The sequence below is a fragment of the Bidens hawaiensis genome, unplaced genomic scaffold (assembly GCF_021521415.1).
Source record: "Bidens hawaiensis isolate Kalapana, Puna unplaced genomic scaffold, B.hawaiensis_p1.1 tig00034168_1, whole genome shotgun sequence".
NCBI lineage: Eukaryota > Viridiplantae > Streptophyta > Magnoliopsida > Asterales > Asteraceae > Bidens > Bidens hawaiensis.
This window is the reverse complement of record NW_027495886.1, coordinates 93,893-157,536: the sequence shown is the minus strand read 5'-3', so window position 1 is coordinate 157,536 and position 63,644 is coordinate 93,893. Positions and strand designations below refer to the sequence as shown.

The 63,644-nt window shown below is 36.1% G+C and overlaps 1 protein-coding gene and 2 pseudogenes across 2 annotated transcripts; all 3 read left to right on the top strand.

Moving 5' to 3' along the window:
• The first annotated feature begins 22,930 nt into the window (after positions 1-22,930).
• LOC143585772 (gibberellin receptor GID1B-like) lies at positions 22,931-24,757 on the top strand. Its single transcript, XM_077067474.1, has 2 exons — positions 22,931-23,091; positions 23,156-24,757. The coding sequence occupies exons 1-2, from the start codon at positions 23,029-23,031 to the stop codon at positions 24,146-24,148; spliced, it is 1,056 nt and encodes a 351-aa protein (XP_076923589.1). The 5' UTR covers positions 22,931-23,028; the 3' UTR covers positions 24,149-24,757.
• Positions 24,758-40,679: 15,922 nt separating this feature from the next.
• On the top strand, positions 40,680-42,074 carry LOC143585781 (protein VAPYRIN-LIKE-like; annotated as a pseudogene).
• LOC143585780 (serine/threonine-protein phosphatase BSL1-like) lies at positions 42,074-51,687 on the top strand (annotated as a pseudogene). The gene is made up of 22 exons (XR_013144599.1): positions 42,074-42,213; positions 43,214-43,281; positions 43,384-43,444; positions 44,075-44,153; positions 44,233-44,312; positions 44,410-44,504; positions 44,608-44,707; positions 45,281-45,350; positions 45,513-45,614; positions 45,700-45,781; positions 45,854-46,024; positions 46,633-46,792; positions 46,903-47,098; positions 47,184-47,351; positions 49,830-50,068; positions 50,153-50,237; positions 50,329-50,427; positions 50,566-50,765; positions 50,833-50,908; positions 50,984-51,119; positions 51,195-51,334; positions 51,425-51,687. The product of XR_013144599.1 is annotated as a serine/threonine-protein phosphatase BSL1-like (transcript).
• The last annotated feature ends 11,957 nt before the right edge of the window (positions 51,688-63,644 follow it).

Here is a 63,644-nt window from a genome sequence, read left to right as displayed (position 1 = left end):
TTTTGAAATGTTAAAATTTATCATGAAAATACTTATCATGTGATTATATAGCATTATATTTGTATGAATAATAAGTTCATTTAGACTCGCAGTCTTGTCAAACTTGGTATATGAACCCTGTGTTGAAGATCCATTTAGGCTCAAGCATGGAACCAGACTCGTTTAAGCCCCCCTTTTTGATTCAAGATTTAACGAGTTGATTTCGAGTTGATCATATGATCTTCTTGACTTGGTTACACCCTCACTTTTATTACCTCTTTAATTGGTTTCGTAATGAAAATATGTTTTGAAATGTTAAAAGTTATAGGTATATTTGTTACCAATCATTTTATTACATCTATCTACTCACTATGCATAGTACGAAGGCGTATCTTGTTTTTCCTCCTAATTGTACGTCACTTTAACATGCCTATCAGGGATGGCAAAGAAAAGAATGCTCGACATTTTAAAAGACATTTGATGTAGTAGACGTAATTATTAGAGTTTGTATTATATGTCAGATCAGAACATTCAAAGTATGTATTGGTTTTTCTTTGTGTTTGTGTTAACTGTTAAGTGTTATTTCATCACATGGTATTGTACTCCTATTGTATATCGAGATGACCGAGAATCTCTACCATATTCTCCCCATCATTGTGCATAGAAGACATAATCTAGTTATTTTTTTTTAATTTTTATTTTCTAACAAATAAGGATAAAAGAAAGTTAATAGTACTTCATTTAACCCATATAAATTTTGAAAATGTTTTTGCAGGGGTAACACCCCGAAATAACAAAGCGATTCAGAGAACAAACAATATCAATAACGACAACTTGTGGCCCGAAGATGAAGTTATTAGTCCCTATGACACTATCATTGGCGGGCCTCAGAAGCCACAAAGAAATCTCTTGGATAGCACATCTTATGGTCCGCTAAGGGGACCACTATTTGACGTCATTATAGATGTGATTGTATATGTGATAAATAAAACGATGCATTCATATTTATCTTCTAAATTTGCAATAGATCATTTCGCTTTATTCATTAATAAAAAGACATAAATTGCGTGTTTTACTATCTCAATCACTCACTCTCGTCACCATCATCACAATCATATTCGATTTAGATTATCTGATAAAGTATATATCACCGGTATACTAGTAGCCGAAGGTATTTTGCTTTAGCATTGGCGCAATCCAGTTTCATGAAAATACGAAGGAAGCCTAACTTAGTTGATTAGAGAGTCCAAGTTCTAGGTTCAATAGGGACAACTAGCTTATATAACCTAATGGTTGTCACTACGGACTGTACCGGAGCATAACTAATGTATCCCTTAATTTAGTAAGTTCAATTTCATCAAATTTAACTGACGTCTATTTAGTTACTTCACATGAGAGGGTTCCAAGGTTGAACATTATAACGTTTTGTGATCTTCAAAGATAAATATTAAGCTTTATCACTTTATGGTTCTGTGATAGTCAAATAAATATTTCTTTCTTAATTTAGTAACTTGTTTAGAACTTTTTGGTTTTTGTTTTAATCATTGGATTTTGATCCCCGTTTACAAAAATTAATTCTGACTATAGTCAAGTGAGACATATCTTTTGCTTTCATTCACTTTTGTATTTTTATCTTTTTATATTGGCAATTTTGAGATATTAAAAACCTTAGTGTTTAAAAGGGAATGAAAACCTGCCCAAAGTGATGGTGCAGAAACACACATGATTAAAAAAAAAGCCTTCTTCCCAAACTCCACTTATCTTTATAAAAAAAATCGAATCATATTTAACGCGGGTCTAAAGTGTAAGTTGATTTTATGATACCACAAATTAAGTGTCACTTTACCTTTACCAATTATCAAGCATATATACCAAACCATATGGACCTTTGTGTTCTGAAAAGCTTTAAATTGTTTATAGCAATGATTTTTGTTATGGTATATTCTTTACTTATATTTATACTTTTTCAGGTATTGATACTCTCTTAAACAATACTTCCATAATCACTCCTCAACCGTTCAGTTTATCAAATGTATGACGTTTGTAACGGGTTTTAAATGAGGGTCCTAGTTTTCAACACCCTTAGAGGAAAAGATAAAAAAAATGGATAATAAACTATTGTCTACTTTTTTATAAACTGCAATTTACAGTACAAAGAGGACATGTGATTACTAAAAAGAGTGTATAAAAAAGGGCCTCTTTCAAATATCGGATAACGTCGTAAATAATTTAGTAACTAAAGACCATAATAACTAATTTAAAGCCAAAAAATGAAACTACTACTCGATTTGAGTATTTTCTTGTGTGATTTAAGATATTAACAAATGTGGAGTATGTAATAAACAAAATAAAAGGCAAGGGAATAACAAGTAAAAAAAATAAGAAGCATGAGAATAACAGATAAATCACTGGATATGATTTTACTGAAGCAACATTTTAAAATTCTGATCCAATCACTCGACACGTTAATCGGCTTGATTCAAGATTACTCAATTGGCATTTGTGTAGTCAATTCCCGGCCCTTCCCACCAATCTGGTCACGGTTTTAAGAGCACTGTTTTAGCCCTTTCAAAAACAAGTTCTATAATCTTTTAACTCGCATTTTTTTTCTCTATATCACGTGTATTACTCGGAAATTTGGATTTCAGAAATCTCATATTCCTCTTTATGTTTTTACTTTCACGGAGATTCTTAACCAGTAAAATTACTTTCGCATCATACACCTTGTTGTATGAATCGTAAACCATTGATTTTAATAGTGTATGAATCATCCAACGAACGTCATACTGCTGAAATATATGCATTAAGGTGGAAAATGACTTAAAACAAGTCGGAATCACATGTCTTAATATATTAGACTCGTATTAAAATATTTAATGAACTAGAACTTTTAATAATAAAAGCTAACACAATCAATCTAGACACCTAGTGATAGCAATTTGACAACTTTGGTCATACGAAGGTCGTATTAAAATCATGATTGTCCCCGCTCCTCACCTGATGCTAAGGGTAATGGGGCTTGGTTGAGTCCCAGGTAATCCAATCAAAACATGACACGTAGGCGATGACATGGCTTTGGATCAAGCCCCCCAACCAAGCCTCAGAGGGTGTAGTGGTCCAGGTGATCCGGGACTTGATTGAATTATTTATTTATTTTTTATTTTTTGTTATGCACACAATTATAAATTAAAATACTTCATAAAAACATAAATAAAAAGGAAAATAAAAACTTAAATTTAAAATACATAAAAATAGCGTTTTTATTTTGTTTCCGCCAATTTCTTCCGAATAAGATCTTTTTCTTCCTCCATTATCGCTTGGTCGGATAGCGGTAGGTGGCTAAAGTCTTTAGTGAGAAATGCCAAACTCTTTAACCGATTTTTTGTATGTCGAGCTTCACCAATCGAGAGGAGGGTACTTGACAATTCGTTAACTTTTATCTCGAGCTTCACCAATCCCGCTTCTCCGGTTTTCTTCTCCTTACCTTTTTGGGATTGTTCTGCGGGTTAGCCGGCTCCGGTTGTGTGTTGATATTACCGTAACCCGAGCCCGACATGGTTTTAAATTTGAGAAACTTAGAGAGGTTTTTAAATTATTAGAAAGAAATGTAGAGAGAATGGTGTGTTATTGTTATAAAATGAGGTAATTATTTATAGTGGGTTTGAATTTAAAAAAAAATCACATTTAAAGCCACCAACGGCTAGTTTTTAAAAATTGAACTAGCCAACGGCTAGTTTTGCCCTGCGGTCCTGGCCACGGGACTCGTCCGCGCCCCTAACCACTTGATGAATGTTATGGTGTTCGCGAGCCACCTCACCCGCCACGTGGACCACGCCCCTTCCTTCATCCCATTACCCACGGCCTTAAAAGATCAAACCATGAACTTTTAAGAGTTGTTACCAAATTGGCTCATGATGGGTTGTACTTGTACCCTAACTCTATATGCATTAAATGCTTGTACGTAATGGGGATTAGTTGTGGGACTTTAGTTTCCTATTAAGGCCACATGGTTATTAATTTTAGGGACCATAGGGAAGTTAAATCCTTTTATAGAGCAAACTATGATCATGGCCTACAACAATGTCACATTGATGACTTGTACATTGTGCATTGCAAAATGTGCATAAATATGGACCCCTACTTCGCCTCGTTGGAAAGAGTAAAAAAGCACTACCTTGAATTATAATGCACGGTAATGAAGTTTTAATAATCTATCCCTTTGAACCATGAACGTGCAACAAAAGCGTAATGATAACATACTATCAAATACTGTGAGTTTTAGTTCTTCACGAAGGGGCACACATATGCATACACATAAGGAATTCCGGGTTGGTAATTGTTTATCTGTCTTTCTTATTTTTATTTTTATTTTTATTTTTTTAGAGATGACAATGAACAAGTTACACGGGTTAGATAATTATCGGTAATGACCATTCGCAATGTAGGTAATTTTAAATATGGATTTGGGCGGATTAACGTCAAACATTTTTTTTTCATTTTAGATTTGTAAATATTTAAATCCCATGAAAGTTATATTTTTAGAACATTAATCTACATGATACATGCTTAATTAATGTAGAAAATGATCACTAGAAAGAGGGTCATTGGTGTGGTAGTGACAAAGTCATGGTTGTCAAAATATCAGTCAAATAGATAACTCTTAATCAACCATTCATTCTTCACATGCGACACTTTATGAACTAATGTAACCATCTGAAGAGACGCCTTTGTCCATCGCAACCCTAACCATTGCGACCATTTGTGTCTAACTATTGTGTAAGTCATATATAGCGAGACAAACGAAACATGTGTGATCCTGATGAACCCTCCCTCCGAAGATTACTTGTTCATTAATCAAACCACATGAAAGAGACTTGCCAGTGTACAGTGTTAAACCAGTTATGAGATTGAAAACATCTTGTGCTTATCGTCCAAGTCACGAATACATGATCTCCGCTATGAGAACCACACCTCTTCCGTTGAATAATAATTGGTGATTAATAATCAATTTAATATTAACCATGTTCATATACGTAACAGAAACTTTATATAGAAATGTCTTATATTATCTGAAAAAGTAAAAAGACCCTACAATTTTATCAATTTGGAAATATTCTAAAAACGTATGCCAATAAAAGGCATCCTTATAACATAAAGTACTCACTCACTATTTTTGCAACTAATAAATATACTTAAACTAGTATGAAACCCGCACGATGCTGCGGTAACAACAATTTTCAATGCGATATTTGTTTATGTTTGTTTATCAATCATCTGGTGATATATTGTACAATACTTATACGTATGTTAGTTTTCTTAATTGTGTAATACTTTACAAAAGTTTATTACGTTAATTGTTTAATTGGTTCGGTTGATACATGTATATAAGGTTGTACAAAAATGTTTTATTATTGACTAATACATTATAATCCACACATCGGGTTTGAAATTTTTTTATATCCAAACGTCGACAACAATAAGCACTTCGTAATTGTAGGTTCGGTTTCTTAAAAACATAATGTATTTAAAGATATAAAGGGAAACAAAAAAAAATTTGTCATAATTTTGTAAATATGAGAGGTTAAATGAGTAACAATTATTTAATATTACAAAAGTTATCTAAAGTTTAAGGGTAATTATTGTAAATATAGAATGAGAATGAAAATGTATTTATATAGTTGCATAAATAAGTTGTACTTTAATGCTTTATTGACTTGTACATTATAATCTAAGCATTCGTTTTGAATATTTTTTATATCAAAACGTCGACAAAAATAAACACGTCGTAATGGTAGGTTCGGTTTTTAAAAAGACACATTATATTTAAAAATATAGACAAAAACAAACAAATAAATCAACTTGTCAATTTTTTATATAAAGATGAGGGGTTGAATGTGTAACTATTCTTAAATATTACAAAAATTATCTAAAGTTCAAGAAAAATTATTGTAACTATAAAAGAGTAATTAATGTAAGTATAGAATGAAAATGAAACAAAGGTTGGTGAATATTGTGTAAATACCAAAATGCCCTCAAAAATTAAAAATTATATGCATTTAAAGTTGTACAAGTTGCATAATAATTTAAACCTTTTAAAATTTAAGAGGTTATTCACTCCTCATTTAAATATAGTATAGATAAATAAAACATTTTGCCCATTCAATAAAGTGTAAGCTTAAGAAACAAGTATAACATTCACAAATTATTCTAGAACCTCAAACAATTCAACGAAGACAATTCTTTTTCAAAAACCAAGAAAACAAGCCATAAAGTCATAAAGTGGTGCTAAGATTTCCTGGACTTTTTCTTAAGAATTCGAACTCTCTATTCTTTATTCATTCTTTCATAAGACAACCACGTTATATAGTTATATTCAACCATGTTCTTATAAAGTACATAAAACTTACACATCAATAATATCTTTTAGCCAAAAGAATCAGATAATTTCAGTTTGTAATGTACATGTGACCTTCACAAAACTTATAAAACAAAATTAAACCCGGGTCTGCTATTAGAGGGAATCGGGTATTTAACACCGTATACCCTAAAGATTTATATCCGACAGTGTTCATGGAGACATTTTGAAACTTCTGAATTGAGCCAACATATATAAAAATGTATTTCACACACCTTTTAATTAATTAATTTATTTATTATTATGAACACATTTTGTGTATACGTGGTCCGCCACCGGTTTTAAATGTCGTTCTTCTCGTGGCCCAACCTCATGTTTCAGCCCATTCTTTATTTAAGTTCAGTCCATTACATGATATGGGCCTAATTTAATAAATATAACTTCTTTTATGCAATTAAATAAAAGTCCAATGCATCCACCTCAACATGAGTACATGACCCATGTATAATGTATTCACATGCTACCACGAACAATATTTTCTACATTTATATAAACTAGTAGGTAGACACCCCGCAGTGACAACTCCATTAAAAAGGAGCATGATCGATAAGTAGACAGATTAATCATAAAGATGTACCATGCATCTAACCGCCTCTACATCCACGGTGTACATACAAATACATAAACAAATAAATGAATAATATATAAGCTAATAGATAAATCTGGAAACTAATAAACAAATAAAGAGCAAATAAACAATCAAATACATTCAACATAATCCCCACACCCTAAACCTTTATGTTGGCTAACTTCAATCGGTCATGTCGTTGAAAGGTTTTATTTTTTTGTTCCAAGGACCTCCGACTCTAAGTATCGTTCACCTTCGCTAGACATCTGCTCAGGTACAAAGTTTCACATCAATAAGATGAACGTCAACTAAAATAATAAGAACGACATAATATGACTGATTATATTATGAAATTTACGGTAAGTTTGAGTTAATAATTTGGCTACATATCACTCAACTGCTCTGCAGATGTCCCAGCTCCCAACACGGTAAGTGAGATCATAGGAATTTCAATACCCTATTTACATATATAAATAAGGGGGTGTTTGGGATTGCTTGTATCAACAGCTAATTGTTTCTTATTAACAACAATAAGAAATTAAATAGATATGTCCAATAAGTTGTTTTAGGGGTGCTTGAGTTAGCTACTTAAAGGGGCCTATTAGTTTAAATTTTACAATTATAATATAATAAGCTTGTCCAAACCCTTCTTCCAAAGTTTTTTTCACACCTTATTATACAGATCTTAGACTATTTTTAATAATTCTCAAAATCACAGGGTATAAATAGTCTATTGTCTAATCTGCGTGGTTTTTACAGTTAGTCCTTACGCTCTTTAAGCAATAAAATCTTTTAGCTAAAGTTAACAATTATCAACATATCTAGAAGCATTTTAGCTTCAAAAACTACGATGTTACTCTTAAAACTGAATGATCTGCCTCCAAAAAACTAATTAGCATACAGTTTAATTACATATGTAAGGGCCATAACCACTAATAAACATCCATAAATAATTTCATTCTCTATAACTGCACCAAAATAATAAAATTAAGACTTTGAAAAAAAAAAACATATGAAACTAGCCTTCATAACTAACTCCAAAGGAGAAAGAGGCAAATCAAAACCACTAACCCACTCACCACCCCAAACACATCTTCTCCGTTCATGCTTGAATCAAAAGTTGCTAGAAAACATAATAATGCGGTGTTCGGTTGAACCGGACATTTAACTTAATTGCAATATGTAACCTTCGCAAGCCATAACAAATAACAAAAAAGAGGCTCAAACAACATCATCGCCTATAAATCATTTAGCTAAAGGGGTTTACTTTGACTGAACCCGACAGGTTTTACGGCCCTTACCCCAAAAAGAGGCTCACACATGAACATCCGCCTTTAAACCGCATTTAGCTAATAGGGTTGTGTACGGTTGAACCTGACATGCTCAGAGCCTCTGACAACATCGCCGAAACCATCATGGCTTTAAATAATATTAGTAAAATCAAAAGTATACAGTTAGAGGCCTGCAATCCCGTCACCTAGGGTAGGAACTCGGCAACGGTGAAATTCAAGATCCGTACAACAGCAAAGACAACCCCCCAACAGTCCACCACCATCCATACTTGCAACTCATAAATTCAAGAAAATGAGAATCCAAATTTGTTTGTGTAGACATACACAACATCAACTTTTATGCAGATAAAATTACTATATGATAGTTGAAAAACAGAATTCTACACTTTCTTATTGCGACAACGGGAACTGAAAGCCCAAAATTGGACAGAATATAGTACTAACAAAAAGGTTAGCGTGCTCAGATCGGAGGTGAGATCAGTTTCAAATGATTTGTGGCACAACAAAGTTTAAGTAAATCAAAGTTACATAATGAATCCAATTAGGGTCTTATAACATCGTTAAAGCTTCGGTACTCAGATTGGTCTCAAACCATCATCATAGCACAAAAAGATCAAAATAAATCAAAGGTGCAAAACAAACAGGATCGGGTCCGGGGGCAACATGCGTTGCCATGCCAGAATCCGGAGCATCATGACAGCGATAAACCATAGAGAATAAGAAATTAATCAACAAACATCGCCGTCCGATAGCCACCACAGACCCCATGACCAAAAGTCACGGACTAACGATTAGAATATCCACACTTTCTTCATATGACAAATGTCAAAATTCACAATGATGAACAAAGCCCGCGTTATCTTTCATTCCTAGATTCAATAAGTAAAGCAACCGAAATCCTACCCAAAAACACAAAAAGGTGTATGTATATATGCAGGCCAAACATGTAGCAATAATGATAGCATGTCACATCGAATACCTTGTATGCAGATTGGAATGTAACACTAAAAGCTCAATTACAACTTCCACCAGTTTATTATGATAAGCAAATAATAGTGTAAAATTAAGTTAAGCATCTTTATAAACAACTTCATCTACAGGATAAGTAGTTGAACCCAGAAAAGTAAAAGAAACCCATGAGTCTAACGACCGCCACCGCTACCTAGGGTTTCAAAATCGAACCCGGCAACAGTAAGCGATGAAACCAAGATGAATCATAGAGCATGAACATACCATACCACTGCCACACCGGCCGGCAACATTCGAGATCGAATCCGCTATAAACGTGTTTATGTCCGTCAACACCACACCACCGCCACCAAGAGTCCGGAAATCGAACTCGGCAACAGTGGCGAGAGAACTTTTAGCGGATTACGACCGGAGATGCGATGCCGATGAGGAGACAATGGAGCAAACGGTGGCGGTGGTGAGAATGTGAGATGGTGGTATGATGATTTTAAGAAACAAACGTGGACACAAGAGAGAGATATAGTGGTCCAGTTAAAAAGATGAACAAACAAAGATGCACATGGTTAAGAAAGGTGTACAACAATTCATGCATAAAATGCAAATAGACAATGCCTAAAGAGTTCTCTTTTAATATATATATATATATATATATATATAATTACATCTATGCTATAAACACATGTATATTTTCTTTATATAAATGTTAATAGAAAGTATTCAAACATATTGACTTATATAATAAGAACACATTCTTTGTCCAACCTGCGGAAAAAAAAAAAGAAAGTTTTAGGTTGGGTCAGGGGGTTTTCGACTCTTCTCACATGTGATAGGTTTTCTTCGGAGAGTGAAAAGGAGATGATCATGTGGGTTAGTGACCCGTCAATAATCAAGATTGCCGTTCAAAAGAAAAACTCACCCACGTACTAAGGATCGTTTAATTAAAATTGTTTAGGACTTAAGCTCTTGTCGAATAAAAATTACACCGGTATGTGATTTGAAATTTAATTGTGCACAAAAAGATATAAAATAAGGTTTCTTAGTAATTTCTATAATAAATTGGATATATTATAGTAACAAGCTTCCAAAACTTCATTGTCAATGTCGGCTACACGTCACCTTTTTTTGGAACCAGCATTAAAACTCAAAGCTTTGAAAATGACGGAATAACCAAAACTATAATGTAATTACTTATTTCTTAGACCAATTGGCGAAATCCACGCGTTGTGGTGGGTAGTGGTAAATCTTTGACATACACGTTGAGAGGACGGACTCAATATATATAAAAAGATTCATACACTAGAGGGGACGGGCTCAAAATTTTGGTTGAAAACGGGTGAATTAACACCATGTATAACAATCTCCGGCAGGAAAAGGATAAATTTACACCATTGAGAGAAAAAACGGAGAAGGTTGGGCTCAAAATTTCGGTCAGAAACCGGTAAATTTACACTATGTATAATAATTTTCGGGAGGGGGGTGGAGGGATAAATTTACACTACCGAGCAAAAAAACCAACAAGGCCGGACTCAAAATTCCGGTTGAAAACAGGTAAATTTACACCGTGTATAAAAAATTTCAACCGAAAATTGATAACTTTACACTGTTGAGCAAAAAACGAAGGGGGCCGGGCCACCCCTGGCCCCAACTAAACTACGCCCCTGGTGGTGGGATGTTAGTATTGATTTCGACGACTTGTATATTAGTATCATGATATCTAAAAAAAACACTTTCCATTGAAACGTTAATATAAAAATAAGCACATCGTAAGATGTGAACACACTGGAGTGAACAAAAAAAATTATTAACTGAAGTAAAGCTAAACTAACCTAAAAAAATCAAACAAAAATAACTGACCTAGACTAATAACCAATGGTTTGATTTTGCACCGAATCAAACTATACCAAAACCAAACCAAACATGAGCATAGAATCATACCAAACTTGTTTGAATATTTATTTATGGATTGAATACATCATTTTTTTCATGATCAAATTTATAAATAAGTGGTTAACCAAACTTAACATGGTTTAAAAAAGAAAAACATTAAGGCCCAAATTCATCTTGGGCCACATTCCTAAACATGTAAGCCATAAAACGAAAACCGAATCTAAATTCGTAAAACCGTTACAGCCCAAACCCAATAAGCTAAAAGGCTAAAATCAAAATAATCCCCAAATGCCTTCAACACCACCATGACGGATTCACCGCCATAGGCCCATAGGCACCGCCTCTTCGTGGTAATATAAAAAATGGGAGTCATGTGTGTAGGGTGATAAATTTTATACGACCATATTCATAACACATGGTAGTAAATATCTATAAAAGAAATCACATTAGCACAATTCTTTTAGTCATGATAATTACGAGTATTCGAGTAATAACTTTAAAAACAAAAGAAAAAGGCCATGGCATAATTAAGTTTTCTGAAAAAACTAGTTAATCAAAAATGGAAAATTACAACAGATTATTGGAAGAACCATAATTCTTATAACCTTACTTTTCTCAATCATAAAACAACATTTAATTTAAAAACAATCAATTCTTTACATCATTTTTTGTTTTCATTACAGAAAATATAGGGACATTTTATATTAAATTACATATATAACGTGACAGTTCACAAACTTATCGTATACACACGGTTTAGAAACATTTATCATCAAGCTATATAATATCTTGATATTGTTTAATCTAGATATATTTTCTAAATATGTAATAATCACCGGGAAAAACAGTTACACTGACGAAAAATTAACGATGGCAGTTTCTGTTAGTGGATCATCAAAGGATCACAGGAGAAAACGAAACCTAAGGAAAAAAAATATATATTCTAATTGTTTTCTTATGAAATTCATTGTTAATCTGTCTCTCATGACCGACGAGCATCATCGGAGCAGACAAATATTGAATACTCTATAGAAAATAATAAGATGATAGAAAGGAATTGTAGCTCTCGTAGCTAATTTCATTACCAATTGTCCACAACTGTTTAAGGATATTTATGAGAAAAGTAATTATGATAAAAATTCTCTAAACGTAGTCGTGTGAAAAGTCTAATTACAATCCAAGCACTTTTCATGTATGTCCAAATTTATTTCTGTGTGTTTTGGGCTTTTTTAAATACTTACAAAATAGTTGTTGCATATAGTATTGAAGGTAAAGACAAGAGTTATAGCTTTTTAAAAACCCCACAAGATGTATTAAATATATAAATTTGATTAAGAAAACAAGGCTGGATATTTTCTAAAATTAATAGATTCGATTGTGTCTAGATTTATAGTCTATTTTTTATTCAAAGCTACAAACAATTATGAAACAAGAGAAAGACGGACAAAGTTCAAGCTTGTTTGAGTATTTTGAATCAAGCTCAAGGTGACCCTCGCTCGACTTGACTCAGGTCATGAACAAACTAAAAATAGCAACCTGACACGCATCTTTAACGCTTTTGACCTGGTTCAATACTAGAAACCAATACTATGGGCTGCAATAAAACATGTTCATCCAATAAATGTGTCATTTCAACTATTTGCATAATTGCAGCACACTAACTACAATATTTTGAATTAAGATTGTAACCCTTATCTAATTCATCTTAAAAATTAAGTTTACCTTTGAAGAAACACTAATCGACCCCGGGCAGATTACGGATAATCTGGGGGTTAAATAGATGTTTCCCATGAGGGGTTAGATCCGGCAAAGATGGTTCTTCTGATAACCTGCAAAACAGACACCGTGAGCTCGTCACTGAGAAGGGGGGGGGGGTACCTCCTTGTGACCACCCTCCGGCGTGAGAATCAGACTAGATTGCTCTTGAATATAAGTGTATATTAAGAGATTGCTAGAGCAGATATCAGGTATAAGATATAAGATACCAGATAAAATGAGATGATCATACCATTTGGGGTATTTATAGCCGAAGGTAGGTTTCCAAGAAGGTATAGCCGGCTGAATAGTATTCCTGTTCTACCAACTGTAGCCTACGCACGTGCCATGCTGGTAGTTGGTGGGTAGGCAGCGGCTGACAGTGACCAGGCCTGCTGTGTACTATTCCTTTTCCACCAACTGCAGGCTATGCACGTGGTATGACAGAAGTTGGTGAGTAGGCAGCGACTAATAGTGATATACAGTACAAGAGCATGCTGTTCGCCATACTGTTGTCAATGAGCTGTCGTATCTCTGGTCAGATCTTTTGCCCATACCTCGTCAGGTACAGTACAAAAGATCCTCCAGTATCGTACGGACTGGCTCATTTGGGCGGGAGTATTCCCCCTCCCGCCTTTGTGCGGGATTGTTCCCGGCTTTGCTCATTCCTTCTTCAGGTGACATTACTGAATTATTTTGAGAGCTAAGTGCCTTGTGCGTGTAGCCTTGCTGCGCGGGTGGCCTTCCCTGATGGCTTGTATCCGCAGCTGCGGGAATAGGCGGAGTACTTCACCATTGGGAGGCATTTCCTGCGGGAACAGCTTGCGTACTGCGCGTAAGGACGTCACGTCTCTGAGCATGGTGGGTCCTGCGGATCCAGTTGGTTTCTGCGCAGACGTCTCTCTTCAAGGTGAGTCCTGCGGGTCCAACTGGGCTCTGCTGGGACCTACCTCTTCAAGTCCCCCAGTCCAATGTTCTTCTCATGAATGTTTAATAAGTGAGGTGAACTTTTGGACTTAAGCAAAGGGTTTTGAAAAGGGTTTAGTTTTAAGGTTTTCCATGGGGATTCTTCCCGCGGAAGTCCTAATGTCACTTGCAGAAATTCCCGACTTTCCTGCTTGATCTTTGGGTATGATGCGGGTAGGTCTGTAACCTCCTCGCAAGTCAGGAGCGTTGAGTCCCACTTGTGTAGATTCTCCATGAGGTTTTGGTAGTTTTGAACATAGTGATCAATTATGTTAAAACAACCAATTCCATCTTGGAGCTTCAAACAATATAGTTCTCGACGTTCCCGCTATGCGGGGATGTTATTCCCGTTTCCGCAAGCATGGCCCAGAAGATCCTTCTTGGTTTCAATTCCCTGCGGAGTGCTAGGTATGTGAAGGGTTTTGCCTTGACACTGTACCCGCACTCGTCTTATAGTTACTTTACTTCCAAGGTATTCCTGGCTTCAATTCCCTGCGGGTGCTAAGTATGTGAAGGGTTTTGCCTTGACACTGTACTCGCACCCGTTTTATGGTTACTTGGTTGCCTATGTATTCTTGGCTTCAATTCCCTGCAGGTGCTAAGTATGTGAAGGGTTTTGCCTTAACACTGTACTCGCACCTGTCTTATAGTTTCTTGGTTGCCAAGGTAAGGGGTATTTTCCCGCTTACTTTTGAATCTTTTTGAAATTTTGAAATTCGAAGTTGGTGAAAGGATAAGAACAGTCCAAACTGTTGAAACGTCGTCCGACGGTTTCTTCTGACTGTGTCAGGACGTGCAGGAAGTTATGGCGACGTGACAGTACATGGTCATTCCAGACGCTTTTTCAGGCGCGTGGGCGCGATTTTTCGGGCGCGTGGCCGCGAAATTAATGGCACGCGTCCTTTCAACAGCTGTTGCCAGCTTGCACTTTGCCACGTGTCATAGTTTCATTGCACCTGCGATTTCTCTCTCTTCCGCAATAAATTCATCGCATTAATTGCGATGAGTATATAAAGGGGGAGATGGTCCTTTGTAATTAACACTTTCACTCTTCCCTTCTTGTAAACGATTTCCGGCGAATACTTTCTGCCAAGCATTATCCTGAAATCACTCTTCTTTACCGCCAAACCATGTCTTCTACTCACGATTTTGAAGCTGCTGCCGAAGAATCTGACGTGCACGTCGAGATCCCGACGTCTACGTCTGATAAAGACGATAAGAGCACTGCTGGCGAATGCCAGTGTGCTCTTCCGGCCGACCTCTATCGGTACGTCGTCCGGAAGTTCATGCTCGAGCCGTTCGAGCCTGAGTTTCTGGAGCCACACCAGACGGTGTACGATGCCCCCAAGGGCAAGATAGGGGTGTACGCTGCATTCTTCGTTTATGGGAATCTCAGGTTCCCATTGACGAAGTTTGTATACCGTGTCTTGGAGAGGCACGGGGTGCATTTGACGGAGGTACACCCGATGGCGATCGCCAAGATCCGCCACTTTGAGTGGGTGTGCCTCATTCTGGGCGTAGAGCCCCATGTTGACCGGTTGATGACCTTCTATTCTTGGAGGTGCATCCAGAGGTGGTACACCTTGGTCAATCGTATCAAGGGGTTGAAGAGATGCGCTACCGAGCGCAGTCTTCGGTCGTGGAAGCGTGAGTTTTTTTATATCTCCGCTCGCGTCGTCCCCCTTGCGATGACGTTTAAGAATGGGAGAGCACTCCCAGCCCTTCACGCCCTCAACTACCAGGAGGCGGAATGGTTCGCCAAGATCTCCCGGATCCAGACTCCGGTGTACCGCTTTGCGGAGTCTGGGATGGTGATGCTTGGGATGAGCCGGGTGTGGAAGGAGGCGTCCCAGATTCCCATCGTCCTCGAATACGGTTTGAACTCTGTCCCTTACGGTATGCTCTGTCTTCTTTGTTAATATAGGTTTTTCTTCTAACTGTTTCTTTTTTATTTCAGAGGGGAACGACTTGCAGTCTCTCATGCAGCCGCGGGAGAGTGATGGTCCCGCTCGGATGGGTACTCGTGCTCTAGATGAGAACGAGTTGCCCATCCTTGAACAGACGGCGGATCGGTTCGTGGAGGTCTACCCGCCAGGCCACGAGATCCTGAGCGCCAGGCGGCCAGGTAAGGAGTTATTCAACCCTCGACCTCTCATTGCTGAAACCTCTGCTGGAATTCCTCTAATCTTGTGTTCTGATGAGGAATCCGCAGATGGTCCTCCGTTGGTGCGGAAAAAGAAGGCTGCCGGCGGGAAGGGGAAGGCGAAGGTTGCCTCCACTGCCGATCCGGTGCATCGGTCTGATTCAGAGACCGAAAGCGAGGAGGTGGCGGGGAACCCTGGTGGTGATAAGACCACTGCTCCGGAGGCTGAGACGACCGTCACCTCCGAGCAGCCCAGGACAACGACGGTGAGCGGCGTGAAGAGGCCGGCTCCATCGGGTTCGTCCCCGCCTGTTCGCACTTTTAGGCTCAAGAAAACCCGTAAGTACAAACTTTACTTTTTAACTTCATATCTTTCCGCCATTATACTTGTATCTTCTTTGTGCAGGCGTGGATGCTACCGCATTCCAGGGAGGAGCGGGGAGGAGCACCTCCGGACCCATGACGGTAGGCTTGGTCAACCTACCTGAGGCGATGACCCAGGCGGCTGCGCCTGCTTCAGTTGGTTCAGTTGCTCACCCAGTTGAGCCAACTGTTCCAACTGTGATGACATCTCCGCCGGCTGTCAGTGCCATATTTACTGAATCTTTCACTGAGCCGACGGTGACTATTTCTGCGGGTACTTCCGCAGCGGCGACCACGGTTGTGAGTTCACCTCCGGTGAGTTCACCTCCGTTGGTTTCTACCCCGGCGGCCTCCATGCCTCCTCCGACGTCGGCAGCTACGGCCGATCCTTCAGGTATGCTTGGGGCTTCTCGCCAACCTCTGCTTCCTTCCCATCTGCCTGACCTCTTGGATGGATTTCCATTGGGTTCAGGTGATGGGTTTGGCGGCTATCGGCCTGTTGTCGACCCTACAGGTGCGTAGGGTTCTTTTGGCCTTTTTTTTATCATCTTTTCCTAACTGCTTTTTGTTTTTTACAGTGTCGGATTCCAATGAAGTGTATGTTCCACGATGGAATATCCGCCGAGGAACAACCCTTCGCACGCCTGTGGAGTGCGTGGAGTGGGCTCGTCACGCAGCTCCCAGTGGTGCGTTGGGGGAAGCAATGGCTAGCTACCAGGAGGGTAGGCTAACCAACGAGCTTCGGATTCTCCTGGCCCGGATGCAGCCGCGCGTCGAGCTGCTCTGTCGTGAAAACGACAAGTTAAAAGCAGCTCGTATTCAAGAAGTAGCTCAGGCGCGGGCTGTCCGGGAGGAGAACAAGAGGCTTACCGCAGTCGCTGCGGAAAAGGAGAAGGCCTTCAAGGCCCTCGAGGTTGAAGTTCAGGCCCGGCTCGAGGCCCGTTCCAAGGCTGCCCAAGCTGTTAACGAACAGCTTCGGCTGGCTAAGGAAACTGCACGGAACGCAACTGAGAGGGCCACCAAGGCAGAAGCTGTTGCTGAGCCTCTACGCCTCGAGAATGAGGAACTTAAAGCCAAACTAGAGGCGCTCCAACAGGCTCATGATGCCTTGGCGATGGAAGACGCTAAGAAGCTCCAAGAGATCTTGGACTAGAGGGGGGTGCTTGACCACACTGAGCGGAAGCTAAAGGGCGTTGAAGAGGCTGCGGCTAAAGAAGTGTTGCTTGCCAACCTCAACAAAAGTGAAGCCGAACGCGCCCGTGACCAAGCTCAAGCTGCCCTTCAGGAAGCTCTGGTTACCAAGGAATGGCTTCTTCGAGAAGCGTTGTCGCAGGTAAGCTTAGCTTCATAATGTCTTCACGCTTTTCTTTGTAAATAGAAAATGTTTTGATACTTGTATTTTCTTCTTGTAGGTTGTGCATCGAGTCTTCACGGACACATCATACGACGATGCCATGAGCGCAGCCCTCAACGCTTCTCACGAGGATGGGGAAAAGGCTGGCTTCCTGCTTGGTCTAGGGTTCGTTGAGAAAGGCATCCCGCCTTCCAACTTCCCTTTATATGATGTTGATACTGAACCTGTATATGACCAAGCAGTGAATCAGTATGCCGCCTTCCCGCATCCGGTGGTGGAGAAGGTGAACGAAGTTGCTGCTGCTGATGATGGGCTAGCCATTCTAAAGACCTTCCTTGAACCGCCACGGCCAACTGATGGTGCGGGTACAAGTGGGTTTGGAGGGAGTGGTCCTGAAGCTTGAACCTTAAGATCCCTTCCCGCTGTTAGGATAGGTTTAGCTTGTATAGATTTATATTCTTGTAGGCGGGTAGTTACCCGGCCATTCTTGTAATGAATTATTATGAAATATAAATCTTTGTGCGGGTAAGACCGCTACTTTCACTGGATGACTTGCTTTATAAACGTTATATGACTTGCTCATGCACACTTTAGTTTAAATTAGCAATTTTCAAGTGTTTAGAATAAGTTAACCTTTGAACGTGGTAGATAATAGGTTGAAGTTTTGCTTCCTCCTTCGTGATTGCGCGGGTAGGACCGTCACTTGCACTTAGTAGGATGGCTAAACTTTACCTATATCTGACCTGCGTGGAGGTTTTCCTCATCTTTTTGTTAGAAATTTTCTAAGTGTTTAGAATAAGTTAACCTTTGAACGTGGTAGATAATAGGTTAAAGTTTTGCTTCCCCCTTCGTGATTGTGCGGGTAAAACCGTCACTTGCACTTGGTAGGATGGCTAAACTTCACCTATATCTGACCTGCGTGGAGGTTTTCCTCATCCTTCTGTTAGAAATTTTCTAAGTATTTTGAATAGGGTAACCGTTCGACGCGTGGTTGTCAATAGGTTAGTTCGGTTTCTTCTATCATGATTTGTGCGGTTAAGACCGGCACTTTCATTTAGTGGGATCACCAAACTTTACCTATGACTGACCTGCGTGAAGGTTTGTCGTTTTTTGTGTTTATGCGGGTTTTGCCGCCTTCCACAAGCAACGATTTCTTTACACTTATTTATGCGGTGAAAACGGGCATCAGTGTTTTGAATAAATTAACCGTTCGACGCGCGGTTGTCAATAGGTTAGTTCGGTTTCCTCCATCATGATTTGTGCGGTTAGGACCGGCACTTTCATTTAGTGGGATGACCCAACTTTACCTATGACTGACCTGCGTGAAGGTTTGCCGTTTTTTGTGTTTATGCGGGTTTTGCCGCCTTCCACAAGCAACGACTTCCCCACTTATGTATGCGGTGAAGACCGGCATATCAGTGTGGAAAGTTCATAAGTATAAACGTAAGATCATCAGCATCAATGTTCTAAGGAGAATCATTTCCATTAGAAGTGGCTCTGGGCCTTTTATTTACAAATTTGGAATTAATCTACATGCAAACTGTGTAATTGAGCTCCCTTCCATGTTGTTGGGATGGGAGTGCCATCGAGCCGATATGCACCTGGTTCGGGATCTCGTTGTTTACGCAGTATGTAGTCTCCAACATTGAAGCTGCAGTTTTATTCGTGTTTTCCCCAACTGGGGTTCTACACGCATCAGCCTGCTCAGCGTTCGTTACGCCACGAGGTGCGCGAGCGTCCCATCTCTAACGAATGCTTCGACAATGTCCTTCACGTCTGTGCATTCTTCAGTGTTGTGGCCTTTTGCCCTGTGAAAGTCACAGTATTTGCTCCGATCAGCATTGTGACGATGTCGGATTATTGGAGCCTTTGGCTATGGGAGCTCCTCAGTGGCGAATATCTCGGTTACGCTTTTGGTGAGTGGCGTCCATCTGGAGTTCTGGTTCGACTGTACGTTATCCCTTCCGCCTAACCGATGTTGCAAGCCGGATGAGGTGTCAAAGTTTACCCTTGACTGCCAAATGCCTAGCTTCCGCTTTTTGTTTAGTCGGGCTGTAAGGAAGTTGTCTTCTCTTGTTTTCTGGGTGTAGAGGTTTGTGCTCTGGGGGAGATCTCTACCCAGTTGCTTCTCCGTTTCCGCAAAGCGTTTAGCTGCTGTCATGATGGCATCACATGTGGATGGCATGCCATCTTTACCCGTTAAGGTGCGGATGAGCTCTGGGTCGTTCGCGCCCTGGATAAAAGCAGCGCGAACAAGATCTTCGCTAATATTACCCAGACTTAGCTTCTTTGAGTTGAAGCGAGTGATGAAGTCTGGCAAAGATTCATCTTCCTCTCGAATGCATTTGAGGATTGTCCATTGCTCTTCGGTATACTTTCTTTGTTGGCTGAAGTGTTGGCTAAACTTCTGTTGGAAGTCTGCCCAATCGTAGATGTGGTTGACCGGTAGACGATCGAACCACGCTCTAGCTGGCCCAATAAGCGTCATTTGGAACATGTAACACCACGTAGGTTCCGTCCAATTACTGACGGTTGCCCCCGCTATGAATCTGTTTAAATGATCGTCTGGATCAGATATACCATCGTAAGTGCCGATGTTGGACATCTGTTTGGCACTTTTCGGGGCGATTGCTTCCGCAATGTCCCTTGCAAATTTGGACGTTCACGCATTTGCCGCAGTTGGTCTAAATGCTTTGGAGAAGTCACGTGGGTTTCCACCCGCGTTTTTTGGTTTGAAGGTTTCTCCAAAATGCCTTCTCGGTTGGGAGTCTGTTTCCTTACGCTTTCCTTTCGCCCTATGATGAGGGTTTACGTCACTATCGGATTCCTCCGAATCATCGTCAAAGTACTCTACGAATTCATCAGCCTGTTGGAGTAAACGTAAGCGTTCATCCAACTCAGCTTGGAATTCTTTTTGACGTGCTTCCGCCCACGCTTTAACTTCATCGAGTGTTTGGCGGGGGAGCCTCGTTCGTTGTCTCTCTAACTGGGTATCGGTGAATCCCAGTGAGCGATTATTTACTGCACTTGCCCAGCTTGGGTAACTGGGGTAGTGTTCGTAAAATTTACTGCACTTGCCCCGGCTTGGGTAACCGGGGTAGTGTTCGTAAAAACTGTGTAGTCACCGGTATTCCCCCCAGTAGCTGGGGTTGTGGTTACCGGAGTTTCTTTAACCATCTTTTCAGAAGTTTTGAGAAAACTGAAAAAGATTAAGTTCTAGCTTTCTCCCACGGATGGCGCCAATGAAGAAACACTAATCGACCCCGGGCAGATTACGGATCATCTTGGGGTTAAATAGATGTTTCCCACGAGGGGTTAGATCCGGCAAAGATGGTTCTTCTGATAACCTGCAAAACAGACACCGTGAGCTCGTCACTGAGAAGATGGTTCTTCAACTATTTGCATAATTCCAGCACACTAACTACAATATTTTGAATTAAGATTGTAACCCTTATCTAATTCATCTTAAAAATTAAGTTTACCTTCTTTTTCTGTATTTTGTATACATTTTTTCTTATATTGTTAGTTCATATTATATTTTATGGATACTAGTTAGTTTTTTCCGCTTTGTTTTTTTGGAATAAAAGCTTATATGAATTATAAAATTGGTTTTAATATACAAATTCTATTTTTGAAAAAGAATAAAGAAAATGGGTCGATGAAGGAGCGTGTCGCACGCGGGATACCCATTGTCATCATGGGTGGTTTTTCTCAACTCATTTTCTTGCCGCCTTAAGAAATTTCATTTTTTATTATTTTTTTTAATTTCTCATATTTTAAATTTGGTCCAATCGTATTAAATTTATAAATTGATTGATAAATTCAAGTGAAGTTAAAAGAGTTTAAGCAGCTTCCACCATTTATATCTTATTTCTTATGAGTTCATGAATCTTATTTCAAATTTTTATCATAATTTCTTTTTTTAACTTAACTTAATTTTATCGTCTGAACTTGTCTAAAACTGTTGTGACTTTAGTACAGAAACCTCCATATTTTATGAGGGGTTCTCAAGTGGTACCGATATCAAAAATCACAAATTTTTTATACCCGTACCGATACCAGTATTGAAGACAAAATTTAAAAAACACCGATATCGAAACTCAAAATATGGTATCGTTTCGGTACCGATACTGAATCATTACAAGTACCAAATCTACTCATCCCTAGTCAAGGGGCAGTGACTTAGGAGCATATGTACGATTCAATCATTTAATTGAAAATATTTTTTTCATAAGTCACATTAACGTTGCTGAGCAATGATATAGATACCATATTAGAGCATTCACATATCATTTTTCACATCTACTACGTCCCCATAATATATAAAAAAAAGTTGGGTTTTCACCAAATCTATCATCCCATTCTCTAAGAAAGACTAAATTTATGGACTCTTCTTATTTCTCATATTGAGAAACTTATATTCATTATCTTTTCGTTTGTCATGGGTTGTGAATGTTAAAGGGGGTGGGCGTGGTTCAAAACCCATCACTTGCAACCCCCAATGGGGGTGTGCCACCTCACTCCATCATTTTTCATCACTAGTGATGGAAGTTTAGTGGGGGTGGTGGTATGATGGTCTGATTAGATATTTATATTTGTATTGTGAAAATGGAATTTCTCGGTATCAACCACGAGTGATGGGGGGGGGGGGGACCGGCGACGGTGTTCCAATGCCTACAATGCGTGATGGGGTGGCCATCATGGACCACCTGTCCCCCGAAAAGAGATGAGAAATGAGGTGGAATGAAATGCATAAGTCTTTTAATTGATAAGCATAAGTATTGGGTTAAATGTAAATATATTTTTTGAACAACAATCCACACACTCTGTAATTGTACTACTAAATTACATAAAGATTGGACTTAAACTCACTACACATTAGATTAGCAAAGTCTTATCCAATTTTTGGATACCACTCACAAAAAGAACCTTGCGGTATTTTTACATAAATTCCAGAGGCAGGTAGAATATTAATGCTGTGCCAAGAAAAGGAATAAAAACAAATGTAAAAGATTTACAAAATTAATGTCGAAATTATCTACTCTTGACCACACTACAAAACAAGACAGGAAATTAAATATGAAATGCAATGAATTAAGCAATACAAGACAAAAGAATAGAGACTTAGGTGGAGTTGCTATAATTACATTTGTTTTTATAAAAGCAGATGTCCAAAAATCACTTAAACTCAAATTAATAAAATAAAAAACCATATTTAATATTTATAAAGCTCATATCCTGATATCTACATCCTCCTTTGTCGTCTTCCTCTCTCTTATTCTTTCACTCTTGCGTCAAATACTCACAAAATTCATCAATTCATTTCTCTAATAATTCATGGATTGCAATAATAATAATAATAATAATAATATTAATGAAATCAAACCCAATGAAGCCAAGGTATTATTATTATAACTAATTTCTGATTTAATTTTATGTTAATATTGTTTCATGTTTTGTGTAGAAAGTTGTTCCTATACACACATGGATGCTAATATCCCACTTGAAGTTATCCTACAACATGCTCCGGCGACCGGACGGCACCTTACGCCGGGAACTCGCCGAGTATCTCGACCGGAAAGTCACCGCCAACGCCACTCCGGTCGACGGTGTTTACTCCTTTGACGTCGTTGACCGTGACACCGGTCTCTTCAACCGGGTTTACAAATTCACCTCGCCGGAAAACGAATCACTCGCCGGAATTTTGGATTTTGAAAACCCGTTAAGCACGACGGAAATTGTCCCGGTTGTTATATTTTTCCATGGCGGGAGTTTTACGCATTCGTCTGCGAATAGTGCGATTTACGACACGTTTTGTCGGCGACTCACGGGGTTTGTTCGAGGCGTGGTGGTGTCGGTCGACTACCGACGCTCGCCCGAGCATCGGTATCCGTGCGCTTATGAAGACGGCTGGCGAGCCCTGAATTGGGCTCGGTCCAGACCGTGGCTTGTAAGCGGTACGGATGGTAAAGTTTATGTTTATTTAGCTGGTGACAGCTCTGGTGGGAATATAGCACACCACGTGGCACATCGTGCTGCTATGTGCCACGTGAATGTGATGGGTAATATATTGTTACACCCGTTGTTTGGGGGTGAAGAAAGGAGAGAGAGTGAGAAAATATTGGATGAGAAATATTTTGTGAGGTTAAAAGATAGGGATTGGTATTGGCGGGCGTTATTGCCCGAAGGTGAAAATAGGGATCATCCGGCGTGTAATGTGTTTGGTCCACGTGGTGCTGACTTGACGGGTGTTAAGTTTCCGAAAAGTTTGGTTGTTGTGGCCGGGCTTGATCTTGTTAAGGATTGGCAATTGGAGTATGTGAAAGGGTTGGAGAAAGCCGGGCATGATGTGAGGCTTTTGTTTTTGGAGAAGGCGTCGATCGGGTTTTATTTCTTTCCGAATAATGAGCCTTTTTGCACATTGATGGCGGAAATGAAGAGGTTTTTGGAAAATTGAGTTTGAGAATGAAGAAGATGATAAACACATGACATATACACAGCAAAGTATTTTGATGTTTGTAAGGCCTTAAACGATGCTAACTTTGAAGAACAGTGACGGTGGTTGTTTGTAACATAAAGTAATGTTGTAGGAAGTTTAATTTTTGTTTGATGATCTATTACAAGTATGTATAAAGTTATAAGTTAGATTGTTGATTTTTACATCTTTATGAATGATCTAATCTGTTTTAAAATTTATAGTTGTTAACATTATTGATACCTAAACCCTAAATTATCGGAAAAGTTGTGATACTCGTCAATATCCTAAGTACCAAAATCCTGTTAATCATAGCATGCGCGACACATGTGGTGGCTTTCAAGTGATTCCATATTAAAAATTAGTGGAAACAAAATTCGAATGGATGCAATGGGGTTGGTGGAGCATGGCGAATCAAGAAGAAAGGAGATGGAGAAATGATTGAGGAAATGAGGACAAGTTCAAGGTTGTAAATGGATGTCTATGTCATTCTCTTGACTTTGATTTGATATAACATTGTCATGTTTTACAAGGGTTTAAGTTGGCATTATTGCTAAACTTAAGGGGAGTCATACACCTTGTTTGCAAATTAAAAAGCATAACTTTTTTAAACTTTGGCTCAAGACAGGGATTACTCAATGGAATATTAATCAACTTTAAAAGTTGTTTCAATCAAGTCACTGATAAATACTTTTGTTCTAATTAGGTCATTGAACTTTCATTTTTGTTCAAATCCTAGATATTTTACCTGGATAGCAGGTAATGCAGGTTATTTTTAATTTTTCAATGTTTTTACTTTACATAATAATTTTTAAAGGTTGCGAAAATTAATAAAAATACGAAATATAATTTTAAAATTCCGAATTTGCAAAAAAAGTTCGGAAAATTGAGGTTCGGGTTAGAACGGGTCAAGTTTGGAACGGGTCAAAACGGGTTTCGGGTCATTTTTTTTGAACCAACGAATCAGCGCGTTTTCAACACGTTACAGCTCGTTTTAACAGCAAAAGCTCGTTTAAGTGATTTTTTCAGCACTTAACAGCTCGTTTAAGCGATTTTTCAGTTCGTACAAGCACCTAACGGCTCGTTTAAACGATATTTCAGTTGGTTTCAGCACTTAACAGCTAGTTTAAGCAATATTTCAGTTTGTTTCAGCACCTAACAACTCGTTTAAGTGATATTTCAGTTTGTTTAAGCACCTAACAGCTCGTTTAAGCGATATTTCAGTTCGTTTCAGCACCTAACAGCTCGTTTAAGCGATTTTTCAGTTCGTTTCAGCACCTAACAGCTCGTTTAAGCGATATTTCAGTTCGTTTCAGCACCGAACAGCTCGTTTAAGCGATATTTCAGTTCGTTTCAGCACCTAACACCTCGTTTAGGCGATTAGGTGTTGAAACGAGCTGTTAGGTGTTGAAACGAACTAAAAAACCGCTTAAACGAGCTATTAGATGCTGAAACTGTTGGGTTTCTATGGAATTTACAAGCTTAGTTAACCATTTAACTAATCACAATTAAGGCGGAAGCGTGATATTTACAAACTAAACATATCTATCCATATGTTTATATATGTATATCTTACAAGTTTATATAAGATATGTTCATGAACAACCTAGTTCATTCAAGTATTAAGATTACCAATAATCTATTTACTAGAAACCCGAAGCAAGGATCAAATGATACGGGAATAACTAAACTATCAAAGCATATAAACACTTACAATCTTAACCCTTTAAGAGTTTAGTGGAAGGTTGAAGAAGATGATGATGTGAATGCTAGACTTTCAAAGGAAAACCCTCAAACGGAATATACCCCGAGCCTCCAACACACACCGAGCTATGCTAGGAAGCTTGAACACGTAAAACCCGAGCCCTTTCCTTTTCTCTTTTTGGCCGTGAACTTGAAAGAAAAATAGGAAGAGTTGTTTTGTTTTTGGTTACTTGAAAGTATATTAATAATGTTATCTCTTTGATCATCATGTATTTTCATTATACATACACATACACCCATGATGTTTGGTATTTTTGATCATGTATCCATTACCAAATATATGACATGATGTGATCAAGACTATGGGGTGTGGGGCCCACCCAAAACCGGCCCCAATTATATCCTTTTTTTTTTTTTTTTTTTTTTTTTATTTTATATTTTATATTTTATAAAATATATAAACACCCCATCTTTTATAAACCATTTTATAAAAGAATACATAGTTAAATAATTATTCCAATAATAATTATTTGAATAAATAAATTAACCAATTAATTTATTTAACACTTTCAAGTAAATATTCAGAAACCCGATTTTCTGAATGTATCGTGTTCTGTATTTGTTTTATAGATCTTATCTTAACAAATATATAATTGGTGTGTGTCTAACTCGTTATTGGGTATGACCCGACTTGGATCAAACACGGCTAGCCGCATTAACCTAATTATGTGTCTCGGGCATATGGTATTCCAACAATCTCCCACTTGCACGTGACTCATAAGAAGTTAATGCTAATGGTGAATACCGCCTAACAACAGGTCACCACCCCTAGTGTGTTTGACTAAGTGCCATTCAATAACATCATCCCCTTCAAGTCCATACTTGATATGATATAGGTAAGTCTTATCATTACATCCCTTTGTTACTAGATGTCCTGTTAAATCGAAGAGACACAGAGTGATCATTCTCTCAATGATTTAACTTAACAGGCCTTAGACATCTAAACTCTCAACACATAAGAGGAACAAATCCCATCTTGACTGCATACATCCTTGTTGACATCTCGTATGATATCTGAGCTCTTTCTTTTACGTCATCGTGTTACCGAAAAACAAAGAAGAGAGTCAAGTTATCAGACTTGATGAAAAACCAGATCCAATATGCATCTCAGGTCAAAGGACACAATGATACTCGCCTTTACTCAAGGATTACTTATGATCAGTTGCACTAACTCCATGCAGTGATCCTTGAGAGCGGATCATGTCCAATATTTGTATCCCACAAATATCTATGAACCTTGGTGGCAAACCTATGCCTTATATTCATCACATGAATATCAACCAATCCGGGTTCATAATAGTCTTACCTTCATACTTGTTCCCACAAGCATGATCGACTACGGACGTTTAGAACAACATAAGTCATTCATGGATTAAACATGCAAATATAGAACATAACTCATTGAATAATTAAAACATAATTAATTTCATGAGATACCCATTACATTCGTTCTTATACAAACACTAAATACAGATTAAATCCACTCACTAGAATACCGAAGTCCTAATGCACAAACATGACCCTCATGTTTTGGCCTATCGAGGAGCTTCGTGAGTGGGTCCGCAATATTTTGATCGGTATGAACTTTATGAATACATATCTTTCTCTTTTCAACTTCATCCCTTATGTAGTTGAATCTGCGCTCAATGTGCCTCGTTTTCTGATGAGCACGAGGCTCCTTGATCTGTGCAATAGCACCCTCATTGTCACAGAATATCTCTAGGGGCTCCTGAATGGAAGAGATAATCCCTAGATCCATGATGAACTTTTTCATCCATGCAGCCTCTTGGGCTGCCATTGAAGCGGCGATGTACTCAGATTCTGTAGTGGATAACGCGACAACATCCTGCTTCGAACTCTTCCAAGAGACAGCGCCTCCATTCAAAATGAAGACATATCCCGACTGTGATCGAGAATCATCTCGGTCAGTTTGGAAACTCGCATCCACGTAACCCTTTACGACGAGTTCCTCCTCACCAGACCCATATATTAAAAACATATCCTTAGTCCTTCTAAGGTATTTTAATATATTCTTGACAGCCATCCAATGACTGTCACCTGGGTTGTGCTGGTATCTACTCGTTATGCTTAAAGCATACGAGACGTCCGGTCTAGTGCACATCATTGCATACATAATTGATCCTATTGCCGAAGCATAAGGAACATGCTTCATCCTATCTTGCTCTTCCTTAGAGCTAGGACTTTGGGATGAGCTCAACACGGTTCCTCTAGGAATAGGTACCAAACCTTTCTTAGAGTTTTCCATCCTGAACCTTTTCAGGATTTTATCAATGTACGCACTTTGATTGAGTCCGATCAATTTCCTTTGTCTATCCCTATAGACCTTTATTCCCAAGATATATGTCGCTTCTCCAAGATCCTTAATTGAGAAACGACTACTTAACCACGCTTTAACGTTTTCCATACTTGGTATATCATTTCCAAATAAAAGTATATCATCGACATACAAAATAAGGAAAATGATTATACTCCCACTAGCCCATTTATACACACACGCCTCATCACCGTTTTGGACGAAACCAAACGCTTTGATTTCTTCATTAAAACGATGATTCCACATCCGTGATGCTTGTTTCAACCCGTAGATTGATTTCTTTAACTTACAAACTTTATCAGGATTAGATGGATCGACAAAACCTTCAGGCTGAACCATATGGACATCTTCCTCAAGATATCCATTTAGAAAAGCGGTCTTGACATCCATTTGCCATATCTCATAATCAAAATGAGCTGCAATGGCAAATAATATCCTGATCGACTTAAGCATCGCGACCGGCGAGAAGGTTTCATCATAATCAATCCCTTGAGTTTGCGTGAAACCTTTTGCTACAAGTCGTGCTTTGTAAGTATCTAAATTTCCATGCATATCGGTTTTCCTTTTGAAGACCCACTTACATCCAACCAGTTTGGAGTTAAGTGGACGATTAACCAATTCCCAAACTTGGTTATCGTGCATGGATTGCATCTCGGCGCTCATGGCTTCAAGCCATTTTTCACAATCAGGTTGTGACATAGCATCTTTGTAGGAGATCGGTTCATCCGAATCGACCAAGTAGCAATCATCCACAAGAAATCCATATTTCTTGGGAGGTCGACTAATCCTATTAGATCTGCGAGCAACGTGTGTATGATCAACCATTTGATCATCTTCAACATCCTCGTGTTGAAAGCTAGTATCGACCAATTGTGTATCATCCAGTGATTCTTGAACCTCTTCAAGTTCCACTCTCCTTTCACTAGGTCCTTCCATAAGGAACCTAGTTTCTAAGAAGTATCCTTTGCGTGAAACAAACACCTTTTGTTCACTAGGATCATAGAATATATATCCTATATCATCCTTTGGGTATCCTATGAAGATACACCTGATGGATCGAGCCTCAAGCTTATTTGGGGTGTCACGTTTAACATAAACTATGCATCCCCATACCCTTAAATATGAAAAGGATGGAACCTTTCCATGCCACACTTCATAGGGTATTCGATCCACCTTTTTGGTCGGGGCCATATTCAAAATACGAGCCGCTGTGAGTAGCGCATATCCCCAAAATGATGGCGGTAGTGAGCTTCGTGCCATCATTGATCGAACCATGTCCAACAGTGTTCGATTCCTCCTCTCGGATACTCCGTTATGTTGAGGAGTTCCAGGAGGAGTGAGCTGTGAAATAATTCCACAATCTCTAAGATGACTTTGAAAAGCTTCACTTAGGTATTCGCCTCCTCTATCGGAGCGGAGTACCTTGATTGTTCGGTCGAGCTGATTTTGTACTTCATTTTGAAATTCTTTGAACATTTCAAAGGCTTCATGTTTGTGTTTCATTAGATAAACATACCCATATCGACTAAAATCGTCGGTAAAGGTAATGAAGTACCTTTCACTATTCCTACTAGTTGGCTTGAAAGGTCCGCATACATCCGTATGTATGATACCTAACAAATCCTTAGCCCTTTCATTTGTACCTTTGAAAGGCTCTTTGGTCATCTTGCCTTGAATACAAGATTCACACTCATCAAACGAACCTAACTCGTTTGTTTTCAAAAGACCTTTCTTTTGGAGAGTATTTATACGATTCTTGTTTATGTGTCCAAGGCGACAATGCCAAATGTAGGAATCACTCAAATCCTTTTTGAGTCTTTTAGTAGAAGTTTGATATAATGAGCTATTTAAGGTATTATCATGAACCAATTCATAAATACCGTTGTTTGGTACAGCTTTAAAATAAAAGATACCATTAGATGATACATGCATTTCTGATCTTACAAATTTAAAGTCAAAATTACATTGTCTAAGAAGGTGCACAGAAATAATGTTCCTAGTCAAACTAGGAGCATACAAAACATTTCTCAAAACAACTTCCAAACCACTTGGAAGCGATAAAGTGAAGTCTCCTCTAGCGACCACGTGCACCCTTGCACCGTTGCCCATGAAAAGATTCACTTCGCCCTTCTTTAAGTCTTCATTCTTTTTGAACCCCTGCAACCAATTGCAAATATGAGTTCCACATCCGGTATCCAATACCCATGTGTTAGAAGAAATAAGATTTAGCTCAACATTAATCATAAAGACATTATCCGAGGTATGCGCCGCATTCCTCTTGTCTTTTAGCTCTTTTAGGTAGACCGGGCAATTGCGTTTCCAGTGTCCGGTCTCCCCACAACCAAAACAAGGATCATCCTTATGACCCCTCGGTTCCATAACCTTTTGTTTCTTTGCCATAACCGGTGATTTGCCCTTACCCTTAAGATGCATAGGAGGACCCTTTCTTTTGGCTACCTTAGCCTTAAGATTGGGTTGAGATCGATTCTTGGATCTACCTTCATTGATCGCAAACATGGGTAAAACCCTTTTGCCCATGCTCGCCTCGGCTGTTTTAAGCATTGAGTGAAGTTCTCCAATGGTTTTGTCCCACCCGTTCATGTTATAATTTAATACGAAAGTGTCGAACCTTTTCGACAAAGAGTTAAGGATCAAATCCGTTGCTAACTCTTTTGAGATGGGACAATTGAGCTTGGCGAGGCGATCAATGTAACTTTTCATCTTAAGTACATAAGTTGAAACTGGTTGATTATCATCCATTCTACATGCATGCAAGGCTCGAACCGTTTCGAACCTTTCAACTCTTGATTGCTTAAGGAACATTTCCTTAAGTTGAGTAATCATGTCGTACGCATTATGGTTTTCGAAATCCTTTTGGATTTCGGGAACCATAGTCGCCAACATGAGGCATGACACTTGAATGGAATCTTCCGTAAGTTTGACCCAATTCATATATTCGACCTCACTACCCTCTTCCGGTTCTTCGGGGATAGGTGTTTCCAAAACATGATATAATTTTTCTTGTTTTAGAACAATCCTTAAATTTCGGAACCAATCCGAAAAGTTATTGTGGTTAAGACGGTCTTTAGCGAGAATAGATCGGAGAGAGACATTTTGGACGTTAGGGATTATGTTGTCGTCGACGTGTGCGGCCATCTGCAGAATTTTAATTAAGTTCATTTTAGTGTTTTACCTTTTTAATTATTAATACCCTTTTATATATATATACCAAATATAATTAATAATTAAAATCTAGAATCCAACGATAAACCCGACTCCGGTTAGGTGACCTTTTTCCCATTGTCGATTTATCAAGGTAGTTATTCATAACAATTGCAAACCCTTTTGCAACTTCTAGAGTTTATGGGACCGGTTCGAAATCATATTTCGTGTCGGCATGTTTATCCCATCAACACCTATTAGACCCCATGTTTGGGTGACCCTCTTCACATGGTTCTAATTTAAGTCGTCCTACTTGTATCAACTTGTAATATTAACATACAAACGGTTAGGTGACCTTTTTCCCATTTATATGCCAATATTACCTTAACATATTAATTTACTCTTACGCGGTTAGGTGACCTTTTTCCCACTAAGAGCTTACTAATATGTTAAGCGTTATACAAAAGGATGGTGTTTAACTTATTATCCTTAATTTTAAAAGGGATTTTTAGTTTTAATAATTCTAGTTGTAAAACTTTAAATCATGTTCTAACATGCATTTAGTAACATGATATTTTGAAACCATTTTCAAAATTCTAATTTATAATAAAGCCATTTTATTATGGGCGTGAGACGGCTAGTTAATAAATCCATTTTATTAAACTATGTGTCACGTAATTACCGATAATTATTAGAACCCGTTTTATGCTTTGTTAATTAATTCTATGTGACGAAGTTGATATCCTAATATCTAACAACCACACAATCAAACAATCAATTAATTAACAAGCATACACAATTATACTAGACACGAGCCACTAAAATAGACCACACTTGTTAGCCGAAACAAGTGTGTGTCTTAGGTCCAATCCTAAGGGACACATGACACATGGATGTTGTAGCTCCCACTCGATCCCGCATCCAAATGCTTCGAGCATCTTCTTCAACCCTGTTGTGATCCATTGGGCTTGAACTTGGGCCTTAGCTTCCATAAGCTTCCATTTGGGCTCAATTGGTGGGCTTAGGTCCTTTTGGGTTTGAATCCCTTTAATGGGCTTGTGAGACCCATTATCACCATACCCGGCCCAATTAGGCCCAAACTTCCAATTTTGCAATCTTCTTTATTTTACAAAATAAATGTCCTAATACATTTTTCTATAAAATAAAGATAATACAAATAACCTATTTATTACATACCCATATGAATAAATAATTACAAAATTACAAAATTGCCCCTAATTAATTATTACAAACCGAAACTTGAATAATTAATTACAATCACAACATCAACCACAAACAAACATCCACTTGGTCTACGGCTCGGTCTAGTATTTAACAAACATAACCCTTTATGTCTTAGGAACCCGTTCCAAAACCCCTTGACTTTATCGGACCTAGCCCAACCCATTTGGGCTTGACCCAATAACTAGATTATGGGCTTCGGCCCACATGTGCACAACACATGGGCTTCGGCCCAATTAAAAAAACTCATGGGCTCGGCCCATTTAACCAAAAATGGGCTTCGGCCCATATAGCCTTTTCCCTTTTATTTCCGGTTAGCCCAATAACCATATTCAAGTGGGCTTCGGCCCAAATCACCCGATTTGGGCTTCGGCCCATATACTCGGTTTTTTTTTTTTTTTTTTTTGAACAAGGCCAAAAACAATAACAAGATTAAATACAAAAAAAAATCATGCATGTTAATTTTTTGTATAAAATCTTTCTAGGGGAAAAATATAAAACCGAGAACCCGAAGCTTAGTTTCCCGTATCCCGGCTCTTGATGCCATTTGTTGGGTTTCTATGGAATTTACAAGCTTAGTTAACCATTTAACTAATCACAATTAAGGCGGAAGCGTGATATTTACAAACTAAACATATCTATCCATATGTTTATATATGTATATCTTACAAGTTTATATAAGATATGTTCATGAACAACCTAGTTCATTCAAGTATTAAGATTACCAATAATCTATTTACTAGAAACCCGAAGCAAGGATCAAATGATACGGGAATAACTAAACTATCAAAGCATATAAACACTTACAATCTTAACCCTTTAAGAGTTTAGTGGAAGGTTGAAGAAGATGATGATGTGAATGCTAGACTTTCAAAGGAAAACCCTCAAACGGAATATACCCCGAGCCTCCAACACACACCGAGCTATGCTAGGAAGCTTGAACACGTAAAACCCGAGCCCTTTCCTTTTCTCTTTTTGGCCGTGAACTTGAAAGAAAAATAGGAAGAGTTGTTTTGTTTTTGGTTACTTGAAAGTATATTAATAATGTTATCTCTTTGATCATCATGTATTTTCATTATACATACACATACACCCATGATGTTTGGTATTTTTGATCATGTATCCATTACCAAATATATGACATGATGTGATCAAGACTATGGGGTGTGGGGCCCACCCAAAACCGGCCCCAATTATATCCTTTTTTTTTTTTTTTTTTTTTTTTTTATTTTATATTTTATATTTTATAAAATATATAAACACCCCATCTTTTATAAACCATTTTATAAAAGAATACATAGTTAAATAATTATTCCAATAATAATTATTTGAATAAATAAATTAACCAATTAATTTATTTAACACTTTCAAGTAAATATTCAGAAACCCGATTTTCTGAATGTATCGTGTTCTGTATTTGTTTTATAGATCTTATCTTAACAAATATATAATTGGTGTGTGTCTAACTCGTTATTGGGTATGACCCGACTTGGATCAAACACGGCTAGCCGCATTAACCTAATTATGTGTCTCGGGCATATGGTATTCCAACAGAAACGAACTGAAAAACCGCTTAAACGAGCTGTTAGGTGCTGAAACGAACTGAAAAACCGCTTAAACGAGCTGTTAGGTGCTGAAACGAACTAAAAAAATCGCTTAAACAAGCTGTTAGGTGCTGAAACGAACTTAAAAATCGCTTAAACGAGCTGTTAGGTGCTAAACGAACTTAAAAATCGCTTAAACGAGCTGTTAGGTGCTGAAACGAACTGAAAAACCGCTTAAACGAGCTGTTAGGTGCTGAAATGAACTGAAAATCGCTTAAACGAGCTGCTACGTGCTGAAACGAACTTAAAAATCGCTTAAACGAGCTGTTAGGTGCAGAAACAAACTGAAAAATCGCTTAAACGAGCTGTTAAGTGTTGAAACGAACTGAAAAATCGCTTAAACGAGCAGTTAAGTGCTGAAACGAACTGAAATATCCTTTAAACGAGCTGTTAGGTGCTTGTACGAACTAAAAAATCGCTTAAACGAGCTGTTAAGTGCTGAAAAAATCACTTAAACGAACTTTTGCTGTTAAAACGAGCTGTAACGTGTTGAAAACGCGCTGATTCGTTGGTTAAAAAAAAAAAACTGACCCGAAACCCGTTCTGACCCGTTCTAACCTTGACCCGTTCTAACCCGAACCTCATTTCCGAACATTTTTTTGCAAATTTTCGGAATTTAAAATTATATCGTATTTTTATTAATTTTCACAACCTTTAAAGTTATTATGCAAAGGAAAAGCATTGAAAAATAAAAAAAAAACATGCATTACCTGCTATTTAGGTAAAATATTTAGGATTGGAACAAAAATGAAAGTTTAATGACCTGATTGGAACAAAAGTTTTTATCAGTGACCTAATTGGAACAACTTTCAAAGTTGGTTATTATTCTATGAAGTAATCTCCAAGAGGATATTGCTTTGTCCAAACCACAAAGTATATTTTTGTAATTACCTTCAGTAGTAATGACCTATTATTTTCCACCGTATCATTCAAGATTGGTAGATTAAGGATTCAAGTAAGTTGAAATGAGCTTATGCTCAACTCGAACAATTTAGGTTCATTTTGAGCTTGATTGTGTAACTTGATGAGCCTTTATGATGCAAGCCTGATCATGGCTCAAGGAGAATTTAAGATCGACTAAGTTTAAATTCAAAATTTTGAATATTCATATAGTTAGAATTCAAGATCGACTAAGTTTCATTCAAAAACCATGAATATTCATATATATAAAGCTATTTTTAGTTAGGGGTTAGCAAATAACTTAATTAAATGAACCAGAACAACTTAACCATGATCACCTTGCAGTTGAATTATTACCTTTTATGTGATCATGTTCTAAGTATTTCTTAATTGCTCACGGTCCATCAAATAGTTCATACTTCAAATTTAGTATTTCTTTATGTGATCATGTTTACACAATCAACTTAATTTATGTACATATAAAAATCATATTCAATGACTAGATTTGTTTCAAGTATATTTGTATATATGTATGTTTAGGGTGATAACTTAAGACTTGAAAACTAGAAAAGTTCGAGTCATGTCCTTACAAGCTTGGCTCTTTACGTATTACAACTTTGAAAAATAGATAAAGTTTCAACTCAATCAAACTTGAGTTTGAGTTGAACTTTACTAACTAAATGTGAAAATCGTGTTGAGTTTACTAGTTAGGTGCATTATAATTGATGAAATAACTCATATATTAACTGTCATGTCAATTATATCAATCTTAATCTAGATGTTTTCGAAGATCACAAAGCTCGGACACGACCCATGTAATCCATTTCTCTAACTGCGCCAAATAATTGCCAAGTTGAAGGTGTTCTTAGAAAACAAATAGTAAACTTCAAAAACACATTGTAATTGAATTGATTGTATGTAATAAAGTTGTAAATGGATCTTAAAGGGTTAAGTGTATAACCTTTTGTGTTGCATCCAACATCTCTTGCCTCTTATCTACCACACTCACCCATCAGTTACGGATTAATAGATTTTATTTTCAGTATTATCACTTGTATTCGTTGTTCGTATATTTATCACTCGATTATATAACTTTTTTAGTTAATTTCGGTTCACTATGCTCCCAAAGTATAAAAAAACCGATACTTGTGATTCAAGGAAGTTGAAATCGAAACCATAAATCCAATTTATCGCATGAGCATAGTTGTAATTAACTATATTTTTATTTAAGGTTCTTTTAGGAGATGCATTATATTATCAACCCATGTACTATTTTAGGAGATGCATTATATTAAACTTTTCAATTGACTTTTTGTTCATTACAACTTACAAGACACGTTTCATCGGGTATACTAAATAATTAGAAAATCATTTTTCTATGAACCATATTCTTCTTTTCTCACTTTATGGACTTTGAATTTGTGTCCGGTAGACGACAATAAAATCAAAGTAATTGTCAAATTAGTGGAAAATTATTCTCCATTCTATTTTGTTTAATTTCCTAAAATTTTATTGTTTTTTCTTAAGACAATTATTAACATAAAAATTGATTTTTTGTTAAGTTCATAAGGGTCATTCCTACTTTGGTGAACTGATAATATGGTTAAAATATAAAATATAAGGTTAAGGGTTTGATTCATATAAAGAGTAACATGTAAATGTTAGAGAAAACATAAAGAGTAAGTTCACAAGGTTTGAGTTCAAACGACTACACAAGCTTACACATAATCAAACCAAATCGTCTAGTTGAATAGAGGACCGCTCACACATACTTTTTATGACTTAATTACTTTTTTTTTGTTTTATTTTGTAGGTACACGTAAAAACACTAGTTAAAACTTAGAACAGAGAGATGTGTTTATATTTTGTGAGATGATAAGTATTCAATGATGTTAGATCCAATCCATGTAATTTGTTTTCTTTTCTAGCTAAATTGGTCGGTTGTTCACCTTTCACATCATATGATTATATACTTGTTAAACTTTGATTCTTTGTTTCTATTCTCCTTTTTATATAAAAAAAAATGCATGATTTCGTAGGCAGTAAAAAGTTATGAACCCATGAACTTCATCGATTATTAACAAGGGTCATCAACGTAAGCATCTTACTTTTATGTATTCATATCGAAATACAATAAACGGGTTTTAGGTTGTCTTAAAAATAATGTATGTCTTTAGTTTGACTAAACTGAGTATAACTATTAAAAGAATAGTTATACTGATGGTGATAGTTTTAAGTGGTTTATGCTGATTGTTTTACATATGTGATGGAAACTCACTTTGTTCGTAAGTTGTTGCAACTCAAGAACAACTTAATGTTGGAGCTTTTACTATTGATGAAGACTTAATCATTGAAGATCAAGTTACTTCGGACGGTGATTTAAAGTTGAAGGGTAACCTAGTACTAATGATAAGTTACCGGTGATGAAGACATAAAATTTGGTTGAATAAACGAATAAAGACTCAATGAGCATATGGTCTTTATTGTGCATTCTTTATCTTTGTAATATGGTTTGATATCTCATGTCTTTTTTGGTTATGTAGAGAACTTTTAGCTAGTTGTTAGCTAAGGAATAACAAACCCTAATTATGAGTCATTAGTTGAACCTTATTGTACGTGATAATAAATTTGTTCTTGAACTTTTTGATTAAACAAGTGTTCTTGATCGTTTAACTTAATCAGTTTAATTTGATTTATTGATCAAATGAATTCATGATCCAACACCTTGTTAGATGCTATATTCATGATATCGTTTTGTCCCCTCTAGCTAAAGCTTCCCAATATTAGTGAGAAAAAATATGATTCACTCTCTTAATTGTTCCGACTTCCGAGGACAAATTAAACAATTGTTAGTTTTTGTTACATGAAACGATTCTTCCATTTCAAGATTCTAGTCTAATCGTGATCCATCGACATTCCAAACAAGGATAACTTGTACAATTGAATGTTAATATTTTTAGACTATTACAAGTTTACTTGCACTATCTGAAGAAGGACTAATACAAAAGCTAAAAGAGAAGGGATACTTTGCTTAAGGCCCAATCTTTTTCTTGTTTGGGCAAAAAGTTTTTTAACGATTCATAGACGGCTCTGAAGAGTTATAACTTATAACATATGGCATCCAAATCTTCCACAAGAATAGGTGGACAAGGTTTGTGACTTTGTGGTACATGTGGACCAACAAGAAGGGATGGAGGTTGGTGGGTTTCTTCAATATTCTGTTTTTTAAAATGTAAGAGCATAATTTTGTTTTCACAAAAGAAAAGAAAAATAAGTTTATTAGTGTCAATATCACATGTAATACAACCGACAATTGTTCAATCTAACGTAGTGTAGTGGTAGGAAGCTTGAGTTTCTTAATAGAGACTCAAATTCAATCATTATTTACAACATTTTGGGGGATATGAGTAGCTCAATGAAATAAGACCGAGATATTTGCGATCTCTAGTTCGATTCTGAGAGCGTTCGGGTTGCCACCAGTGAGTCTTTGGGCGGATGGGTTTTCCCAAAACTTGAGATAAATTGGAGGCGTTTAAGGCTCCGTACGGCTAGGTTGGGCCAGCTGGTGGTGACCTTTGTCATTGATCTCCAATATGAAGTATCTAGGTATTTTATATTTGTTTACCGTTTAACACTAAAATACAACCGATAATTAGGGATCTTATGCATATTTTGTCAAAGTAATGACAGAAGGTGAAATATGACATCACAACTTATAATTTGCTCTCTAATAATATTAATAACAATACTATAAATTATTAAAATAACAAGAAAGAGAGAAAATTATCAGAATAGTTTAATATAATATTCATATTAGGGGTTTGAAATATCAAATAAAAGTGGTTAACAATTTACCCAATGAAAATGTTTGATGATGATTGACTTGGAATCATTGAGCTTTAATAAATAAAAAATGTTAATTGGTTTGGGTATTATAATACTAAAATCATTATTATATTCTTAATAATGATATATTATTATACAATGTTCATATAATACAAATTAACTTGTCTCAACTAGAGGTGCACAAATCGGGTTCAAATGGAAAACCCGAACCGGTTCCAAACCGGTTTTTTCACACCGGGTTGTAAAATGGCACCGGTTCCAATCAAGAACCGGTTCGGTTCCCGACCCGAACCGATGCCCAGATATGCGAACTTTTAAGAACCGGGTAGGGTATGAACCGGAACCGGTTTTTACGTAAAAACCGGTTCCACCGGTTTTTTTTGAAATTTAAATATTAGAGCCGTCAGGAACCAGTTCCAACGGCTATATAGCCGTTTTTGACCGTTGGAACCGGTTTTTTAACTATAAATAGGTTATTTTCTTACTATAAATAGCAAGGTTTGTTTGTTTACTTGTTAAACCACTTCCAAAACTATAAAACACACTCCAAACCACAATTAACCTTAAACCGACAACAAATGGCAACCAATGATGACGTTGTTATGGTGATCGAAACAACAAGATGCCCCGATGTTTGGGTTCATTACGATTTGTGTCTCATGACCGACTCACATGAGTTGGCACGTTGCAAATATTGCTCGAAGTTTCTTAAAGCAGGGTCCAACTCGACATTACGAAAACATACGAATAAGTATTGTCGAGAGAAAAGAAGATTGGAAGCTAAAAAAACGGAAGTGGGAGAGTCGTCCGGCTCTACAACCCAAAAATAAGTATTCCCGGATTAAAACGACGGACTTTGTTTTTTATGTTTTAGTTGTTATGTTTAGTATCGTTTATGTTTTAATAATGTTTGTAATAGTTAGTTTTTAAATAAATAAAATGTTCGTCGTTATTAAAAAAGTAACAAAAATTAATCATGAGTAACAAAAGTAATTATAATAAAACAAATCAAAACTAAATATATAGGTTTGGGCATCAAAAACCGGTTCCAACGGCTATATTACCGTTGGAACCGGTTCCAACGGATCTATTGTCTCAAAAACCGGTTCCAACGGCTATATTACCGTTGGAACCGGTTCCAACGGCTAGTTAGACTTTTGTTTGACCCTTCAAAAAAAACCCGTCGGAACCGGTTTTTCCGGGTACGAACCGAACCGGTTCCAATTAAGAACCGGGTTGGAACTGGTACTGACATACAAATAGGAGAACCGGGTACGATTTTCGGGTACAAAAATATCCAAACCGGGTATTGTTCCAACCGGGTTGGAACTGGAACCGGTTCCGGTTCGGTTCCACCAGTTAGGTTCCGGAACCGGTTTTTTTGTGCACGTCTAGTCTCAACTTCCAAAACTTTCCGTGGGCTCACTCTTTTCTAGTACCTTCCCGGAGCCCAAACCCCTTTTAAAATTGTCACATTATCATCCTTAATCCATTTTCCATACAAGTAATCTTGTGTTCAATCATAAATATTAGATATAACCAATTCCTAAGCAATATACTTAAATCATTGAACATATTTCAACATTTTCATTCATTCAAATAGCTTATTTTGGTCGGGTCAAACAAGTCATGTTACAATTGCTCACCACCTTCCAACCATCTTCATTCTTTATAATTCACATCACAATCTATAACTTTAATCAATTCAAATACCACATAAAATAATAACCATATACACAACAAACAATCTCCATCTTCACCTCCATTGTTCTTATTCAAAACCTTCACAAATGGACAGACTAGTAACCTCAGACGTCAAAGAACTCAACCTACTATTCACCGCCGCCAAAAAATGCTCCACAACTTTCAGGCTAACCAACCTCATGCACACCATGTCCATAGCCATCTCATTAACCACAACAAAACCATCAATATTATCATTCACTCAATCTTATTCAATCATCCCACCACTCGGGACCGGATCCTTCACCTTAATATTATCCAAACCATCCGATCACCCCCGATATCAACCCCGCAAGACACGGTTCTTGTCCGGTCAACCATGCTGCCTACAGGCTAAGCCAGCCAAGAAGAACTCCGAAAACTGTTTTCTAAACCCGGTCCACATATATTTAAAGATGTAACGATCCCGATCTCGCTTGTTGGGCCTCGGGTGGTTGAATTTTTGATATATTATACCGGTTCCAAGACGTTAGAGACCGCATTTTCGTTGTCAAAGGCAATCTCGTGGTGTGATGTGTCCGAATTGACTTCGTTGTTGGTCTCGGCTGCGAGTTTTGGGAATAGTTATGTTGTTTCGGCTTTGCTGGACGCGGGTGCGGATGTTGGGGTTCGTGGGCCGGATGGGGAGTCGGTGATATCGTTGGCGATTGGTTCGGGGAGTATTGATACGGTTCGGATCTTGGTTGAGTCGGATTGTGTGATTGATTATGAACATGATAGGTTTTTGCATGATGCAGCTTGTGTAAATAGGGTGGATATTATGGAGGTTTTATGCATGGGTTATTTGGATCTTGATGTGAATTTGGTCAACGGTCATGGTCAAACACCTCTTCATGTTGGGGCAACTTATGGTTTTGTTGAAGTGATTGAGTTCTTGATTATGTTGGGGTGTGACGCTGATGTGGCGGATTACAATGGGTGGACCCAGCTTCATTGTGCCGCGGTTAATGGGCATGTTGAAGCGGTCGATTTGTTGTTAAATACATGTAACTATGTGAAATACGCGGTTAATAATGAAGGGAAGACCGCATTTGATCTTGCGGTTGAAAATGGGCATACGGGTGTATACGATATGTTACATTTGGGGGATGTTTTGCATCGGGCTGCGAGGAAAGGGGACGTTGACGAGATGAAAAGGTGTATATCGGAAGGCGCGTTGGTGAATGGGAGGGATCAGAATGGGTGGACCCCGTTGCATAAATGCGCGTTTAAGGGTTATATTGAAGGTGTGAAGCTTTTACTAAACCATGGTGGTTCGGTTGATGTGGGTGGATGGTGTGAAGCTTTTACTAAACCATGGTGGTTCGGTTGATGTGGGTGGATGGTAGTGGGTACACGGCTCTTCATCGGGCGGTAGAAGGTGGACATGCTGAGGTGGCAATGATGTTGATCGGTCATGGTGCAAAGGCGAACATGAAATCTCTTGTGGGTTGTTTAGATTCTTTTAAAAAGTGTAACATCATCATAAGATAAAAAGTGCTTCATTCACGAGTCGAAATGTTTTGTATTCAAGAGGTTTCATTAGATTGTATCTATGTATAGTTTAGGGCCGTGTGTCACGTACTCGTGTATAACATACACGATTAATGAAATAGATTACCCAGATCGTACGAAATATGTATGATTTCTTCAACGTGTTTCGTTAAGGAACGTATAAGTTCATATAATACTAAGTTTTATTATAGTTATTGTGAAAAAAAAAAACTTTTAAAATTTTGGTTGGGGTTACAACTGGCTACAAATTGCGTGGTTTCAATGTACAAATATACTGATATACACCACATTCTTAGAATTGTTAGAAATGAATAGCCACACTAATCACGTTCAACAATAAGGGTCTGTAGCATATACGTCGCACCAGCAAGTTCTTTTAGATATGGCCGGCCATGAGACATTACAAAACGTACAAGATGTACCATAGCTAACTATACTAACAAGTATACACCACTAGCATACACCTTTTGAACATGTAAATCATTACACAATTAGGCTTAAAACCTTTTCTTTTTAACGAACAAAAAAATTTCTTAACCATCAAATATTATAGCAAGTTAATAGTCAAACCAGACACATTATATAACCGCCCGATGGTATTTAAATCAATTACAATAATAACAAAAATACAACACCACCAACCCCGAGCCGAACAAGCCTGATATCACTACATGTTAAAAGACTGTCACTTCTCCCATGTCATTGCCACCGTTTTTGATCTAATCTGAACCTATAAATGACCCAAAGCTTTGATTCTTTCCACCATATCAAGGACGTAAACAAGTAAAGGTGAACGGGCTCGGCCGAACCCGTACAAAACTTTTAGTGTTATATATTCGTGTATTTCAACATCGCACCCATATAAATTTTGACATCGAACCTATACCTTTACACCGAACCCTTAAGGACATTGACCCCACATTTTAATTAAAAAGTACTAACTTGTTAATTAAAAAGTACTAACTTCTTATTCGGTGGCGCCACCGCCATTGGCGGTGCTCCGTCCTCTACTGTCTCTGGAATACGTAATTATTTATTCTCTTATTGATTGATGATATATGGAAATAGTGTAATTGGATGCAAATTGACTGATTATTGAATTTGGTTTGGCATTTGTTTGTTTCTAGGGTTAGAAGGTGTGACGAACTCGGTTCATGTGTATGACCTGCTTACCAGGAAATGGACCAGGTTCATTTAACTTTAACCCAACACTAACGTATAATTCAGCAAACTTTTTTGAAGTTCATGTTCGTTTATTAAGAAAATGGGCGTATTCGTGTTCCTTCGTTCGTTCAAAACCTAAACGAATATTCACAAACATAAACGAACATAAGTTAGCATTAATGAATATAACCAAGTGTGTGTGTATAATATTTAAACGAGCCCCTTTTATGCTTATATTATATAGGGTTTGGATCAAATACAAATGTAATTACTCTATAATGTAATTACATAATTACTCTACTTGTATATATAGTTACTCTACTTGATTCTCACAATTAGCACATTAATTTCATTTGTACGTTAACTTTCCCCTATATAATATAAATATAACTACTTATGTATATGTTAAAATTTAAACAAACATAAATAAACGAACTAACAAAATGTCTGTACATGATCGTTCGTTTAATAAAATGAACAATATAGTTTGTACGTGTTCGTTCGTTTGTTAAATAAATGAACATACACGAACTTCCTGCCAAACAGTTCATAAACGTTCGATTTGTTTACAGTCCTATTTACATTACTCTTAATTTTGTTTTCAGTTCTTATGCTTTTATTTGAATTTGAGTGTTAATATGTGAGAATTTCCAGAATTCAACCGGCCTGAGAGCCGCCTTCACCCAGGGCTGCTCATGCAGCGGCTGCTGTGGGAACCATGGTTGTGTTTCAGGTGATTGTAAAGTAGATTTACAGTGAAATGTTTGCAGAAATAAAAATGTTCAGTCTTGATAAGTTTGTGGTGTGGTTAGGGGGGGATAGGTCCTGCTGGACATTCAGCGGATGATCTTTACGTGCTTGATTTGACTAATGACAAATACAAATGGCACAGGTAAATATGCACAGTTGAAATGTGAGCTTTGTATTTGTTTGTTTTTGATCTGTTAATTGTGTTGTTTAATGGTGCATTGATTTTTTGTGGATTGCAGGGTTGTTGTTAGAGGGGAGGGTCCTGACCCTCGTTATGGTCATGTGATGGATTTGGTAGCCCAACGATACCTTGTTTGTGTTACTGGCAATGATGGTGAGTATATGTCTTGCTGCAGCTTCTAATTCTAGAATAGGAAAACAAATTTAAAAAGATAGCTTTTGGAATAACAGTCTACATGTTTTTTTTTCGCTTACAGGAAAGAAAGTGCTTTCAGATGCTTGGGCTTTGGATACTGCTCAAAAACCTTATGCTTGGCAGAGACTGAATCCAGAAGGTGATAAACCTTCTGCTAGAATGTAAGTATTTAATTTACATGTGATTATAGGTAATGTAACTTTTGTAGTGGTTTGTTCAACTTTCAATGACCTTTCTTTGTCTTGCTATTTTGTTAAAACTTCTGAATTTGTGTTAGTCTTTTTTACTTCTACAAGTTCGTATTTCTTTGAGATTACAGTTAAAGAGGGCCGTGGACAATGGTCTTTAGGATGGATTTTTATATTTAGTTTAAAATTTCTTTTGCTGGTAGTTCAATATTGATTCTAGAATGAATGACCTTCCTATGTATATATGTGATGTTAAACGGATTGGTTGTATCAAATCAGATCAACAAGTTTGATATCTGAATTTATATCCATGGTAATTTGACAACCATATTTGTATCTAGCATGTAAACAAATTTAGATACACGCGTATTCATTTCTAGCCATTCAAGAGTCTAAAGTTGATAGTGCATTTGAAAGTTTGTATCAGTTCATCCAAAGTCCATCAGATACTGCAAATACGTATTGATCAAATATTACAATTAGGAACCAACTTAATAATTTTGTTCAAAAAAAGGGCTCACTCAGATGGTATGTTTCAATTTGCAGGTATGCAACTGCTAGTGCCCGCTCAGATGGCATGTTTTTACTTTGTGGTGGAAGAGACAGTTCAGGCACGGTATGTCTATTTTTAGTTGCTTAATCTTATCACTGTTTGTAACTCTACTTATAAATGTATGCAACATTATAGTTTTAGTTTTGAAGTCTATATTAGCATTAAACAATTGTTAAACTATATAGTTTCTTCAATCGATTGGGTCTGAATATATGACATTTGCAGCCACTAGCAGATGCTTATGGATTGCTCATGCATAAGAATGGTCAATGGGAATGGACACTTGCACCAGGAGTTGCACCATCACCAAGGTACCAACATGCATCGGTAAGTAATAAACATTTGATTAGCACATTAAAACCAGTTCATCTTTTACAGTACCTGCTTATAAAATCAATTTATTGGTCATCAGGTGTTTGTTGGTGCTAGATTGCATGTTACAGGAGGGGTTCTTAGGGGAGGACGCACAGTAGATGGTGAAGCAGCTGTTTCAGGTTGGTTTGTAATGAAGTAAATGGTAAATAGATTAAAATGTAGTTAATTTACAACATTATTACATTTTACAGTTTTGGACACTGCTGCTGGTGTTTGGTTAGATAGACATGGTATGGTGACTTCTTCAAGCAACAACAAAACCAGTCAAACTGAAGATCCTTGTCTGGAGCTCATGCAGCGTTGTAGGCATGCTGCTTCAGCTGTTGGCGGCCGCATATATGTCTATGGTGGTCTTAGGGGAGGTATGTTCAATTTCCAAAATTACCCTTTTCCCAGGAAACTAAAGATGTCAATCATGACCCATCCTTCAAAAATTGGATTAATTTGTGCAAAAATAAATTGTATATGGGTTAATTTGGGTCATATTAAATCAGTCAACGGGTCCATTTGGGTCTACTTAAATTAATCAACGGGTCCAAATGGGTTAGCACCACTCATGACCATTGTTTGTCTCCACCACCTCAAACAGCGGCTTGTATTTCACCATCACCGCGCCATCGCCGCCACTAGCTACCATAAGAAAATATAATGGATGAAGTGATGAACCCATTTTGGTACTTTTCTTTAGAATGACATATTTCAACCCGACTCCATTTTGGCCAGAACCCGTCTTGACCTGAACCAAATTGATGTTTTTTAGAATGACCCGTTTTGACCCGAACCAAGTTGATGCTTTTTAAAATGATCCGAACTCATTTTCCTCAAAATTCATATTAAGCCTGAACCTCTTACCTGAACCCGTTTTGACTAGTGACTCAAATCCGCCTGACCCTCCCAGTTTGCCAGGCCGAGAAACTAATCACATACTTGTACTGTTGCATAATATTAGTTTTTACTTGTTGTGTTGCAGATGTGTTGTTAGATGATTTTCTTATCGCCGAGAATTCACCTGATCCTGATACTGATTTTCCTATGTTAATAACATCTGAAACAACCTCGAACAATTTGAGCTCGTTTGGCCCTATGTCCCCTGACAGTAGACCAGCTAGTCCTTCATCTGGTGGCTTAAGGTTAGCCCTGCTTACTAATGAATGGGTTGATTTGTGGTTTCTTTTTTATGTCAAATGGATCAAACAGGTTGAAAGTGCCTGATTGTTATATAATAATATTTTTATTCCAGTATGAACAAAGAATCTATGGAGATGCTGGCCGAAGCATCTGCTGCAGAAGCACAGGCTGCTAATGCTGTTTGGAAAGCTGCACAAGCACAGGCTGCAAATCCAGAACAAATGCCAGTTTCTGATGACTCACAACCTGCAGAAACCAATACAGAGGGTGGTGATACAGAGGGTGATGTTAGACTTCACAGGAGAGCTGTATGTTTTCTTTGCCTTTATTCAATTTTAATTAAAATTCATTTACTTAAATAACCTTAACTCATACCAAATAATATACTTGCAGGTTGTGGTTGCCAAAGAGACTGTAGGAAACCTTGGTGGGTTGATAAGACAGTTATCCTTGGATCAATTTGAAAACGAGAGTAGACGAATAATTCCTTCACAAAATGACATGTCACATCCAATCAAAAAGATCATAAAGCAAAAGTCACGTGGAGGCGTGCATAAAAAGGTAATATATGTTAGACTAATCTTGTCATGACTCTAAAATAGTTCAGGGGAATTTTTGTCTTTCGGTATTATGGGTTAGTTAATTAGTTAAATTCATTGAGTTAGTTAAGAGTTTTATATGGGTTTTATTTAATTGTTTGCCTTTATGTTTATCCAATGGGTTTAGATAATCATGGGTTCATAAAATCTGTTTTTTTGTTAGGATTAGAGTCCAGTGAGGATTGTTTAGCTATAAATAGGGTCATTATCAACAGGAGATTGTAATTGGTAATTGTTATTGAATAAATCATAAGAGTTACAATCAGGAATATATAGACTACAATGGAAAGAGATAACTATGGAAACCAAAGATAACTATGGAAATCAAATCATAACAAACTATGCTAGAATCACGGTTCAATATTCCCCCGCAAGTTCAGGGCGGTCAGCAATCTGTAACTTGGACCGTAAGAAATCAAACTTTTGTGAGGGCAGTGGCTTGGTGAAGATGTCAGCAATTTGTTCCTTTGTTGAGATAAATTTTACGTTAAGATTGCCCTGTGAGACCTGTTCGCGAACAAAATTGTAATCGACTTCCACATGTTTGGTGCGGGCATGAAAAACTGGATTAGCAGTGAGATAAGTAGCACCAAGATTGTCGCACCAAAGAGTGGGAGCTCCACTGTCCAAACCAAGTTCTTGAAGGAGTGATTTTAGCCAAATCAGTTCTGCAACAGTGTCGCCGATGGCTTTATATTCTGATTCAGTTGAAGAGCGAGAGACCGTTTTCTGCTTTTTAGCCGACCAAGAGACAAGATTAGAGCCTAGATAGATGGCAAATCCCCCCGTGGAGCGACGGTCGATAGGGCAGCCTGCCCAATCAGAGTCGGAAAAGGCCCGTAGGTCAGCTTGCCAATGAGAGTCAGAGAAGGCCTATAATCGATACACTGTGTTGTGACGAATCCAAAGGCCCATGTTGATTGTGCCATTCAAGTAGCGTAGTATACGTTTGAAAGCGGACCAGTGATTATCCGTAGGAGCATGCATGAACTGACAAACCCGATTGACAGCAAAAGCAATGTCGGGTCGAGAAAGAGTGGCATATTGAAGAGCTCCGACAATTTGTCTGTAACGAGAAGGGTCATCAAGTAAAGGGCTATCATCAGGAAGGAGCACATGAGAAGTGCTCATGGGAGTGGAAATGGGTTTGCAATCTGTCAAACCGGCACGGTGCAAATTGTCATTAATATACTTTCGTTGTGACAAGACAAGATCCGAATTCTTGTGGATGACCTCTACTCCAAGAAAATAATGCAATTGACCCAAGTCTTTTAGAGCAAAAAGTGAGTCAAGACGCTCAATGATGTTGGAGACGACATTCAAGTCATTCCCCGTGATAATAATATCATCAACATAGACTAGAAGGTAAACAAGTAAGCCCGAGGAGTTAATAATGAACAATGAAGGATCCGTTTTGGACCCATGAAACCCCAGCTGAAGGACTGAAGGACGGTAGACAGTTTGTTGAACCAGGCACGAGGTGCCTGTTTAAGGCCATAAAGGGCTTTATGGAGCAAACAGACATGGTCCGGTTTGTTGGGGTCAATAAAGCCTGGCGGTTGCCGCATGTAAACTGTTTCTTCCAGATTACCATGTAGGAATGCCGTCTGAATATCCAACTGCCGTAAGGGCCACCGGTTTGTAACTGCCAGACGGCACGGGAGGTTTTTCCTTGAATGTGTTGGTATGATTCTTCAGAGACGGTTGAGATAAGGAGAGTTCGAATATGAGCGTCATTCGAAATCCAAGGAGTATAGCTGGGATTGTCCGTTGTAGCCTCGCCAGCTTGTACTTTTTGATCTGGACAGGGGACGGTACCATCAATATAACCAAATAGGTTATGAGATGTGAGAAACGATTCAAGCATGGAGCGCCAGTAGCCGTAATTTGTGGGTTTGAGAGTGAAGGGAAATTTGTGGGTTGTCTTCTCTTGGTGAGAAAAATTAAGAATAGCTGCCATTGAAGCAGAGAATTAGGCCGGAGATTGCGTCGGCTGGAAAATTTGAGGAGAGGTAGATGAATGCCGATTAGGGTTAGGGAAAATTTTAGGAGTTGATTCTGGCTCTGATACCATATCAACAGGAGATTGTAATTGGTAATTGTTATTGAATAATTCATAAGAGTTACAATCAGGAATATATAGACTACAATAGAAAGAGATAACTATGGAAACCAAAGATAACTATGGAAATCAAATCATAACAAACTATGCTAGAATCACGGTTCAATAGTCATCATGTAATGGGTTTGAGTGTGCTTTACATTTTCGGGTTATCAATAATAAAAGATTTGAACAAGTTCGTTCATATGAGCATCTCTTGTGTTTTGTGTTCGATCAAGGGTCTGATTTTCTAACAATATATTAATATTACATGTTCTTTTTAGTTTTGACAAGTAATTTGTTAGAGAAATATTGGAATACTTATATTCAGTTTTGCAGGTCATATCTACTTTGCTTAGACCTAGAAGCTGGAAACCTCCTGCTAACAGGAAGTTTTTCCTTGATTCATATGAAGTAGGAGAGCTTTGTTATGCTGCTGAACAAATCTTTATACACGAGCCGACAGTTCTTCAATTAAAAGCTCCTATAAAAGTTTTTGGTGATCTTCATGGGCAATTTGGTGATCTGATGCGGTTGTTTATTGAATATGGATTTCCTTCTATTGCTGGAGATATATCGTATGTATAAAGTTTAAGTTGCTGAATATTATTTGAAATCTTTCTGTTGGATTTAAGTTGTGATAAATATAAATTCTTGTCCAGGTATATTGATTATTTATTCCTTGGCGATTATGTTGATCGAGGTCAACACAGCTTGGAGACAATTGCTTTGCTTCTTGCTCTAAAGGTATTGTAACTGCCAACTAACAAATTAAAACATATAAACATTGTTTTAATTCTTTATTCGATATGTTTTTTTTCCTTTGTATTGTTTTCAGATTCAGTATCCTGAAAATGTTCACTTGATACGAGGGAATCATGAGGCTGCTGACATTAACGCACTCTTTGGTTTCTGTCTTGAATGCATTGAGAGAATGGTAATTGGTGATTTTATTTACCGTATAGGTGGTACTTGGTAGTTTTGACCCATTTAAGGGTAAACATGTCAAACTGTCAAAGAGTATCATTTCTCTAACGGGCCCCAGTTTTTACTTATGGTTGATGTTAATGCATAGGGGGAGAATGATGGGATCTGGGCATGGACGAGGTTCAACCAACTGTTTAACCATCTTCCACTTGCAGCACTTATTGAAAAAAAGATAATATGTATGCATGGTGGCATAGGGCGGTCAATACATTCAGTTGAGCAAATAGAAAAAACAGAGAGACCCATAACAATGGATACTGGATCTCTTCTTTTAATGGATTTATTATGGCAAGTTTCTTATTTGTTTTACATACTTATTTTAAAAAACTGTTTTTGACATTTTCGTTTTGTACAGGTCGGACCCCACAGAAAACGACAGTGTGGAAGGTTTAAGACCAAATGCTAGAGGACCTGGTCTTGTCACTTTTGGGGTATGAATTCCACTTTCAAGATTTTATCTTCTTAGTGTGTGCTAGATATTCATTACATTTTAACGACTTTTGCAGCCCGACAGAGTAACAGACTTCTGTAAGAGAAATAAACTTCAGTTACTAATAAGAGCACATGAATGTGTAATGGATGGATTTGAAAGATTTGCACAGGGGCAGCTGATTACTCTTTTCTCTGCTACTAACTATTGTGGTAATCTTAATAGTTAATATAGTTATTTTAGACAATTATATAAGTACATATTTGTAATTATGCAACTGAATTCAGGTACTGCAAACAATGCTGGAGCATTGTTAGTGGTCGGTAGAGGACTTGTGATTGTTCCGAAACTGATTCACCCATTGCCTTCTCTACTTCACTCACCAGAAACATCACCAGAACATGTTCAAGATGACACTTGGATGCAGGTAATATTTATGCATAAATTCTTACTGTGTGCGCGTGTTTGTATATATGCGCATTTTTTAATTTTGTTTTATGGGTGTTATCTGTTGTAGGAGCTTAATAATCAAAGACCGCCAACTCCAACCAGGGGGCGGCCCAAGCCTAACCATGACAGGAATTCGCTTGCATATATTTGAGTAGTGACATGATTTGGGGATTTTGGTTAAGTTATGAGGTTGCAGTGATCAAGGTTACAACTTACAAGTGATATTTAGAGTACAAACTTGCAAGATAGAAGTCGCGTATTACAGTGGGCTTGTATTTTTTTGATTTCGATGTACTCATTATAGTAAATCAAAGAGGAAACCTAAAAATATAGACGCAATATTAACGAAAATAACGAAAAGCTTATCCGAACATGTAATTTATTTATTTATTTTTGTTGTGTAGCGTTCAAACCTGTGCTACCAAGCAAACGCGCTGCAATGGGCACCAAAAGAAAGAAAAAATAATTAATGTGTTTGATTAATTGGCTAGGCTAATGTGTGAGTTAAAAAACGATTAAAAAAGGAATACCAAATAAATTTAGAAGAAATAAAATAATTTAATAAATTTGAGTGGAATCAAAGTAGTTTAGAATAGTAATAATAATAATAATAATAATAATAATAATAATAATAATAATAAAAGGGAAAACGTTTTAGAATAGTAACCAAGTTTCAAGTTTGTTTCAATTAAGTCACTCATTTTTTATTTTGTCTTAATCAGATCACTTAACTTTCAGTTTGTCTTAATTAGGTCATTTAAATTTCAATTTGTGTTTTAAAACGAGAGGGACAACTATTATATTATCGTAAGTGATATATTTACAGATAAAAAATTAAAAAAATGTTGGTTTCAATGATGTTTTAGTTATTTATGAACATATAATATGAAGGTAAAAAGATAGTATCATAACATTTATTGAAAGTTGAGTGACCTAATTGAGCTAAAATTGAAAGTTGAGTGGTTTAATTGAGACAAAACTAAAAGTTGAGTGACCTAATTGCACATACAACATCTGATCTGGGTCGGCCCTGCTCGTTGTGGACATTGTTCATAAAAAGGTTTTAACTGATCATTTATCTCTTTGTCACTTGCCGTCTTTTGATTAATTAATGAACATGTGGTATTGATTATGCTGAAGTAATGACATAATAATGATTATCCTTTTGAGTAAGTATTTCAATAAGTCTTGTTATGTTGGAAAGCTCTAGACTTGGGTCATTTATGCATATAATTTGTATGATGTTTATGCAAGTTTGTGGCTTTTAGACAAGGAATGGTTAAAAAGAAATCTTGACTGCTTATGATAAATGCTTGAATATATATCCTTATGTTTTGATTTGAAAATATTGAACATTTGTTATAATTTAGCTTACTTGGTTATGACATTATCTAGGATTGATTGACGTGAATACTTAGAATGTTTAAACTTAGTTTTCAAAGATCATAAATTGAAGGAATGCATTAGTATTTTCTTAAAGTAATTAACTTTTTACGGATAATTTGGTGTTCTTGAATGACATCTAATTTATGTTTCTACGTTTTAGAATAATTATTTCACTTGTGCTTAATTGTATGATTTAAGGTGATTGATTTGTATCATTCATACTAACTTTTTAAAAAGTCATTTGGATGTTAATCTTTAATTAGAAATCATTCTACTTATCAGTTTGTTAACTTGGAACATGTTTATGAAGACAAGTATTAGGGGATAAGTGGATTCCAAATTAAGGTGATAACTTATCTAATTAGTTGCTTAAGTTGGTTGCATTTTATTATTTGTTGACTAATAAAATTATTTTAGAAACTAACACCAACTTTGATTTGATCAGCTAATTATTTACAATGATTTATTATCTTGAGTCATTATTTCTCTCTTTTTTTTAACATCAAAACATAAGAAAAACGGGTAACAAGCTGCGTGGCTATCCATTTTTAATTGTAAAACTCAATCTTTTAAAACTGCATTGACTGATCTTGGAGTCATAGCATTACTATGTATGCATGACCCGTTGAACTCGGCTAAGTAACTCCACAGCTTCAAGCACGAGAAAACCAGAAGTGTTAAAAGCAAAAAAGTACAAATACATGTTGGTTGTCAAGATAAACCTTCTCATGCTTAGTTATCTTGCATTAAGAAACTTTTAAAGCAGCTTGACCGACTACGAAACCACTAATTCTTAAAAAAAAACCATGTTAGATCCACACACACATGCTTTTCTCCTTTCCATCGTGTCCACTTATTGATATACACTATCCAGGTTACCCTTACTATATTACACATGATAGATATACTTGATTTTGTGTGTGGTTTAGTTTAGGATAAAACCCTTTTTAAAACCCAATGTTGTGTGAAAATTACTCGTACCCTCTTCGCACACATCAATAATGAAGATTATTAAACGAAATAAAAAAAACTAATACTAAATAAACATTTTGTAAATTCATACATGTTATATGAAAACAATCAACAATGTATATATAAATCTGAACCTATAAATGATTTATTGAAAGTGAAAATAATCATTTACATTGTTAATTTATATGTTCTTATATTATTATGCAATAATTTGTAATATTTCTTAATCTTCATTTTCGTTTGTTAGTATAGTTTTCATCGTGTTTTCACGTAAATTTCCACATTTGTGTTTTATATTGACATTATATTCACGTGAGTAATAAGTATTAGAACGACAAGTATTAGGTATTACCTTGTCTTATTCATTCATTATAATTACTAATATGAAATGTTACTATTATATAATATTTTAAGATCAAAGTTGTGTTGAACAAACATATAAGTGATGAGTTAAAGCAAAATCTATCATCCTTAATAGAGTATATATGTTGTAGCCTTGCAAAAAGTTTACGGCTTACGCTTGTTCAAAAATAGCTCAGTTTGAAAAAACTCGAATCTAAACAAGCCCGCTAGGCTCGATTACTAACCGAGCCGAGCTCAAGTCAGGGTTAGGTTGACTTGTTGCTAGTTTATATTAATATCTAAATTTTAATATATAATAATAACATACCAAAATAATAAAAAAAATAATGCATATATCATGCCATTCGAACTATAAAACATTTGAAAACAAAAATAACCCATATATTGTTATAAGTTCTCTACTTTATAAATTTTATATTAATTGATGCCAAATATTACATTTTTGTCGTTTGTATATCAACATCAGTAAAATAAATAAATAAATAGAAATTTTAAAAATAAAAAAGTTTAACAAGCTCGACTCGATTACAAGCCTAGCTATTGATTTAACTCTAAAATTTTGTATATATTTTATAATGAGTAATAAATTGAAAAAGAGCATTACGTTATGATAGTAATTGTAAGAGCATAGAGAGGTGGATATGTTATTCTTTATATTTATTTTGGGGTTTAACAACTTCCGTTTAGTAACCGAAAAAGTTTAACAGAGTTAATTGAGTTAATGTTAGAGACGAAAAATGCAAAAATTTGAAACCGCATATCATGATATAACATAAGTTTGAACATGTAGTGAAGTAGTTAAAACTTAAAACAGACAAATTAACGTAGAAAACCGATGTTTCAAAGACTTGTACTTTTAAAACACTTTTGATACTCGAAAGCATCAAGCTAAGACATGTGTAGCATTATATATATTTAATAAAAGGTTAATAATATGAGTCTTCAGTCTTTTCAACTATGGAGGCTACTTGTGGACTAAGTTGTCATTTAGCATTATTTTGATTTTATATAACAAATAATAAATTAACTAATCACATTATAAAACTTAGAATAATATTTAAATATTATAGATGGATCTTGATCTATGATAACGTTTTCTGTATTTAATATAAAATAGAAACTTCTAACGCGTAAGTCGTAACACACATGCTCTACTCTACCCTTAACTCCTACCATGATTCCCGTTTGGTTTAATATGATAGTGGAGAATCTAATGTTGTTTAAGTTATTTATTCATGTACCTAATGATAGTATATTGTTAATATAGTTATCTTACTTGATTAATATAATAAAATGATGAGTTTATACCAATTTTTAGAAGAATAAAACTAGTCCTTCCTTCTATTTGTATCTCTATCTTTTAGTCACGTGTTTTAGACTTGTAGTGTATTCTTAATTTGTCTATTTGGATTCCACATAAACTTTGTATTTTTTTTGTTTTTTAATCTTATCAATGAGTTGTATACCCCAATATATCAATCTTTTGAAGTGTCTAGCGTACGATGCCCCAATATATCAATCCTTGTTGAGAGATTCAAGTGTGTTTAAAGTAGATTTCAGATAATTAGATATCAATACTAGAAGTATTGATTTTGTTGTGTAAGTTGAAAGAAGGAATCGTGTAAGACTATCTCATATAAGAAGAAGAAGAAGAATGAGCTACGAGGTGCTTTATAAGTAAGAGTCAATATGTTTTTTGTTTTTGCTGGTTTTATTATTTCGCGTGATGAAAAAAACTGTTTGAATGGTCCAAATAATTTGAACTTTGCATTCCCATGAAATGCGTACACGAATGTCAAACGTCAGACCAAAATCTAAAATCCTCGAGCTTGTACGGTTTGATTTCACTAGGAAACATAATTTTTTCGAACCAGTATGAATTACAATAATTCCTTTAGGTTTATGTAAAAGACAAATTATTTTTATTAATTACTCTATGTATAGTAAATGATATTATATGATAGAGAAAGTATACATATTTTTTTTAACAATAATCAACTTCCACTTGGTGACACCTAACACGTGTGGATAGATATACAAATCTCAAAGTGTTACTATTAACGACACCCTTAACTTTGTCTAATCCTTAACAAAAAGTAATAGACACGTGCGAGTCAAATTCCTGTTGGCTTCCTTCCATCTAGAAGAAATCCTTGTACACCTTTACCAATTACCAATCACCACCAAGTCGGCCAAATCAACCCCTACCCCACCCCCACTCCTACCCCCCACCCCACACGCTTAAAGTCCATCAATATATACAAACCTTATATATACACATAAACATGTTAAAAGTTCATAGCTTTTCACAAAGTCCAAAAACCCCATTAAGGAAATCTAGTATCATATCTTAGAGAAAGATGGAATGGAATTGTTGGTGGAGTGTGAATACTGTGACACCTTTCTTGTTTGAGTCTAGTGGTGATTCTGAAGAGTACCTAAAATCAGATCATCTTCATGTTGCGGATGATTCGGAACGTGTATTGTTTCGATTCGATGATGAACATGATGTTGATCATGTCAAGGATGATGGTGATGATGCTCAGTCTTGTAGTTATGATCATTCATCTTACATAAACACTAGATCATATGATGATGATGATGATGATACTAGCCAACATGTTAAGTCTAAAAGGCTAATCCATGATGATGATCATGAAGATGATGATGGTGACATAGATGATGATGATGATAATCATGGTGAGAGCAAGCTGAGGGATTCATCTAAGAGACAAAAGATATCTCATGATTTTTGTGGGGATATGTTAATTAATCAAAGAGAGATTGATAGAAAATTCTGGGAAGCATGTTTGGCTTCTTAAAGTGTATTGATAGTTTTCATTTTATTATTTTTGTTGGCATGTTTTTATGTTTGTTTCTTGATGTAAAATTTCAAATCTCTGAAACTTAATGTGGTTTCATGGAAGATTAAGAGAATTATATTAGTTGGTTTTCTACACTATGAAAATATTAGAGATGTAACTACATACACATGCATAATACATTTTTTTGCGAAACAAAATAAAAAGTGTTGTTTATTTACATAACTATAACAACTCGGGTTTTTCCAGATTTATATTTTTATTAACTATCCGACTCGTTTTGATGTTCGGGTTATTTTATTAAAATAGCACATTTATCGAGAAGATCAATTTTTATTATATTACTATTTAATTAATTTTATAATATGTATTTATAACTCTCACTTTATGACAAATTTAGCTTAAAGTATAAAGTTTAACCTCTTTTGTATCCAATTCCAAAATTTAGGGTTTAAACTGTAAATTTTTGTTATAACCCATATTATACCTGGATACCCCCTGCCATCCCGATATTTTTGCTATTTTTATTATTTTGTTAGTTTGAACATTTAATAAATATAATAATAATAATTAATAAAAACTAGTTTCTTGAGAACCGACTTTATAAATGCTTGTTTTCTCCCGTTTTCGTTCGTGTATATACGTATATGTAAGCATATATGTTTATATACATATATATATTAACATGAAAAATAATATCTTGATATTAAGTAAACTATATGCATAAAAATATGTTTATAGAACTAATAATAATATTTTTACAAGATGTATTTTACAACTTTATATATATAATTAATAAACTAATAATTTCACATATTATATTTTTATATATAATCTTACATTAACTTAAAATGATATTAACTTAATTATCGAGCTTTCATGATCTATCTAGTTCATTAACTTAGTGTACCCGTAATTCCATCTTCCTTTATAGGCTTTATCGTCAACGCGTGATTTCCCGCATTCTTAATATTCTCAATCACCTTTGTTCGTCTATCGAGGTGAGTACCACATTCCCCTGTTTTACCGCTTTCAATGTCTTGGGGACATATGCGTAAATTTTTTTTACTCATATATACTTATACACAAAACTGCAACTTTGTCTTATGTGTTAACAACTTATACCTTACTTGTTTATGTGCTTAGTTGCTTTATTCTTTCGCATTCAGAGAGGTCCAACATAATCTCAGTCTAGTATGATCATACGCCAGTCGTTATAGCTTTGTGCTTCTCGACATCTCAGTTATACTTGCTCATTTGGTTATTTTGTTATTCGCATATGACTTGTTGCAAATACATATTTTTATTTATACTTTGAACTGGTGTGTTGCTCACTCAACCTCGTGTAGACAAACTATATTATTTTTAACGCATATGCAGTTATTCGTTTGATGTGAAGTACAATATCACTTAAGGATTTATGCTAGAAGAAAAACTTAATAAGATATATTGTTATTGATTGATATATGTACTTGTGTATTTGAATTTTGTATGGATAATTGTTATTTGGAAATTTATTTAATAGGTATCGACACATTTAATAATGCATGATAGTAACCTCGAGAGCTGTGATAATCAGTTCACGCCTCGGTATTTTCATCGTAGGTTGGGGTGTGACAATAACCACCATGAATAAGTATAAGTTATAATGTTATATAACCCACATGTGTAGCTATTTCAATAAGCATATATAAACATGTTTTTATTTGTCTACAACTCTACATATAATAGACACATTTGAATTTAAGTAGTACTAGGTAGTAGACTTTCAAAAATATAAAGTTATAAACATTGATTAATAAACGGTTTGATTTTGGTTTCAAATATCTATTTGTATAATATATTTTTACATGTATTTCAGTAAGTTCACAAATTACAATAATTACACAAATAATATTACACATTTGAGGTCAATAATATATTTCTTAAATATGTAAAGAAATTTCTTTTAAAAAAATTAAATCCGTTCATATATATATATATTATAAAGTTATAAGTCAAAAGTCTTCACCAAAACTCATTCAAACAATCTAGGTGTATTAGGACTTATATGTCATTTCCTTCTTATTGTGGGATTTCAAATTACTTACATGATAAAAAAAAAACACATTTAATTTAGCATGTTTCTAAAACTGTGTCATGACTCATGGGTTAACTTAGTGTTATGGAACTAAAAAAATTCAGGGGAAAAGAGCGATAGAAAAAGTTATTGTGTTAGATTACTGCCACGTAGGCAGTGGAGGCAATAACTAGTCACCCGTTAATTTAAATGTTATGGGATAACCAGGTTTAAATAAATTTGTTTTCTTTAAGATTGGTTGTTACCGGTAGACCCCACCTTTTAACCCTTAATATATGGGCTTCATTGGCTTAATGTGAAGAGGCGAAAAGGGGGGCATGGCGCCCTGTGTTTAGCTTGATTTATCGTGGTGAGGTGGCCATGGCGCCTATTGGAACAAACAATATAAAAATATAAAGAAAAGACTCATTCTAGCATGTTTGACAGAAAGTGACTTTCATCATCGTCTATTCCACGTAAAAGCCTATCTTTATTCTACAAAGTTTACAAGCATATACAAAGACAACACTTGTTTCAAAACTTTGATGCCAAATCAGAATATCAAATGGCCAAATTGGCACAAACAAAATAGGAGTCAATTCATGTAGTATGTTTTTTTAATGGAAATCCGTGTTTGTTTGGTACATTAAAAATTTCCTAGAACATCATATTATAGTATGTTTTTATATACACATCACCAAATCACTCAATACATCAAAAAGTATAAGACCTATGAAGTTATTGAAAGTGACGGATCGGAATCACCGAATGACTTCTCATTATGTCAAAATTGGTTACATATACACAAATCATGGAAACTATCAATGACAAATATAAGGAAACTACAATTGTTACAATATATAAAACCGTCAATTATATGTTCGGTAAGGCATCTCCTAGATCTTAGTCGTAGATGGTTGAATGCAAAGACTGGATTTAAATTTATAAAAAGTAGATGAGGCAGACCCTAGTGAAAACATCGGCATATTGATAGTCCGTCGGAACATGTAAAACGCGAATGTTACCAACCCGTACCTTTTCTCTAAGAAAATGAATATTGATTATTCGATTTCAACGTGTTTAGTATGTTAACTAGGTTTGCAAGAAACAAAGTGGAGAGATTATCACAATTAAAAAAAGGTAGCATGACGAGTTGGAATCGACATTTTTATAAAGGAAAACGCACTTAGGAAAATTTTAGTATAGCTTCATCTCCTTCCTCAAAGTCTCAAGCGCGTTCTCAACAACACGTTCTTGAATGACGCTCGCCATGAAAAAGTTATTAAATGGTCAACCGTCGATTACTCGATTCATAAGACCCATAAAGTCTGTCATTGCATATTTGCATTCATTAATCTGAAACACATAACAGAAGGGTTTTTGAATGTCTTACTCTTCCACTTTCAAAGCTATACTAGCTCAAAGTTTCCGAATAACGTATTAAAGAATTCCCAACCACTTTACTTTTTGAATTTTTTCAACTATTAAGACTATTTTTTATAGCTCATTCAAATGTGTACTTTGATTTGTTATGCCAAATTCAAACGACAAAGAATTTGATAAAAATTACCATATAGTCAAAAGGTTGTTAGAAATTTCTGTCCTTATATATTTTTTTGTTTCATTTGATACATATAAAATAGTTTTAATAGTCTGATGCATATAAATAATTCCAATAGTTTGATACACATAAAAAAAAACTAAATGGTGTATGACCAATAACGTTACGTATTATTCTATGTTTTATCTTTGGAATGACTCTCTCTCTCTCTCTCCATATCGGTGTGTGGCATGAGCGGATCCGCGGGGGGGGCGGGGTTCTCGCCCTGATCACTCATGTAGGCAGTAGGCCCGAAATTATTTAAAAAAAAATTACGATATATTTTGAGCCCAATTTTATAAAAATAATAAAAATCACAGCCTAGACCATAATCCGATAAGCCATTTTTAAAAAATTAATTGTTTGAATCTAACAAAAAAAACTTTTTTGCTTAAAGCCCAATTTTTTTTCTCGTCCTTGATCTAAACCATTTTAGCAATTCCCAGGGTCAGGGACAGCTTTGATACATCATACATAGACCCCGTTGCAAGTTGCAGATGCTACAATGTCCTAAAGCTGAAAATAGTGGAAGAGAGGTATACATCTTGTTTATAAAGTGCATTGCCATAGCACTTTATTGACTTTTTTGCAGCCATCAAATCAAATATATCGGCTTGTATTTATTGAAGAAAACACAATTCTCATGTGCTAAACCTGAAACACTTCGCACAAAGACGGCAAATTGTGATAGTTTATACTTGAAAGGTGAACCGATTATATTTGACTAAAGAACAATGGCCAACCGATTATATGGTTCCTACCCATATATATATACTAGACGGGTGCCCGCGCCATGCAGCGGGAAACGTAGACTACGTAATAAATTTATGGGTGTTTATTGTTCGGTTTGAAACCGTAAAGCCGTTCATCTTTTGATTTGACGGTTGATTTTTTTTCTTTAACTTTTGGCCAGTTGTTTTCAACTTTCAAAGGTTTTGTTTTGGTTTTCGACGACAAAAAAAACTGTTACAAAAGGTTTGGCTCACGATTTAATTTAAAATTATCAAAACCAGGCCGAAATACACATACATAAAATGTATTTTTTTAACTGAAAAAACTATGACAATATCATACTCAAATTAAAGATAAAAAATACGCTCGTTTTTATAGTATAATGTTTTTAAAAAAATATTAGCGTATGAAAAAGTCATTAAAGTTTAAAAATCATGGGGGTATTTGGGTTAAAAGTGAAAATTAAAATAAGATTTAAGTAAAAGATTAAGGGTTATTGTTGTAATTATTAATTAAATTTAATTATAATTAAGGGGTGAATATTGTAACTATATATTAAATAAACGGTTGAGTTTTGTTTTAATGTGAGAATAACTATTTTGTCCCCTATAAGGTTATACCATATGCAACATTATTTGTAAATCCCTTAAAAAGTAGTGTATTAATTTGCCCATCTTTGCTATATTATATATAGTACTAGAAGGGTGCACGCGCGATGCAGCGGGAAATTGGAAACACATACTTTGATAATCATATAACAAATTTTTGGGTGTTCATTATTTTGTTTAAAACTGTAAGACTGTTCACCAGTTTGGTTTCACGGTTGAAACCGGAGCTGACCATACATATTGAAATGTTAATTATTTACTTATTTAGCATTAGATATAATATATATTAGACATAGTTAAAATATAGTTAACCGAAGTTTTATTTAATACGAGCAAAATCTTCTATCATAACTTTAATTTAACCAAATTTTCAGTATGATTTTTTTAATAATCTTTGTTCTTGTTATGATTTCGCATTCTATTTATTCTAATAAGGTTTATTATTTATGTCACCAAAGTTATCTTTGTTCATAGTATGATTCTCTTAATAACGTATTAGTTGATGCTTTTTTGAAGTGAATGTATATGCAGATTTATAATTCTTATTTTAAATTTTAAACTCAAATTTCTTTATCGAAGTACAAACTATATCGTAACCTAATCGTTGGTAATGGTTCGGTTTAGTTGGGTTTTAATTAGAAACAGTTTAGTTTCGGTTTTCGACGACAACAAAAAATGGGTAAAGTTGGCTCATGGTTTAATTTAAAACCATCAAAAGCAAACCGCAAACACTTTTGCATAATTTTTTTACTTTGAAAACTATAATAATATCATACTCAAATTAAAGATAATAAAATACTCGTTTTTATGATGCCATTTATTTTAAAAAATATTAACGTACGAAAAAATTATGATCGTTTTAAAATCGTGGGGGTAATTGGGTTAAAAGTGAAAATAAAATAATATATAAGTAAAAGACAAATGACCAAAGTTGTAATTTTAAAGGATGAAACTTGTAACTATTTTGAAGAAATAAAAAATGCATGTGAGATTTAATGTTATAAATAGGGGTGTGCAAATGAGTTAACCCGAACCGAGACCGAAATTCATAGAAAATCCAAAACCGAAAACTGGACCTTCACATAATAACGGGTATCGGGTATATCAGGGTTCGGTTCTTCGGGTTTGTAGGGAAAAACCGAAACCGACAAAAAAAAAAGATTGAATTCATGGTGAAATTAACGTTGAATGTCGCTGAATTTCCATTTTCTCTCTGATGAACACTCGTTAGGGTGGTGAACGGTTTAAGAGGAGAAGAGAATGATAAAGAGAAAAGAAATCAGTGTTAAAACTCGTCTGCAACGTCAAGAAGAAGAAGATGAAAGATAAAAAATAAACTTATGTTTAATAATGAGGAGAGATAATAAAGCATAAAAAAACTCAAAAAGTAATTAATAGATGTGGTTTTCACTACTGATACAAGGAACCTTTTGATGTGAATAAGTCAAATTAAAAAGTAAAAGGAATCATAACTAAATGTGTATAATCTGTGTGGGTAAAGAAACTAGCATTTAGAATTTGGTTCTAAAACTAGTTGGAATTTTCAAGGGAAATTTAAGAGACATTTTCTAAAGTGACAAAATAATGCTACAAGATTGCTTTTTATTCTCATTACTTTACTCTCTCTCTTCTCTCATCTCTTTTTTCTCTAAAGCTTTACAAAGAACATGTTCTTTGAAGATAAAGAGTAATGAAAAGAGTGATATTCAGATCATATACAGTATGAAGAAGATAATAATCCGGAC

What these genes read in the sequence shown, in the direction of transcription:
- LOC143585772 (XM_077067474.1), top strand. Translation starts at nt 23,029, where the DNA reads ATGGATTGCAATAATAATAATAATAATAATAATATTAATGAAATCAAA. An exon ending in TCAAACCCAATGAAGCCAAG is followed by an intron (nt 23,092 to 23,155) that starts GTATTATTATTA and finishes TGTTTTGTGTAG; the next exon opens with AAAGTTGTTCCTATACACAC.